The following is a 72,089-nucleotide window of genomic DNA, read 5'->3' on the forward strand; positions in this document are numbered from 1 at the left end:
ATTCTTATGCATTGGCAACATAGTCGTTCATGCCAGGGAGCTGATTGAATTAAATTGAATTAAAATGAATTGAAAAATTGAGAGAGAGAGAGAGAGAGAGAGAGAGAGAGAGAGAGAGAGAGAGAGAGAGAGAGAGAGAGAGAGAGAGAGAGAGAGAGAGAGGTTTTGTCAGTGGAAAAAATGGCAGGTCAGGCTCAATAGTGTCCCACTCCAGAACAGTAGGTGGAGATGCTTCTCTTCTGAACAGCTGTTTGTGTTTTGATCCGCCACAGTAAAACAGGAAGCGTCAGTAGTTGAATCGACGATATGTACGTTATGTCATGGATTTTGTTTTTCAGAAGAAACATTACATTATTTTTTTGAAATAACTAGCTTTCATTAAATTGTGGAATCCCAATAATCATGAAGATTCGGCCTGAAAACTGAAAGCCAACATATCACTCAGCATTAGGAGGAGAAATGGATGATGTGATCACCCTCAGCTCCGGCAGCGATGTTGACTCTGATGTGGAGATCATCGGCTCCTTCAGGGGCGTTATTGACGACGTTGACACGCTGCCCCTCACGGAGCTGCGAGTGGACGTCGATGCCGTCAAAGTCCCAGCGGTAAGTGAACAAACTGAGCTTTGACCCGGCTGTTACTCACGTTACCTCACCGTCAATGTCCTCCAGACATTGACGGTGAGGTAACGTGTGTGTGCATACACATTCCAAAACGGTCCTAGTTTATTTCCTGTTGCAGTGAATGTGATTACATCAACTGGGACCAACGCTGTTGCCTAGCAATGGAATTCCGTTGAAAAGGTCTTCAGTTAATTCACGAATAAAAACGAGCATAACTCAGTGTGCTCACGAGCGCTGCCCTCGGTCAAGTAAGTGACTTAAACTCCAATTATAGCGGCTTAAACTTCAAATGTTGTAACTGCAACTTGAAATATATGGACTTAAACTAAAATATTGTGACTTAAACTTCCAATATTGTGACTTAAATTTCAAATTTTGTAACTTAGGCTAACCTTCAAATGTTGTAACTTAAACTTCAAATATATGGATTTAAACTAAAATATTGTGACGTAAATTTTAAATAAATGGACTTAAACTTCAGATATTTTGACCTAAACTTCAAATGTTGTGACTTAAACTCCCAAAATAGTGACATAAACTTCAAAATATAGTGATTTAAACTTCAAATATAGTGACTCACACTCAGGGCCGGAGTGGTACTCATTTTCAGCCCTGGAGTTTCATACCTCAGACCGGCCCACTTTAGATCACGACCTATTATATTAAAATAATGTAATTATAACTTTACATGTTAAGCAAACAATAGCGCACTGTTCTCTAAAGCCTTGTAATTCCTACTGTAATTCTTACTATTACTAATGATCAAAAGTATAACGGGCCACTACTATCAGTGGGGCAAAGAAAGTGGTTTTATTGGAACTGATGCTTGCTTGTTCACACACTAGCTCACCTGTTTCTTCCTCACCACTGGCTCCTGGCTCTGCCTCTGACTCTAAATCATAAAAATGTTCATAAATCTCGTCACAAATCTCCCCTTTTTCAAGTCAAAAATTCAAGTCAGTTTCATTATTGTAGTGCTGAATCCTCTATCATCATCAATTGCAATCTGGGTCCAATCAGCTCTCGTTTACATCTTCATGCAGTGTTTGTTTACAGCCTGCGCGCAACGTGATTCCCGGCCAAACGTTAGCGATTGGTTATGGCAGATCCAGAGTGGCACTGGGCAGATCCAATAGTTTTAAATTTCAACAGACACCTGCCTGCCAAGTTAGTTAAAGTCTATCAATTGAGTAGGTCCAGACTCTCTGTGCAAATGAAATGAAGTACGAGTCTGGTAGGACCAGGCTAGGTCTACACCATGCTCTTCATTATCTCATCTCACCTCATCTCATCTTCATCCGCTTATCCTGGATCAGGTCTCAGGGGCAGCAGCTTTAGCAGGGGACCCCAAACTTCCCTTTCCCGGGCCACATAAACCAGCTCTAACTGGGGGATCCTGAGGTGTTCCCAGGCCAGTGTGGAGATCTAATCTCTCCACCTGGTCCTGGGTCTTCCCAGAGGCCTCCTCCCAGCTGGACGTGCCTGGAACACCTCCCTAGGGAGGCGCCCAGGGTTCATCCTTACCAGATGATCCTGAACCACCTCAATATTCACTTAATGAGCAATCCTACCTGCACACTCTGGACCTGTGGGCTGATGGCTGGTGCTTGGTGATGCATCTTGTATCTGAAGGGCTACAAATCCCCTAAAGTTTGTGGCCAGTTATGTGGCGTTGCATCATAATATTATTTAAATTATGTAACGTTAGGTTAGACAGGCTATAAGAAATTATTATGCCAATTATTAGTAACATTCAGGGTTGCCGCGGTATGCGGTATTACCAGTGGTTGAGGCCAACACCGAGTTATTTTGTATTATTTTTTTCCAGTAATAAAGAAAAATCCGGTCTTGTGTGGAACGCGGAAGACCGGTTCCACACAGCAACGCCGGTAAACAAACCCCGGGAAGCCCAATCCCTACGAGAGCTCCTCGTGCTACGGCCATCCGGAGGCGCACAGAGCTTTTGGCCGTGATATTATATATAAAATTATATTATACTATTATATGATCGTTATAAGACGCTGTCACCGAGTGTGAGAGGAGAGTTGGCTGCGTCTGTCTCCAGAGCTTTTCTCTTTTTAATCCTCGCTTTTTCTGCGCCACCCTTGCTCTTTTTATTTTCCATTTTGGTTTATTATTTTCCTTGTACATCTGTGGTTGGAGCTAGGCAAACACCACTGAAGTGTGCGGACTAGTGCACGACACGTACGTTACATCAGGCTGCGTCTGTGTCTTGTTGGTGGCCGTGCCCTTAACGTGCGTCCGCGTCCCAGTTTCATTGGCATGATCTAACAGACCGCCAGCTCCCTGATATGACCAGCGACAGCGGTAACAGCATACACGTGATCCCCACTCCACTCAGTGCCATGACTGAACACCGGCACAAAATAAATAAAAATAATAATTGAACACCGGCCCTCGCGGCCCAAAAGTCAGACCGGCCCACCGGGAATTGTCCCGGTCCTCCCGATTAGCCACTCCGGGCCTGCTCACACTTCAAATATAGTCACTTAAACTTTAAATATCGCCTTAATTTCTCCTGGCTTTTGGGCTAAAAGGTGAGCATATGATATCAGATTAAAGCTAACATTAATTGGAAACATCAGAATTTAGCAAAGCCCAAGATGTTAGTGGGCTGTTCATGTTATTTTAATTAAGTTACACAAACAAAACTTAAATTGAACACAATTAAACTTTGTATTTTTACTGCATTTGTTCTCGCAAGCATGTGGTGAAATTACAGTTACTATGGCCTACTTTCAAACCATGATCTAATTGCTAGCTAACACAATAACATTAACTATTAACATGAGTTTAGCATTAACCATAAAGCCGTCCTGCTTAATGATAGCAAAATCTGAGTTAACAAATCTATAGTCATTGTCATATACTTCTACTTTATTGACCAAGACAAAAAAAGTAAATAGGGTTTCAGCTCTTTTATATTAGCTACCAGCTCCCATATGGGATTTTTGAAACCACATCGATATTGATTACAGAGGGTACAAATTCACAGATTAGTGATATGAGACAGCCGATACCGTGATTTTTGAGCTGGAATGAAAATACCCTTTACTGTGTGGATTGTGCACCATTTTCTGCAAAGGTACTCAGAGGGCTGATTTCCTAAACAAAAAAACTAAAGAATATTAAACATTATTATACATTATACTTAAACCATGTATTACATTTAGGGGTTAAAGCAAGAACGAATTTGTGAGCCTGAAAAGATGTCCAGGTGCAAATGTGTACAATGTATTGAATTAAGCTTTATATTCAATTTAAATTCATTTTTGACAATTTTTTTCCTGAAATAAGGCATGATGCCTTTATTCCTCTCTGACTTTAAGCCCTGTATATTTAACCAATTCTAGACATTTACACTGAGAAAAGAAAGAATGAATAAAAGTCAAATAAATAACTATATGACACCATTTCTAAATCACCCCAGGCATCTTTTCAGGCATTATATGTTCTGTAAAAACCGAAGCGTAAGTGCAGATACCGACAGATACTTGATAGGCCAATATCGGCCAATAATATTGGCTGACTGATATACCAGACTGGCTCGAGTAGCCGCCTATAAAAGTATCATCAGGGACTTATGAAAGTCACTCAGTTAAGTTACATGGGCCATTTAAATACAGTACAGTGCTGAAACTTATGGAGAGAGTGCAATTAGATCTTATACCTGTATCATAATTTCACATACCATGTTTACTGTGTCAAAGCAATGCTACAGTAGCATTTGTACTTATGTTGACTGATGGTCAAACGAATTAGTGATAACCCTTTTGTATAGGTGAGGAGAAATGTCTTTATGCTAAATGATAAAATCGCAAGCCATACTATTCTTCACTGTAATTATGTAAGCAACCACTTAAATGTTTGCATTTTCTGTGTATTTTTCTCTTTTCTAGCTTTATATTGACCTCACAAATCCTAAATGGAATCTTCCAGACCTGAAGAAGCGCCAAAGACAAAATTCAACGGCGTTGACATTGGTAGACTTGACTGAGACCAACATAGTAAATGAGACAAAACAGGACGCAGAGAATTTGCCATCGGAGCATCGGAAAAGCTCTCCAAAAGACCCCACTGTTTGTGCACTACAGCAGGACTGTGGTAACTTACAGCCAAAGCAGAGACGTGTCGATTCTCAAACACAAGACCAAAATCATACAGATAAAGCACAGCATCGCAAAGCAATTGTAAAATTAAGACGGTTGCCTTTTCTTGACACTCACGTTGCAGAACTGAAAACATCAAGGTGTTGTGTCTATTTAAACAAAGATTGTACACAAATGTCACTGCACTTCAGTCAAGAAGACAACAAGAGTGAAGCACTAGAATGCATTAGGAATTTAAGGACAACTACCAGTAATGAATTTACAAGCACACAGTTAAATGCTAGAGTATCTCAGGATGTACGCAGCCCTGCAGCAGACTCCCCCCGCTCAGTTATAGGGGGCTCTGTTGCCACCATAAAGGATCACAGCACTCATGAAGACGACAGGGATGGCTTCAACTTATCCTTGCTCATCCCCTCTCAAACATCCCCTTCATCATTTCAACATAAAGCACAGGGTTCCCTTAAAGCAGAAGTCCCCTGCTCCAAAGTGGAACAACTGGAATTGGAAAAAGCCGAATTTAGACAAAGCTATTTTAACTACCATAACCCTCTGTCCCACAGAAGTCCCATATCCCATAACCTTGTGAGCCAAGTGGAGCCAACACCTTCCTCTGGGCATTCTCTAGGGGAGAATACATTGGTTAAGGCTGATGTGGCCTCAAACGGCTCTGACTTGTTGCACTGGAACGTCCCTATTGAACGTCCTTTGTCTACTGACGACATGGACGACGAATCTAGGGCCGGGACAGACAGGGTGGATCTTGGCATTAACAGTCCAGTTTCTTTTCTTTGGCAAGAGGGGAGTGATGGAGATGAAGTAACTAAAGAAAGCAGATTTGATATGGACTTCAGGGAAGCCAGTGAAGAGGACAGGCAATTTGTGTGCCCAGTTACGCTCAGGAAAATGTGTGAACCAGCTCAAGCCATGGTAAGAGACATTAATCCAGATCTCAATCTTTCTATTTTTCTGTTGGTCTCTTTACACATGATTGTATGGCAGGCTGAATGACCAACATAACTTTTTCATGTTCATGTTTTTTTTTTTTTTTAAGCTTGATGAGGAGGATGAAGGTTTTGGAGCTCCAGAGGTGCTATGCCGTCAGAGCCTGAGCCTGGTGTACAGTACCATTGATGAGAACTACCCAGAGGGCACACTGGAGCTCTTGTCTGACCTGCTACAGCCTGGTTACTATCCCCCCAGTGATATCACCTCCCACCTGCTGCGTGGCATTCTGCTCAACCCACAGTGTTCTTATCACCTGTGCGTGCAGGCCTTTAATCTGCTGATGAGAGCACAGAGGTGAGGGAACCATAGGAATAAGAGTTAGTTGAATATGTAGCTTTCCCCATATCAATTCTTGATCTGCCCTTTAAGTCCTCTCTTCCATCTTATCCCTCCCCTTTCCCTCCTTGAATTTAGAGATTTAAGCTCTTTTCTGATTGCAGACACCACATGGCTGATAAAACCACAGTTCCTTGGGACTGGGAGTTGCTGACATCCGTCACGGCCAATCAGGTACAGTGATGTTTATTTATAAACAATACCAAGTAGAGATGTTGATAGTTAACCGTCAGTTAATACGTTGAGAAATCTATTTTTTAAAATAATTAAAAAAATAAATACTACTCATGGGGGCGGCAGCCTTTGATTGGAGTAGCAGCATACAATGTAAAGATATAGTGGAGTAATGATGACATGAGCCGAAAATGAAGTCAATCTCCTTGTGTGCGTGTGTTCTAATCTCACTTTCTCTGTTTATTTTGATAGCTGCTTGTTAGTACATGTGAGTTCAATTCAATTTAAGTAAACTGACATGTCCCTCTGGCTTCCTTAGGCCCATAGAGAGGGGAATCAATGTGAGGTTAAGCGTATGCTCCTGGACTATGTTGTGCAGACATTGGAAGATGACATCAAGGCCAAAAGCTCTGCCCCCCACCACTCCATCGCCAAGGCAACATTGTCATGTGATCAACAGTTCCCTCAAGTTAGGTACATACAGTTTCAGTTGAAAGTGTTTGGAAGCTGTAGTTTTGCTATGCTCTTGAATTGTATTATATTGAAAGGCATTTCTAATTAGTCTACTTTTAGTTTTATGTGAACAAAATTTACAAATGAGAATCAACTCTCACAAATGCTGTATTCTGCACAGCTAACCGACTTCAGAGCATGTTTATTTCAGGCAATCAAAACATGTCCATGGTCAAACATGTTACACTGTTTTTTAAGCCTCCGTTCTGGCAACAGGAACAATTTGAAAGAATTTTGGCTCAAAACAAATCCACTTGGATTCAAGGATGAACTGATTAGATATTGGTGGCCGAAGGTCAATGTCACGGTGGCCTTGTGACTCCAGAATTCACATGCTAATCTTGACAAAATTTAACACAAAGGTCTAAGGGGATAAAATGATTAAGCGACAACTTTTTATATCCAAAAGGTCAACTTAATTGTGACACATAATGTTTACTCTTATGTGTCACTCTCATAAGAGTAAACAGAAACACTGGCAATTATTCAACGCCATAAAGAAATGATTCACTGTAATCGTGCATGTCAATATAGGGAACTAGTGAACTTCCATTTTGCAAAAAAAAAGAACATATTACCTTTTACTTAATAATTCCATTGAAGTTTTTACTTCATATACGATGTATCTGGACAGACACAGATGTAAACAGCAACTTGACTGGTTGACCGAGACATATAACCACAAGACGGTTGTTCTAGTTATACAGTAATCTGCTTTCTTTTGGCTTTTAATCACTGCAATTACATAATTTCCCCATGTGTATTGGTATTAAATACACTGCTCTTCTCTGTTGAAGTTACATGTTATTGGATGTTTGCCAAAAACACTGCCTCTTCATGTAAAGGAAACTCATAGCTGCCTAAAGAAATAAAAAGTTAACACGGTTGGTCGATGCTCACATTTGTGAGACCAGTTTTTTGAGATTACCACCATCAGAAATCCTGAAACAAGACATTCTAAACTGAATTTGACATACAGGCCACATTATGACATATGCAATAAAATATTGCAAATCATTAACCAATGGATAAAAAAGGATACACATTATGAATTAACATTTTTCATTTGTTGTAGTAATACTGTTGTTTTTTTTTTTTTCCAGGGATGTTATCAAGTGGCTCTTTACTGCTATTATGAAAGCAACAGAGCATGGAGAGAGTAGAGAAACAGCCAGAGAGAGAGATGAACAAATCAGGTGAGTAACACATATAAACGAGTCCATCTTGCGATGGGATCACACCAGCTATGATGCCAGTTCAGGCCAGGGTTGTAAAGAAATGCCCCCTTCCCTACTTTCTACCCTCTTATTTCTGGCACCCCTGCTCAGACCCTACCCATCTTTGAACTCACCCTTCATTTTGATCTAAACTACACAGCTGTATTAGCCATGAAACCAGACGAATCTGCCAAACTTCATTTGCTTTGGCAGATAGGTCTGGCCCCTCTCCCATACAGACTGATTTTCAGTCTACCTGGCCTTCTGCGGACCAATCATAAAAGTTTATCTCATGTGAGGCAGGTTTAAGACGATGCCTGACACCATCACCATCCATTCAGTGCAGTTTTTCAGGCTCACAAAACTCAGATTAAACTAACAAACTAGGCAGCGCTGATCAAATATGAATCAAGAGTCTGTCACTGTATTGCCTATTTTTTACATTTGAAAATGGGCAGGTGGTTCATCTTCCAGCATGACAATGACCCAAAACACACCACCAAAAAAACAACACAGTGGCTAAAGAACAGGAAGGTGAATGTCCTAGAGTGGCCTGTTCAGAGCCCTGACCTAAATCCTACAGAACATCTGTGGATGGACTTGAAGAGTACAATCCATTGCCGCTCATCACAGAATTTAACTGAACTCGAACAGTGGGGAATGGGGAAATATTTCCCAATCTAGGTGCACAATGCTGGTAGAGACTTATCCCAACAGACTAATGGCTGTAATTAAAGCAAAAAGGTGTCTGTATTACATTTGGGGACTCATCACTTTTCGAACCCTGCTATTCTATTAATTTTCAGAAATAAAAAACAACAACTATTTCACTTGAATGTTGTAAGACAAAATGTGTAAATTACGCTAGAAAAATATCTTTTTTTTATGTATTATCATTTCAGGCTGTAAAAAAAACAAGTGACTATTCAATATTCTACTTTTTTAGATGCACCTGTAAATGCACATTTAATGTGTTAAATGCATGGATTTATCATTATGGCTGCTTCTATTCTTGTTCCGTTTTCCCATGCAGAATGGTATCCATCTTCCAGAGGATGCTGTCCTTAGCTCTGGAGGTGGACCGTTCTCCGGCTATAAACTCTGCCAAGCTGTCCCAGGAGCTGTTCCATATGCTCATCAGCAATAATCGTCTACGAGCACACAGGTGAGTAGGAGAGAAGAGATGAGGGAGGAAGGCAAGATGAACAGGTTTTTCCCATTTTTTACTGTCTTATCTGTTTCTGTCACCTAGGATGTTATTGCTTGAGAGCCTACAGAGCAAGCTGCTGAGATGTAAGCTGTTGGAACATCTGTTGGACTATGCATGCCCACATAAAATCTCTCTGCCCATGTCACTCAGTCTTCTGCTTCACTTTCTGAAGCACTGCAGTCTGCCACCAGACCCTTCGGTGAATATCACTCATACATCTAGTTTTCCTCTTTACCTTTTTTGCATACATGTAGTGGTGTTAACATTATCTGGTGTACACTGCAATGGTTCATTTATCAGGAAGAGATTGAAGAATTAAAGTTTCAGACAGTGACAACCTCTATTTTTGTTTCCTTACAATTCAGGGATCTTTGATTTGTTTTTGGCGAATCTAACACTTAAAAATTCCCACAAGAAAGGTCCATTCAATGCAACTGATCCATGAATGTATTCTCCAGGATGGTACTGAAAGGTGGCAGAGGTGGGGAGAGTTGGTCCATCTTCTCTGGATGTTTCTGCTCAGCTACAAAAGAGCAAAGGAAGGTGAGATGTTTGCTTTCTTCTTATTCAGTAAATAAAATAAAAAATAAGGTGAGTCAGGGGATCTTATCAGAATCTGACTAGGCCAGATTCCCAGTGACCTGCTGCCAGGAAGCAGACAGTGCTTGGAGCACGTGTGAAACCTCAGACTCCAATATTTAGTGCGATACCATATGGGGTTGTACTGAGCTGTTTAATTGGATTTTTTTTTTGTACAGCAGAAAAGGAAAAGGGGAAGCTGAAATTCATACTTGAGGTTAAAAAGATCAAACAAGCGCTGGACTATCCTGATCACATAGTCAAATGTCTTTCTCTTTATTCTCTGCTTACCAGTATTTCCCAAGCGTGTGTTTCTGTCTTTGGTTAACATCTGGTAATACATGCCAAATTTAAGTTGATGTGAACTTTATAACTTTCCTGTGCTCTGCCCTTTTGTTTTCATGTGTGGATTTTTTGACTCAGTCATCTGTTTTAAGATGTTTGTATTGCCGTTTAATTGAAAGTATATTTGTGGTAGTCTTTTAACCACTGATTTCAACACATATTGAAATTGCCTCTCTCAGAGAATGCCTCTAAGACAGGAGTTATATTCACAGTTGGATACCCAATGTACCATATCCCTAAATATTAAACTTCTACAACAATGACTAAAATTACTTGACTCTTCAAAGCCCACTTTGGTTTACTCCTAACTTCTTTCATCTGTCCTCCAGGCTATCTGTGCAACTCAGTCTCTGAACATAGAGGCAGAGTTGGCAACTTGATCTACAAGCCGGATGATATGGTATCCAAGTCTGCCATTTGTGAAGCAGTGGAGGCCTTCCTGTCCAGATCCCAGGCTGACCTTGGCCAAGCGTTACCTCTCCATGTGGAAGAGTCCCTCTCGTATCTACAGGATCACCTGCTAGATGTCTGCCAGTGTTGAATTAAACCAACATGTTTTCTTTTTCATGGATGAAAAGGACATTAACTCTAATGCATTGAACTCATTGTATATATCATTTTGTATGATAATTGACTTGTTCAGTTTGTATGTTGAAAAACAAAGGCCATTGTTGGGTCTAATGAAATTAAAATATGTTGACATCTGGTTTGTCTTAACTAATGACTATATATGATCTCTTTTTGTCAGCAAATATCTTTATCAGTTCCTCATTAAGAAACGATCTTTGTTGTCATGCAAATATAATAAGATAAATTAAGATCATCTTTTAGCAGTCCCAGAGTGGTGAAATGTACAGTGATAGAGCAGCAAAAGAGGACAGTGCAAATAAATGCATCATTAACATGCAAAAAATATAATAAAAGCCTATGTACACATTAAAAAAACTGTTAAACATAGCTAGAAACTAAAAAGAATAAATATATGCTGTTAATAATTACTTCGACTACATTCACATTTCTTCTGCGTCTAACTATGCATACTATATAATTAAGTCACAATAATCAATTGAGCTGCGGTATCCTCTCCATCCACCTCCTCGTCCCATAACTCATCATTTAAGGCTTTTATTGACTCGGGTTCAACAGCTGGTTGGACCGTCTCCCTCGCTGACCAATAGGATCGAGCGCTGTTATCGGCAGAGAAAAAAAAAACCTCACAGTCGCCATGATACAGCAGCGGAAACGGGTGCGAAGTAGCTAGAAAACAAAAGAGAACACGCAGTCGTCCTCGCGATTTGGTATGCTCTTGCAGGTACAATTGGACCTTTAGTATCAGACCTGAACCCCGTTCACTCATTTCATGCCACTGTGAATGTGAAAAGCGCTGTGCTCGTTTATCAAAGTAGGCCTTATTTGAATAGGAAGTCGGTCAGCTTCGAATAATTGGGATGTTAGCTTTTTAGCTTTTAGCACGCTAACTGTAGCTAAGCTAAATAGCTCGCAGTTGCTTGTAAACCAAAGCGGTGTGTCGCGCTGTGAGCTCGTTTAGCTCTCAGTTTATCTCCATGGTAGTAATGTTTGCTGCTGGAGGCTAACGTTAGCTGAAGGCAGCTAACTAATGCGCTGTGTCGTGGCCTAGTGTTAATGCGCAAGTCAATGCTTTGCTATTATGTAAACAACTAATGTGCACACTCTTTAAGTGTCATTTCTGCTTCTTTTTAACCAACTCAGACAGGTCTTTAAAGTCAACCAACTCACGTTAAATTTCTTTATTTTCCTTACTTTGCCTGTCCGTTTTCATCTCGCTATTTCGCAAACGAGCTAGCTGTAGCTGTGTAGCGTTTGTTATGTGTACTTTGATGGCTAACATTGCCTATTTAGGTTAAGCTAGGCTAATCAGTTAGCGACAACGAGAGGAAGAAATGGCTAATCTTAGTTAGCGGTGGCTGTTTTTACTCATTTTAAACATGCTGTTTTATTCTCACCTCTTTGACTAATTAATGCTTCAGAGTTATCAGTTTGGTTTGCCAAGTTTAGCGTCACGTTGTTGACTTTACTGTTGATTACGTAAGTTGACTCCAATTAAATCTCAGCCTTCATAGGAAGCAGTTTATTTAATATTGTATATGATCGATGGCAATTCACAACGTTAATATCTTGTTCCAGACCTGTTTGTGACTGGTAAAGTTTCCATTTAATATCTCGTATGTACATGTGCTGGCGTTAGCTTGTTGAAATGATCAATACAAATAAGGTTGAAGAGCTAATACATATGGTTGGAAACGGACTTTTTGTGGCTGGTGGATCCAACATCTCCCAGCCACATTACTGTTGTTTTTGCCTGGTGAGTGAAGCACATCTAGCAGCCACATGCATATTTCACTGGTATTTGGCTGCTAGCTGGTGCTCATTTCCAACCTCACCATGCCTAAACTATTTCAGATTATTCCATGGACACATTTACTTGATTGATTTCAAATTAATGGCATAATAGGATATAGTATACTGTCTATGAATGGTATGTAAAATGTAATGAAAAATACCTCTGCAGTGTTATAGGAATGCCCAAGGAAAAATATGACCCGCCGGATCCAAGGCGGATGTATACAATAATGTCTAGCGAGGAAGCAGCCAACGGGAAAAAGTCATACTGGGCTGAGCTGGAAATCAGCGGTGAGTGTTATCTTCTGAGTTAGTTCAAGTTTTTTGGGTAAAGTAGTTGCATTGTATCCATACTTGGGTATTATTATATTACACGTATATATACACAGATATACCACAGTAGTGCAGGTTTTGCCTTTTTTTTTAAAAAAAGGTCTCACATTTAATCAAAGAAGCTGGCATGATGCTGCCCTAGTGTGTGATATATATATTTTTAGATGGCATAATAGGAGTAATAGTTGGATACTGAGATTTAATTCTCCTTTATCTCCTTTTCCCACTGTCACTTCAGGCCGAGTAAGGAGTCTCAGCACAGCCCTGTGGTCTCTCACCCACCTCACTGCCCTGCACATCAGTGACAACTCATTGTCACGCATTCCGCCAGACATTGCCAAACTACACAACCTGGTGTACCTGGATCTGTCATCCAATAAGATCAGGACCCTGCCGGCAGAGCTCGGCAACATGGTATCTCTCAGGTTAGTGATTTCAGGCTATACATTTGCAGATTTACCCCTTAGATTGGACACAATGGAAAGGACTAGCTGTCACAAGGTTGATCTTGAATCTGGATTTGATATTTAAAAAGTCTACAATCTGGTTCTACCCATTATGGCAACATGATATTTTTTTTTCCAATTAATTCTAGATCGATTAGATATCTGCCAATTTTGTTCCACAATAGTTCACATCAACAATCAATCTGAAGTTGGACTGTATGACATAGAAAATCACGTTTTGAAAAGAAATGATTGTCTCTCAGGAGGGCTGTTTTTTAATAATCAAATACCCCTATGTCCTCCTCAGGGAACTGCTTTTAAATAACAACCAGTTGCGGGTTCTGCCATTTGAATTGGGGAAACTGTTTCAGTTACAAACACTGGGATTGAAAGGTGAGTGGCTTATCAATGCATTTTGTAACCATTCTAGCCTTCAAATCCCATTGTTCTCATAGCGACGATTCAACGAGCTTTGCTTTTCCTTCACCAGGAAACCCACTTGCACAAGAAATTATGAGCCTCTACCAGGAACCTGATGGCACGCGGAGACTGCTCAACTACTTGTTAGACAATCTGGCAGGGGCTATCAAGCGCAGTGAGTCCCACCTCTTTTTGGCAGTTTTTTAGACCAAAACAGGAATTGCATGTTGCCAGTTGCTTTTTTCATCCAAAAAATGGATTCATCATTAGATATAAATGGGGATGTTGTGAACAGCTTATGTGCTCTTAACTTTGTTGAAGTCATTGTTTGACACTCTGTGTGCAAGTTGTCACCCGTATAAACCTTTTTTCTTTTTCTATTTTACCTGTCCTCAGTACCAACGGAGCAGCCCCCAGCCCGGTCATGGATCTCACTCCAGGAACCAGACCGAACACGGGCCTCAGGTAAGGACAACATATATGAAGGGTCACTTTGAACAGACACACATACTCTTTGCAATCTTGTTTGGAATAAGCAATGTTCATAAATATGGATCCAGCTCGGTCCCCAACTGTCAACCTCTTTTATTTGCTACTTGCCATGTTAAATTCAAGAGTTGTAAGGATCCAAATGCAGGTTAAAGTACTGCTGGCATTAACCCAAAACGAATAATTCTGACTCTTGCGCAATGTAGTATGTGCTTACTTTATGTGGTTGGACTTGAGCAAAACTAATTTATCAAACATTTTTGCCAAAAGAGCAATATATCTCAAATATAACATCTATATAGCTGCAAATATATACCATGGGTTGAGTATTTACTTTTGCTGGTTCACCCTCTTGGGCTGGCTATAACTGTGTTTTTTGACAGAATCAAGGCTCATTGCTGTTTAGAAGTTGACTGCACTGTTGTGTAATTTTCACCCAATTAGTATGGCAAGTGTACTTCTATACAGTAGAAATGGTAAAAATAATAGGATGTGTTGCCTTAATTTTGGTTAAGTTTTGGTTACCAAAATAAGCTAGTAGTAAAACAATTTGGAAATGTCGATGCCTACGCATACGCAATGTCTGATGCAACCAAAAATCATCAGCTTCTTAAGCATTTCTGAGCTATCACATTTTGTCTGTTTCTGCCTCAGCATTGTTCTCTGTGATGTGCTACAACGTGCTGTGTGATAAGTACGCCACGCGACAGCTATATGGCTACTGCCCGTCTTGGGCTCTAAACTGGGAGTACAGGAAGAAATCCATCATGCAGGAGATAATGGGCTGTAATGCAGACATCATCAGTTTGCAGGTGAGAGAATGGCGTCAAGAAGTGTGTTTAGGTTTTCAAAGAAATTCACGTAATGTTTATTTTGTTTAATTAGTAATTGTATTATTATTTGATAGCGATAGAACACGGAAGTTAACATCAGTATAAAAATACAAGATTTAAAGACGCCAGAATTGGCATCTTCCTCCGTAGTCCCTAGGCAGATTACACAATATACATGACGTCCCAAAAAATGTATTCACACTTTAAATAATTGTTAAGTAGGTGTTTATTAAAATTCATTTAATTTTCAAAATGTAATAGAATTCACAAACATCATTTTATTGTTTTGTCACTGCCTGTTCTATATATCCGCTGCTAAAGTGTGTACATTTCCTTGGGTCACCCTGTATATGTGTATATATCATAATATATAATGTGTCTATATCCTAATATATAAAAATATGCAATATATAGATACAAATATACAATACACAAGTAGAAAAGGACAAAGTACTTTATGCAACGTGTCGGGTTAAAAGTCAAAGGATTGCTATATGCCATTGTTTTTATGATTTTCAAAAGTAGAATATGAAGGACACTCCCTTACTGCACATTCGGCTGTTCCAATATTTACTTTCCCTCACTGACAGCACAGTTTCTCCAAATGTAGCACACCAACAAGATCTTGCACCTCACACTCCCATCTAGTGGTGGCCCTGGTGCCAATGCCACTGTCGGCCCTCTTTTTAAATTAATTAATTAACAGGAGGTGGGACAAGCCTTTGCAAAACCTAGTGCATGAAACAAGCATATGCTGCATCAATGCATGCAAATTTGTATATCAATGAAGAATTAACAATGTAAAAATATTTGTTTTAGGTGGTGGTAGTGGGGTGTTTATGGCCCCACATTAAGTCGACACAATAAAAGCAACTCCTGTAGAATGTTCTGCAATCCAATAAATGCTCCCATAGTCCGACACTGTTAACACTGACTCCTGTCGCCATTTTCTCATTGACCTGGAATTGTTCAATATGTGCTGCAACTTATTTTGCGGTAACATTTGATTTGTTTTGATGTGTAAACATGTTGGGTGAAAGGGTGTTATCATCTAGGTCATCCTGTTTTATTATGTTCTTTTTTGAAAGTCTGTTTAATGTGTTTTCATATTTGGAGAGTTGACTTTGTGTCATTACAAGAACTTTCATAAAACATTGAATTAATAATTTGAATTATATTAAAATATATTTTACCTGTTTCTCTTACAAGGAGTAGGGTTATTATCTAGTACACAGCTTGTTCTTTGCATTCATTAATGCAGAAGTATTCCCAAATGTTTCCTGTATTATAGCTACTCCTCCTTCCTGTACTTTTTTCCAGCTGTTAAGTTTTTTTTGCTTCAACCTGTGCTAATAGTGTGTTATTTCAATGAAAAGGTATCTTACACCATCTTACTTTTCCCAGTCTTGTATTAAAATGTTTAGAATGACAGCTTTCCTTCTTTTTTGAAAGAGGTGTTTGTTAAACTTGGCGTAACTGCCAGTCTCTCCTGTTGTCCGTCCTGACACCTGTTTCTTGTTGACTGCAGGAAGTTGAAACAGAGCAGTACTACAATTTCTTCTTGCCAGAGCTGAAGGAGCAGGGATACGACGGGTTCTTCAGTCCAAAGTCACGAGCCAGGACTATGTCAGAGTCGGACCGTAAACATGTAGACGGTTGTGCAGTTTTCTACAAGACGGAAAAGTATGTACCTAAAGTTTTATTAGTTATTGTTCTATGGCCTGTATCTCTTGCTGATAGCTTCAATAGGACACAATTATTTGTTAAATCTGAAAAGCTAAACATGTTTTAGATTTTTGCTAGAATCACTGGCTTGCATCTCTGAAATAGTCCAAATCTTCTTAATGACTTTGTCTAATATTATTATTGTATGAGGATAGGATTAGGATGGTTCCTAATATTGTTACCCGAGTGATTAATACGTTATTGTGGTTCAATCATAGTTGATCACGAATCACAAAGCTTGTCAGATTTCCCCTTCATTTAATAGATGTAATAATTCTGACAAAGAAATTGGGTATTCCATTGTAAGCCTGTCACTTAAGGTTCAAGTTGAAGGAAAGTGAAACCTTTGCTGCTTTTTATTGCTGTGTGTTGATGGTGTCTTGTTTTTGTGGACTGGTGTATCAGCTGGGTATAGCTCCCATAGATGACCTACCGAACCGGTTTGAGTATTATGCAAATGAGAGGGTCTTTGTATTGTAACCATCAGTTGCAGTGTTGGTCTGTCTACAGTGTTAGGGCGCACTTACAATGTCCATCCGTACCGTGCCCCGTGCTTTAGGGTACTTTTCCCCCCACGGCCCAGGCCCGTTTTTATTCGCACTACCTGGGCCTCAGAGCGAATGCTTCTTGCCTGCCTATACGTCATCACGCCGTCACACGCATTAATTGACGTTGCGTTGCGTCACTTTGTTTACAAAAGCGCGCGGTCTTTTGGCCACATAATGGAAAGCTGCGCAGAAAATATGGTAACATTTTTGGCTTTGTGTTTTTTTTGGACTCATTGTGATGCGGCACGACCCTGTTTAGTCTTCGTTGCAAGGTCCGTCCTTCTTTTTTCTATGTCTGAACAGGCGCACATAAAATGCCGTCAGAACCGCTGTAGGCCTCGTGCTCGTACATGTGCGCACGCTCGTGCTCGTACATGTGCAAACGTACTTTACAAAAGCCCACCTCTCCCAAACGGGCTGTGACTGGCAAGCGTTGCCACTCACACTGGTTAAATGAACTAGACTTTAGCCGTGAAACGTTCTTTGGCATGGTACGGATGCAAAGTTTGAGTGCGCCCCTTACACTGTGAGTGAATGCATCTAGGGCTACATGCACCCCAATATTCCACTATTATGCCAATAATCCAAATTTGATGCAGGTAATGTAAGGGCATATTTTGTTTGGATATTCGGTATAAGGCATTTATTCGAATGTCGCATCTTCTGATTAAGACACATGGGATATGCCGGTATTATTCAGGTTTTAGAAGCATTCTTTGGACATGTATACAGCGCATTCTGAATATGCTTCTCATTTGTTTGCCTCTTGCCCGTTTATAGCTCTGCTCTTGTTGTACACAATCCAATTTTTTTGCAAGGCTGGGTTAGAGATGCTTGCCCGAAAGAAAAGCCCATCTTTCTGGTGGAACGGAAAAACACCTATGTTGAAACATTATGAGAGACTTGGACACTGATCCAGTAAAGGGCCGTGTGGCTGCAGGTTTTCATTCCAACCAATCAAAAACACACCTGGTCCAACAAATCAACTGTGTGAAGACAGTTCAGGTGATTTAAGTCGAGTTAGGTGTGTTCTTGCTTGGTTGGAATGAAAACCTGCAGCCACACGGCCCTTTACTGGATCAGTTTGACACCCATGGTGTATGGCAATTGAAGGGATAAAAGAGGCAGGCTGTGTGCCTGTAGTCTGCCATCCATTGGTGGAAAACTTTAAAAAAATCCTATTTGCGCAGCTGTATGAAAATGGTACTATTAGTGGATTATATATATTCATTAGACATGTAAACAGCTTAGTAGGACTATTCAGAATCTTTGCGCATGTTAGAGTAGCCAGTGATAACATTGATTAAATTCATCATGGTAGAAATTTGTGTCAATTTATCCATTTACCATGCTTTCGCACTTTTTTCAGAGAAACCTAAGGTCGTCTGCATTCATATCTGAATACAAAAGCTAGACCAATAGTATGTTTTTAGACATGATACTAAGTGTTGACATTTATAGCAATCTTCAAGTTTGGGCTCTGTTTATAACATAGATTTGAATGATAACTCAATCTTTTATCCAAATTTGGAGAAACATGTTCTAAAAACCGTGGTCATGTTTATGGTACAGTATGAAAATGGTCCCATGCTTTTCAGTCTGCCATAGCTGCTTGCAAAACCCTGCACATATAACCACTACATTGGTAGGGCAGTTTGCATGAAAGCACTTTTTCGATTTGCAAGTCCATTGTGGTCAATAAATCCTGAGCTGTTCGATTTTGGTTTATTCTAAAGGCTATTGAATCCAAACGTTAAAAGTCTGTTTACAAATCACAGGGACAGGGCTGGCCAATAAACTGAATAACAATCACAATTTGGGCTTTCCACAAAGAATATGATCTACTGTGATATTGACATTTAACATTTGTGCTTTGCTCATGTAAAACTCTGTTGCATGTGTGTGTTTACCTCTATCATATCACGTGAAAATAATGCCAGGCTCTTATAGTATGATACAGACCTCTACTCACACCAGACTGCTCGGTTATAATTCCACTCATGCATTAATTTGTAAGGATTTTGTGAAAAAAATGTGATCAATATCTGAATCCCAAAAATGGAAAGTGAATACCTACCCAATGAACGAAAAGTCCAATATTCGGTAACAGCCCTAGTTATTTTGATGCAAAGATGTTTACATTAATTTGATAAACTTAAGCATCAGGATTTGTGTTTTTAGTGTCACACTCTTGCCAACAGTGTCTACACTTACCAGCCACTCTATTGGGTACACCTTGCTATTACCGGTTTGGACCCCTTTTGCCTTCAGAACTGCTTTAATCCTTTGTGGCATAGATTCAACAAGGTACTGGAAACATTCCTTAGAGAGTTTGGTCCATATTGACATGATAGCATCACGCAGTTGCTGCATATTTGTCGGCTGCACATCCATGATGCGAATCTCCCGTTCCACCACATCCCAAAGGTGCTCTATTAGATTGAGATCTGGTGACTGTGGAAGCAATTTGAGTACAGTAACTCATTGTCATGTTCAAGAAATCGGTCTGAGATGATTCGCGCTTTGACATGGCGCGTTATCCTGCTGGAAGTAGCCATCAGAAGATAGGTACACTGTGGTCATAAGGGGATGGACATGGTCAGTAACAGTACTCAGGTAGGCTGTGGCGTTGACAGGATGCTCAATTGGTACTGATGGGTCAAAAGTGTGCCAAGAAAATCCAATATTGGTGAGCCTGCAAATTGTAACTTCAGTTTCCTGTTCTTAGCTGACAGGAGTGGCACCCGGTGTGGTCTTCTGCTGCTGTAGCCCATCCGCCTCAAGGTTCGACGTGTTGTGCGTTCAGAGATGCTCTTCTGCATACCTCTGTTGTAACGAGTGGTTATTTGAGTTATTGTTGCCTTTCTATCAGCTCGAACCAGTCTGGCCATTCTCCTCTGGCCTCTGGCATCAACAAGGCATTTGCGCCCACAGAACTGCCACTCACTGGATATTTTCTCTTTTTCGGACCATTCCCTGAAAAACCTAGAGATGGTTGTGCGTGAAAATTCCAGTAGATCAGCAGTTTCTGAAATGCCAACAACCATGCCACATTCAAAGTCACTTAAATCACCTTTCTTCCCCATTCTGATGCCTGTTTGAACTGCAGCAGATCGTCTTGACCATGTCTACATGTCTAAATGCATTGAGTTGCTGCCATGTAATTGGCTGAGCAGAAATTTGCGTTAACGAGCAGTTGGACAGGTGCACCTCATAAAGTGGCCAGTGAGGGTATATCAGGAAATGTATCAATATTCTATCACTATTGTGATATGGGTCTAGATATTGTGTTTTGAATAACCCAATATAACATTCCCCGTTTTAAAGGCTGCACTACAGCAATCAGATTTCTATTTTGTAACTTGCACAACTGTTCTATTATTTGCATCCTACGACATTGTAGCACATCGTATTTGGTCAAAACTCTTATATCATACTCTGATACTCCAAATCTCCCACCCCCATTATATTCTAAGATATTGATAGATGGTGTCTTTATATAACAAACTTTAATTCTGATATTAAATAAACATCTTATTCAGGATTCTTGAATAAAGCAAGTTGCATGGTTAGCGGCCTTTTTAGATTTACAGTTTAATGTTAATGTAATTGTGTTACCATTTTAAATATATTTTTACTTACCCTGAGCGGTTTCTGATCTGGACTGCCGTTTTTAGAATCTAATTGCAACAGATCATTAATTATCTGCTTGTTTTCATCCATTTATTTTCAACCCTTCTTTAAAAATATGTTAAATTCTCTCTTCTCTTGTCTCCTTCTGTTTATCTCCAGGTTCAGTGCAGTGCAGAAGCACACAGTGGAGTTCAACCAGCTGGCCATGGCTAACTCCGAGGGCTCAGAGGCTATGCTGAACAGGGTGATGACCAAGGACAACATCGGGGTAGCTGTACTGCTTGAGGTCCGCAAAGAGATGATGGAGGCCTCCTGTGAGTAGACACTCTATTCTGATCTTTGGGACTCCTTATTTTATATTTATTAGATAAATAATATTTCTTAATCCTGAATTAACTCTGTGCTGTAACTGTATCTTCTCAGTGAGTTTCAAAGTATTGCAGGTGCTTTTACAGATGTTCATGGTGCATAAATAACTGTTTTTATGATATTGTTTTTTTATTAGTCCTAATTCCTCTTTCTGTTCTCCCTGATAACCTTTTCCCCCCCTTTCAGCTGGAAAGTCACTTCATGGTATGGAGAAGCAGCTGCTCCTGATAGCCAATGCCCACATGCACTGGGACCCAGAGTACTCTGACGTCAAGCTGGTCCAAACAATGATGTTCCTGTCAGAGGTGAAGAACATAGTAGACAAGGCCACACGCAGCCTCAAGTTGTCCTCTGTCTCTGGTGAGACCAATGCCATTCCACTGGTGCTGTGCGCTGACCTCAACTCCTTGCCTGACTCTGGTAAGTAAGCAGGGCTAATAGGGCTGTTTTTTTTTTTTTTGTTTTTACCACAGAGCGTTTGTATATATCAATTTTACCTGCAGACTGAGCAATGGTGATTACATTGTCTTAATTGATATATAACAAGCACATTTCTCAGAAATGATGTCACAATCACAATTTGTGTGCATGTGAGTGGAGTGCTAGTAGAAGGTAGACTTTCTGTTGAGCAAACATGGAGGTATTGAGCAGAGCAGCTTTGAGCTGGAGTTGGGAACTTGCTGGTTTGTTTTGTTTCTTCAGGAGAGTTATGCCACACTCACCTGAAGAGTTAGTTGAAGTGCCAGTTAGTGTTTTTGATCCAGAAAAAAAAAACGGCTATGTTGTCTATACGTTGGCATATCACAGCAACGATCTAAAGCAGTCAATGTGTGGGGTTTAACTTGAATACTGAAAGGGGTGTAACTTGGAGTGTCTTGCAGGCCACAAATGGACTCACTTGAAAAAGTCAGTTCATTCATCATTCATTCATCATCTAATACTCCTGGAAATGCCATTTGGTGACAATAGAAACTGATTTGACCATAAACTTCCACATTACTGGACACTCTCATGAAGACTACCTCTTATCTCTCCCCTCTATTCAGGCGTAGTGGAGTACCTGAGTACTGGTGGGGTGGACTGCACCCACAAGGACTTCAAGGAGCTTCGTTATAGCGATAGCCTGACCAAATTTAACTGCAACGGCAAGAACAGCACGTCCAACGGCAGGATCACCCACGGCTTCAAGCTGAAGACCGCTTACGAGAACGGCCTGATGCCTTACACCAACTACACCTTCGACTTCAAGGTGATTGTACTGACAGCAAAGATATTTGAATTGTTTTGTATTTGTAGTTGATAATAATCCTTGTTCATAAACGCCACATAAAGGAAGTATGAATCTGAGGTGACTTCCGTCTTCCTCTCTCCTCAGGGTGTCATCGACTATATTTTCTACTCCAAGCCTCACCTGAACGTGCTGGGTATCTTGGGCCCCCTGGACCCTCACTGGCTCGTAGAGAACAATGTCAGCGGCTGCCCGCATCCCCACATCCCCTCAGATCACTTCTCCCTCTTCGGCCAGCTGGAGCTGCTCCTGCCCAACATACCCCCCCAGGTTAATGGGCTCCATCTGCCTACACGCAGGTAGTGAGTCCCTGCCACACCACCAGGGGGAGGTTCAACCACAGCCTCTCCCTTTTCAAACCCTCCTCCCTCCCACTACCAGCTCTTCCCTCCACCATACTGGAGGAGGAAGACAAATACACAACCTGTAAAATATTCGTACAGTGAGGTCTGGCCGACAGGGATTTCGTATAATGTTATAGATATTCTATATTTTTCTTTTTTCTTTCTCTGTTTTTCTTTTTTGTTCTTTTTTTAACTGCTCGATTCAGTCCTGTTTGTGTATCATAATTTGTGTTTTGGACTCCCTTTCCTCCTCAAATCCACCCACCCACCCACTTTGCTTCTGTCAATTCAAACTAGAGGGGATGGTAGCCTGTTCAGATTTGTCACATGAGGCACTGTCTGGTTTTAGAGCAACTTGAAACTGAGAAGTGGCTGAGGGGTCTACACTCACCTGAAAAGCTAGCTGATGGTCTGCCTGTCTGTCTGTCCTGTATAAACCTGAAACCAGCAAAGACAGCAGACTCGTCAATCTCAGACCTCCATCTTTGGCTTGTGCTTGTTTTCCCGCTTGTACTCTGGGCACTCAGCATATTTTCTCAGTCGTTCTAGGGTGTACCCATTTGTTGAGTCAGATGTTGTCGAGTGAGGGCAGCTTTTAGCTGGGAGTTAAGCATCCCTGGTGGTGGATGTAGCGCAGCTCGTACGAGGTGAGATTTCCTGCTGTCATTCCGTGGTGCTGAGGCCTTTTGTGTGGTCACTGCCTCCCGTGGTGCTACAAGAGAGTCTACACCTCTGACTCCGGCCCTGGTGCATTCACTACCAAACCCACAGATGCCTCAAGAACCAGACATCCAAGAACTACATTTGCTCAATGTCACATGGGCTGTATATAGTGTGAAATTGTGAAGGAAGGATATGGTGAGAAACTGAGAGCAGCTACCATCCTGTTTGCAGACTGTTTCACCCCAGCTTGTATAGTTGTTAGGCTTGTCTTGTGCTTAGGAGCTCATATGGCCCACATGTACCCCCATTTTCTTTTGGGCAAGGGATTTAGGCTGATGGGTAAAGCGATGAGGGGCTTTCAAAAATATTCTCTTTGTCTCGATTTGCTTGTAGGCATAGTGAGTGAGTAATGGCTGATACACAGGAGTAAAACCAGCATTCCTCTCACTGTCTGGAGTTGCCATCCAACTCACACAGACGCACACACACACACACACACACACACACACACACACACACACACACACACACACACACACACACACACACACACACACACACACACACACACACACACACACACACACACGGATGGACACACACACACACACATGGACGGACACACACACACACACGCACGTTATTTGCAGGCAGATCTGTAGCACTGTCTCCGAGGCCAGTAGTGACTTTCCCCAGCCATAAATTCCATACACGAAAGCAGTGGGTTTTTTCACAAGTGTTTGTACAGAATAGAAATCTAGACTGTCTTTACATGATTGTATATGAACCACAAAAGACCTGTTTTCTGGCGTTTTTTGTACTAAGAGTAAATTATGATCAGATTTGAAAAAAAAGATTGTATTGTAAACTATGGCTAAATTTTTATCCAGTTAATGTTAAGATGAATTGATATTACCAGCTTGTACAAAAGACGTAAGAAGAGGTTGTTCAAGGCGTTCACTGTCACTACCTTGCACTCCCTAGAGATAGACTGTAATTAATGTATCAGTATTGTTATATTTTTTTCTCGCTCCTTCTCTCTGCTGTTGATTTGATTTGCCGGCATATTGCTGCGATTGTAAATAGACACTGAGTTAACTCTGCCTGTTGCTTCTTGCCCATTAACAAAGCCATTGATCCTCATCCACCGCTGCCATCAGTTCAGACAAAAAGGACATGCAAGGATGAGTCGCAGCCCACCTGTGACTCCAAATCTATTCATCTCTATAGCTCACACGCACTCCCACTAGTGACGTGTGACTGATACAACCTGTATTAATCCCACATGTACAAGAAAACATCGTGCCTCACTGTAGCAGTTGTCGTTGTCTTGCACTATTTACATTTGACGAACGCCTGAACAACCTTTTCTGCTTTTATTTTTAAATACTGTTGAGACATTGGTGAAGATTTTATGTCCTTTTAATGGTTTGTGTTAATTTTGATTTCCTTCTTTATGAGCTGTGACAATGTTGTGTGTATCCTTCCTATTCATTGAGCTCTCTAGTAATAAGGTATACTTTTTCCACCAACCTGTATCCCCCTCCTTGAGGAACATGAGTAGGATGTCCAAACTTTAAATCCACTCTCTGATAGATTTGCTCCCCGTTTATACCTTAGCACAGCTCTATGCCCAGACTCCCAAAAATATCTTAGCTCCTTCCCTGGCCATGAATTTAAAATCTCCTTAAGCGTGTCCATCCCCTCTGTTCCCCCGACCTCACACTTTTCCTACCCACTATATTACTCAAGCTGTGTCTTTTTAAACCCCTTTACTCAACCACTCTGTATAGTTCTCTTCCCCTCGTCACTGCAGCTATAGTGCCATCTGTGGACCCCCTACTTCTGTATTTGAAAAATGTGGTAGGCCCACTTTGCTCTGCTTTTGGATGAACAAGGGATGAGGGGCAGTGAGCGCAGCCATTTCTCTCTGAAAGCCAGGCAAACACGTTGCTATAAATCAAATTTGTTACACCTCAAACAAAACAGAAAACAGGCATGCTTTTACAGTTACACCTGATGACGAGCACTTAGTAGATTCAAATGCAGCTCCTCTCACTCCCTTGCCCATCATATTAGCAAATAAAAATAATTTACTTTAATGTATATGTTAAAATGACATTTTTAAACCAAGAGGGAAGCAAGTAAATAGGAAGTTTAGTCATCAGATCAAGGTATCTTGTCCCAGTTGTTTCCCCCTACACGTTTGTCTTTTAACTCTTTGTTTTGTTTTCCAATGGAAACCAATGTGTCCAGTTTGATTTTTTTTTCCTGAATGGCATTAGTATTGTAGTAGATTTAAAGGCTAGCTTTTTTGTAAAGTGTGAATAAAAGATGTATCTCATGTTTCCTTTCTAAAAAGATATTGAATTGTGTTGTTGATGTGTAAATCATGGATTATATGATGGTGTTATGTTTGCTACATTGGTTTTACTCAATATATATCCCCCCCATGTACTCTTATTCCCATCACAAACCAAATCCTCTGTAGAAATCATGAGACGTTCTGATGGGTTGATTAGAGGAGTTGAATGTTCCTGATGCCTCGTAGAATGAAGGATTGAGAGCTTATTGGAGGAAAAGTACCTGCATCATTAGTATTCGTGAAAACTTTCAGCACAGGGATATTCAATCTGTTTTCTTTTGTTACTTTTCAGCTTTATTTTGGATGTTGCATGGCACTAGCTGGAGAGTGCTAGTGCCTGTAGATTAGGGCAGCAGAGCTGCCTGACTAGTGGCTGCAGTTCAGTACTAGAGAACATTGTTCTGACTGGTGTAAAACTTGTTTGTAAGACTAAGCTAACGGGGCGCCGCTGGTCGCTAGATTGGACCTGTGATTATTTTGAGTACTACTAGTCCGTTTCACTCTGTTCTTGTGCTTCACAGTGGTTAAACCTGTTACATTCTAGCTACTATTGATAATCACGGATTTGACTTTAAAGTCTTTTTGGTTGTTGACTCCCCTCTCCTCATCACCCTCTTATTAAACCACAGACTGGCTTCTGACTGAAAATGTGGCATAACACAGAGCAAGTAATATCACCCTGTAAGCTTTGGCGAGTGATCGCATTGTTAGCTTTGTACTTTTCACTGTTGCATTGTGTTTCATGGTTGGCTTGTTTAGGCGTAGAGTTGTTTTTCCCAGGCTGCATCTCCTTGTAATGGTGCACACCAAAGCTGCTTGTAGTCCAGATCTCTGTTGTAGAGCAAGTTATTTCACTAACAAGTCACATTCAAACAAACTTTTTAAATCTGCATCATAGTCTTCATGAAATGTAGGGCTGTAAGGAAAGAAAGGTACTTTTGTCCCTTTTCCTTGAATCACATCAACGCGTTGCATTCCTATTCATACTCTTGTTGAGGTTTGGGTTCTCAATCGACACATTTTAAATGCATCCTTTTCAAAAAAAAAAAAAAAACGTGGCAATAATACACAGAAAACATTCAGAATGTTTTTTTTTAATATTCTATCTGGAAAATGTAGCTATTTTAGTTTCCAACTGGTCGTTTTTCTTTTTGCTTTCGAACTCTCCATCTTCAACCTTCTAGACAGTTTTGTTACCTGAACACTTTACTTTTCCCTTCTATCATCCATCTTGTATATTAGCTCATCTCCTTCTCCCTGCCGATTTAGTCGTAGTTGTTCAATGATCAGGATTGTCTATCTGTAGTCAGCTGAGTACATATATTGATCTGTGTCACTGTGTTAATGCACTGGACCAACTATTGTTTACCATTCATGAAATACCAGCAAAAAAAAAAAATAACGACAAAACACTTGCACAATGTTGTAGAATGTCCATTAATCCAGATGAGAAATCAAGGCAGCTGTTTTCAAATCAACACATACTGTTTTAAAAAGAAACTGAATGGTAAACAATGCTTTCTGTTGTACCCCTTAGCCGTCCTCTCGATTCTCTTTGGACTAGTTTTGTTCTTTTATTTTTTTCTGTTTGACTACAGGTTCTGCTTGTTTCCTTTACACCTACCTATGTATTTTCCTACTTCTGGTTGAAAATAAATTCTATATCTGTTCTCCTTGTATTGCCTCCTTTTGCTTCCTTGTTTTTTCCCCCCAATTTTTTTAAAGCTAATTTCCAGTGTTTTTTAGACTTTCTCTCAGCACAAAGTGACTGATGGTTGTATTTTTAGTGTTTATTTTCTCCTCTTCCTCAGTCCAGTGACCTTACCAGCCATTTCGAATGTAGAAGACATGCTGTGAATCAGACTGTACTACCTCACAGCGCTCACTGACCCCTGTCTCACATTTCACACAATCAACATTATAATTCTGAACATTGTTTGTTGGGGCGGCACGGTCGACACGACTGTCTGATTAAACCTGTATTCAATCTGTCTGAAACACTCCTTTTTAGTGCCCGTCTCTTTAAGCCGGGGGTGCCCAGTTCTGGTCCTGGGGGGCCACTGTCCTGCATGTTTTATGTTTCTCCCTGCTGTAACACACCTAATTCAAATGAAGTGCTTGTTATCAAGCAGCTGAAGTTTGTCACAGGTTTGAAAATTGTTAGAATCAGGTGTGTTTACGCATGGAGAAACCTAAAAACATGCAGGACAGTGGCCCTCCAGGACCGCAATAAAGCACCCCAGCTTTAAGCAGCCCTTGCGAAAACGCCCAGTCTGCTCTGATTGGTCCGTGTGTCTGTCTCTCTCTCTCTGTCTCACCGTCATTGCAGCTTGGGAATGACTGTCATGGCACTTTTTATAGTATAGTTGTGACATCACAACCATACAGAAGCACTGATGGCCTGTATAAAGACACAGTTTCTGAAAACAGGCTGCGTGTATTCCTCTGTGCATTGAACATTTTGATGCTTTATCGTATTTATATAGCACATACAGTATAATAACGCATAATCAAAAATGACATGGAATCTCACTTTTTTTTTTTTTTTACAATATGGGACCTTTAATTAAATGATGTTTGGTCAAAATTAAAACCTACACATTCACAACTTCTCTGTGACACATTTGTCCGGACTTATGGGTCAGAGAAGCCACCTTGGTCGAAGCCTGTTTAAGCAAGTACGCTCACACTCTGAAGTGTCCTCTCGTAAGACGCTGAACCGTTACCAGTACCACAGGTGCCACTTTTTAGCAAGCTTGACATTTCTATTTTCCTCCAGGATGACAATTGAAAAGGGAATTACCCATCAGGGATCTATAAAGTTTAACATTTAGTTCCTAGAATAGCCTGAGGATGACAGTTTGTGTATTATCATTAGTTGACACACGATGGAGCCAAAGGATCAGCTCCAAACAGGCGCTGTAAAGTGTTTTGCCCATGTGTTATCTACTGAAGGAGTTAGGATGTTAGGTCTGAAGTAGTCACTGGTGACTCGTAGCATCAGCTGGGGTGAATTTAGGGAGAGCACAAACAGTGTGAGACAGGAAGTTTAGCTGGAAAGTTGGGTTTGAGCACAGCGGGGGCGCAATAATTATACTCAGAGGGTTTTATCAAACGCCAACAGAGTTCATATGACATAACATTGTGTTAAATTTGCTCTGAGTGGTGGAAATGTAGTTTTTTTATTGATATACCAATTGGAGATGCCAATTATTGCATGCAAGTGTGTATACACTGTAGTTTATATGCAGTATGATGTTGACAACCTGTTGAAACTTTTCTAGGGCTTCATCAGACTTGTGCTTGTCACATGATTAGTCCATTAAAGGGATAGTTTGGGATAGCGTTTTTTGTGGTGGCTGTGTGTAGATGTATGAAGTACTTATCCATAGTCCGTAGTGTATTACCTACAGTACAGCAGGTAACGGTTGGCAAGCCCCCAGTTTGGCAAAGCAGACAAGAGGACCAGCACAGAAGCTAAGCAATGCACTGCTGTGGATGGGGCAGCAGCTAAATGTATTAAGTGTACGCTATATTTAAGTACATTAGCACCTCATAACCTTGCAGTCAGACAACGCTTTTCTCCAGTTTCCACAGAAGAAGAACTTTTGCAAAGAGCAATTCAACATCCCTCTGCAAAAGATCTTCGTCGGTAAACTCCAGCTCATAAAGGGATCCTCTTGTCTCCACAATGAACGGCATTTTGTCGTTGCTTTCGTAATTTTGTTGTGCTTTTCCATGGTTGTGCTTCTCCACAGAGCTGGGTCTGTCTGACGTTCCTGCCTGTAATAGGGAAGGTTTTCGTTGCCACCGTACTCAAGGGGGGAAATGTCGGGTCTATGTTTATCATAAATAAGTCATAGAGTGTGGTCTTTGCCTAGTCTGTAAAGTGTCCTGAGATAACTTTTGTTATGATTTGGCAATATAAATAAAATTGAATTGAATTGAATTGAAAAAAAACTGTCTAGATGGCTAATTTGATGTAAGTGCTGAAAAAGACCATCGGATGATTTTGCGGTGGAATTACACTTTAAGGACACTCTTGATATCCTGCTGCGGATCACTTTACCTACATTTTTGCTGAAAAACAAAATGTTAAATGGAGGATCTTCTATCATTATTTCTGAATGGGTCAGTTTTGACCTGTTAGATAACACAATGGTTAATCAGTAATGAAAATGATCATTACTTGCAGCACTACCTGAGTAGAAAGTTTGCCTTAACTGACAGATCAACAGTGTTACTGTGTCTCTCTTCATCATGCTCGGCCTGTCATGAAATATCACTGGGAAACATCATTAATGCTGCACATACTCAGTGAGGCATTCACTGAAGTCTATTGGTTGTGTTTTTGTTTGTTTTCTTCAAACTATTGGGCTGGTACAAATTGAAGAACATAGTGTATGTCCACAATAAGGCGCTGCAGCTGTGTCTGTGAAATTATTACCAGTCAACAGACCTGCAGGGTTGTGAGCCACCATCTCTCCTTCGTAAAGGAGTGGGACATGATGAAGTGGTTCCTGAAGAAATCCAAGACTCACACACAAGTGGAAATGAACCTTTAACAGATGCCCACAGGAAAAATAGCAACAAATAATGATAAAATTACGTGAAGTTGTTCTGCAGAACAAAATAACTATCAATAGATTCACAATTACTTTGCAGCACACACACAAACACACACACACACTCTCACACACACACACACACACACACACACACACACACACACACACACACACAAACACACACACGCACACAGATACACATCTATACATAGAGTCAAGGCTATAACACAGCAGAAGTTGTGTGCAAAGAGCCACAAAGCTTCCTGTTATTACTCTGAAATGGACTGTGACAGTGAATTTAATTCACAGCTGATTGGGCTCTTAAGGAAACCAGAGCGTTTTTTAAACATGCCGAGTTAATCTGTCTAAAATGAGGGTTGGAAGAAAATATCAAAGACTGTCCAAGAGGCAAATTTTCCCTCTTAGGGTCGTAAACTATTTTTTGTTTCGAATGGAATTTTCTTGCAGGAAGATGTGTGTTTGTGTGACATCAGAGAGAACGAGGGAGTTTTTGTTGTTCGCAAGGAGAGGGGAGGTGGAGGGGTTAGAACAGAGAGATTCCTCTTTACTTCACCCCAATGTTTGCAGACTATCCGTCTTGTGTTGACGTGGCAGCATGATTGCAAAGCCTGTAAAGTCCTTTGCAGATGTAGACTCCCTCTATCTCTCCTCTCTCGTTCCTGCTTGTTTTCTTCCTCCTCTATATCCTCCTTTATTCCTCCTCCCCCACTCAACTATCCTTTTTTGTTTTTTTACCCTTTTCTTCTAAAATTCCCACTAGTGTGTCTAAGTATGTGTATTACTGCGTGACTACTAGGCCAGCTGCCTGTGTGATGTTCAGCCAACTTCTCCTAACATGCTCTCTGAGCACTTCTCAGGGTTCCATGGTTTTGTTTTCAAATTGTTAAGCTCCAGAAATGAGCACATAAAATGTAGCCGTGTGTGTCCTGCTGACACTGGACCTGCCAGACCAAACACAGCCAACACAGCAGGCCGGGCCTACGCTCCAACCTGAAAAATCCTGAGAATTTTCTATGGAAATCATCTGAGAACAGTGAACCTGAACAGTGAAACTATTTGAAGCACATTTGAACAAACTGATGATTGCTTGGCAACCGCTTTTACTGAGGAGGGAATGACACCTGGGCATTTGTTGGTCTGTATAACAGCTTATGTCAGTGCATCTGTGTGTGTGTGTGTGTGTGTGTGTGTGTGTGTGTGTGTGTGTGTGTGTGTGTGTGTGTGTTTGTTTTATTGCTCTTGTTAAACCAAGGGGTGTGGTTTTGTCCTATTACTAGAGAGGAAGGTGCAGACCTGAGAGTTATGTGTATTGGCCAGCAGCAGCTTTGAATAGAGGATGTGCACTGTAAAACATTGAACCTTAGTTTAACGTAAGTACACATGCACTGCGATCACAAAATTATGTAGAGATTACCTGGCGGAGCTGTATGTGAAAACGCAAGTGTCTTAATCAGTTGGATCAAACATTAAACTGTATTTTTCCTGCCAGCTTCCTAGTACAAAGTCCATGTCATGTCTGAGTGAGCACACGTGTCACTAGAGCCGCTCATTGTGCTAATTGAGAATTCACAGAGAGTGAGTGGGCGTGTACGCTTATCAACAAAACCAGAAGAAAACAAACATCCACGGGTGAAAGAGCAACGAAAAATGTCCAACTGGATGGACGACAAGTATTGGGAACTTCTGTTGCGCCAAAATCTCCAGTGGTGGGGAGTGAGGTGGAGGGACTGCTAGCAGCAGCAGACAGTTAGACCCAGTGACAGAGGGTCGGCGGACCATTTGTCCCAGCAAGAATGTGTGGATGTAGCATACGTTGTTAAATGTGACTCATTTAGCAGCTGCTCTCCTAACGTAACTTATCCACCTCTTGTTTGGCAGTTCCTGCAAAACTTCCCCTCCATGATTTTCTGTCGGTTTATATGGAAGATTATACAGAAGTTTGTCTATTGCTTGGCAATGATATACATAGAAATGGCCACTGCTGTGACATTTCTGCCACACTGATTCTTTCTATCCTATTTAATTCCTGTGAAAACAACTGAAACCAGAGCAAGTTGATTTAACTTAAAAATAATAAAACATATAAATAAAGTTAATGATAGAAGATTAGTTAATTCCACTAAAATTTTCACTATATTTCTGTACAATATTTTACAGTGTTTGTGTGTGCGTGCGTGTCTCTGTGTGCGTTTTAGGGCTTTTTCCTATAAGAGCAGGGTGGCCAGATGTGATGCATTAACTGAAGTCACCTGTTGTCAGGGTGCAGTAAGGTTAACTCATCAGACAAGAGAACTGAGCTACATTATCTACCTACCGCCTTTTTTCCATTGCAGAGTTTAATTGTTATAATTTAGCATGAGCCTCCTTTAACACATTTTAAAATGTTGTGTGCTGTTTATGTTATAGGTCATTAGGAAACATTATAAAATATCTGCACAAGGCAGACAAACTCTAAACCTAAGTATGTTTCCTGCAGACTTGCTTCGGTGTGCAGTATTTCTGAAATTAATGTTTTCAGCAGTCGACTCCAACATAAATAATACTGTTCTGCTGTGAATTCATTAATTTAAGTGCTACTGTTGCACCCTCTGATTGAAATTATTATCTGAAACAAGGAGGGGAGCTCCTTTGTGCTAAAACCAATGCGATCACAGCAATCAATTAAAAGATGCAAAAATGAAATGGTTATGCAATGGTGGAAGCTCCCTGCTGACGTTAGGACAGCAGAAACCCTACTCATCTTTTTTCTCTCTTCATGTTAGACATATATCAGAAGGAGGTACAACAGACACACAGACCTAATCAAGATGGAGGATGCGCCAGCCAACAAGCACACCTGCTTGCAAATGCACACATGAACAATTCCTTCACCAGCAGCACCCCTGCCACCGCTAACATATATTATCCACAAAGAGCAGAGGAAAAACAAGGCTGTGTGCCTGTGAAGTCATGCCAGGAATTCACAGCACGTATTTTGTGAAAAAAAAGAAAAAATACACGCCCTGATTTTTCTCAAAACAATGCAATGTGCCGTGTCTCCTGAGTTTATTTGTAGTCTAAGAGTGAGAGGTCAAACATGCAAGGATCTGCTTGATTGTCTGAATTATGTTTTGATGATTGCGTGTTGTGCTTAAACTGAAATTATTCATGGAAAATGATTTTACTGCTTTTTTAATAAGTGCTAAAAGCGGTAGGCTAATGACTTTGCACTACTTTAATAGTGTTTTGGCAAAAAAAGAAAATATACAATATGTGTCTAATGATCCACAGTTTTCAGACACTGTGGTGCAGAGAGAGGATGGTTCTGCTGAGAGTGCCGTGGCATCTTCGGGATTAGACGACCTGTTGTCGAGGCCCAAATCTTCTCCATGGATACCCTGAAATTAGAGGTGAGAATTGGACTCAACTCAGTTCTTGTCACCATGCTCTGCCTCTCTCTCTGTCTCTCTCTTTGTCAATAAGTCTTGTAGTGTGGAGCATCTGGCGAGTGAACACGGTGCGTTGGTGCAGGGTCGCAACCCCTCGTCTCTCTCCAGTGAGCTGCCTCCATATGACAATATTTCTCTCTCTCTCTCTCTCTCTCACTCTCTTTCTCTCTCTCTCTCTCTCTCTCTCTCTCTCTCTCTCTCTCTCTCTCTCTCTCTCTCTCTCTCTCTCTGTGCTAATTGTTCTTAGGGCTGTGGAGCATCCGTCTGTCACTCAAGGCCTTTACACTGGCATCTTTGGGTCACTGGCTCTAGCAAAGACTAGAGTAGATGTGAAAGCTCCTGTTAGTGTGTGTGTGTTTGTGTGTGTGTGCGTGTGTGTGTGTGTGTACGTGTGTATGTGTGTGTATCCAAAGCCTAATGAGTGTGTGAGAAGACAGCAATGGCTTGAGCCTCAGTTCAGGCAAAGCATGGTGTGCTGCGAGAAAACAAATAAAATAAAATGCACATCAGTTAAGAATATAAGCAATGGGTAGTTGTCAGAAGTGGCATCATTATGTCTGTGATGGTTCTCTCACCTGAATGGCAGAACAAAGACCTCTGCCAACCACTGACACATTGCGTTGTAGTTCAGTAAAGGAAGGATTTGACGGTTTGTAAAATGTGATTTTTTTGCTGTCATGTTCACATGAGTTACATAAGAAGAATGACACCACTGTCATATAAATAGTAAGTAAATATGTAAATAATAATAATACAGTAAATATGATCCTGGAGCCAGTAGCCATGTTAAATTATACAAGGTAATGTGCCTACAATGTCTACAACCTATTAGTTTAGCTGGAGCAGAGGAGAAGCTGCAGAGGTATGGTTAGCACTTTTGTACCTCAGAATAGTAAACAAGGTTGCATCTACCATCGATTTTTTGCACCACCTAAAAAAAGTGAGGAAAATCAAACACACCCAGAGGTGCATTCTGGGTCTTGCTAAAATGCTAATGCTAAAAGGCTCATAGTGGATCCTGCAAAGTGCCATCTGTAGAAATGAATTAATTGTTTGTATGCACTTTATTTTGTAGCAAAAATGTGTTCTTTAAGTTAATATTTCTAATCGTATAGCCTACATTTTTTATTTACCCTCCCCCCACCCCCTTTCCCTTTTAAAAAAGTAACACAGTAATGTCTAATACACTTTAACAATCTACTTAACTTAACTAAATTTAATTGAACTTGTAGTAAAATTAATTTGAAGTAACAGTACTTTTACTTGAGTTAAATATTCTAGTCCTCTCTCTATGCAGACAACAGTCCCTTGCTTATGTCTTGCTACACCAACAGTTTTGTTTGTTTTTTAAGGTGCTTAACCCTGGCCTTACCTGTGCTGACCTTTGTACACACAGCCAATAGCTGAAGGCTACTGCTTGTGCTGCAGTTAAAGTTGCTGTCATTTCACAGGGTAATTAGAACAGAACATAAGGTGTAACACTTTGTTTGGTATTTGGTATATATTTGGTATTTGTAAATTGCTGTTTGCCAATAGCCTTAATCACTGGTAGGCTTATTAGTACGCTTGATAAACATGTTTATTTCACAGCTCTGGTAGGTCTCATTTATTTCATGACGGGATGCTTCTGCTTCCTCTGACCCCGTTTGCCCTCTGTGGGCCTGCTTCGCAGTGGTCACATCAGGAAGATCCATCCATCATCTTCAACCGATTGTCCCTAACGGGGTCACGGGGGGCTGGAGCCGAGCTGACATCGGGCGTGAGGCGGGGTGCACACTGGACAGGACGCCAGTCTATCGCAGGGCACAGACAGACAATCATTCACACTCACATTCACACTTACTGGCAATTTAGAGTCATCAATTACCAGAGAACCCGGAGAGAAGGGAGAACATGCAAACTCCACACAGAAAGGGCCCAGGCCTGAAACCTTTTTGCTGTGAGGCGACAGTGCTAACCACCACACCACTTTGCCACTTCATCAGGAAGGTCTCAAACGTAAAAGGATCGTCTTGTTTAAATACTCTGGCCAAACCAAACTTAATTGAGATGGATAAGAGGATATTTCTTCTAGTCAGACAAATTAGTTATATGGTAAGGATGTCCTCTTACCTTTTCATAAAACACGTCATACCCAGAAGAAAACAGCAGCTCTGAGGAAGGCCGGAGTACAGCCGAAACTGTCAGCTAAGAAAAGGTAAGAGGACATCCTTACCATATAACTAATTTGTCTGACTAGAAGAAAATCTAAATTTCAAAATGGATAAAGAAGACATTAGGAATACAATCGATCGGATAAGAGGATAGCACGGACAGGAAAAGGAGGCGGGGGGAACGAGGAGAAGCATATGGTGGTTATGCAGTTAAAAAACGATGACCTTAAAAACTAATAACTGTTGCTGCTTCTGTAATAACTATGAATTCATTTTTACCCTCTGGTCGCTGTTGTAACAGTTATTGTTGATGCTGCTGTTGTCAGAGCTTGTGGGAAAGAACTGAAGTCTGATGTGAGAGGTTGCTGGCTGTGGCTGTCCCTTTGTTTACTGTTGTTTGTCTCTGGTATTTATAGGTACAGTGCTGACTGTTTCAGCTAATTATACTGTGGAAGCCATAGGCATGGTTGCAGTAATGACTGGTTGGCCTTCCACGGCATTCAGAGCTGATTTCCCCTCATTCTGCCATTGGACACAATTCAGGAATTTTCATTTTGGTATGTAAGTTTTCGTGCATAAGTTTGCCTTCGTGCCTGCACATGTATTTGTCTGTTTGCAATCTCTTTGGTGTGGCTTCTGGTGACATTTCCCACAATGAAGGAATATATTTAATTCTGAGTTATGAAATTGCCCATTTGATGGGGGATGGGGGGAGTTTGGGTGCATGTCTCCTGCAACCTCTGCAGCTCACTTAGCATGCAGACACAGACCCCAGGAATGTTCTTTAATCAGCCGTAATTATAGTTTCCCAGATTCTGCTGCACCCAGGTCAGTTGTTAATCCAGACTGCTGGTTCAAAAGTTCAGAGTGACGTTAGTTCAGACAACAAGGGCCTCTGAACACCTCTTGCTTAATACTAACCACCTTAAACACCACTGCAACTTACATTCATCACAAGGTCCTCGTCCGTGGCGCAGCCACATATCAATGCCTCGCTGACAGGCTGATGTTAACCATGAAAAATGTTTATGGTTAACATCTGAAATGCCCTCTCTCTGTGTTTTTGCGTCTGAGTCTCTCAATTCAACCGATAAATGTCTGAGGATTCTCTGCATTTATTTTTTTTTACGTTTTTGTTGTAGATACTGACAGGTAAGTCTGCTGAATTTAAAAATCTCTGACAGCAACTGGTGTCTGTGCTGTGCGACAGGCTGTCTCAAACTTGCATGTAAACAACAAAGCTTTTCTGATCCAGCCCCACAAAGAGGAATATGGAGAGCTCATTGAGTAAAGTCTGTGAGATAATTCAGCCCAGATCCAGTCAAACACACACACACACACAAACACACAGAAACTCACACACACACACACACACACACACACACACTCACACACACACACACACACACACACACACACACACACACACACACACACACACACACACACACACACACACACACACACACACACACACACACACACACGTGGACTGCGGATGTTAAGCATAGTTTGGAAGTACAGCTGACACGTTTTCAAAACACTGCGTGCAGGGTTTGAGAGTGTGCTGGATGGGTCAGTGAGGTTTGACAGGAGAATAACAGTCTGGTGTGAGCTAAAGATACACATCTCATCTTGTTTCAGGTTACATGTTTATACATGAACACTTCGAGCCTGAAACAATTTAGCAAAGGGAAGCTAAGTACTGCAGAATGTGTAGAAAAATAGACATAAGCCGCCACTGATGATAAGAATTGTTTCCATTCTAGCTTTAAAAGGTTTTAAAGTTTCCTCATTTGCAGTTGATAACATCATTTGACAGAACACTAACAGCAAATATAACAGTAAAGTTTTGACACTGCAGTGCAGAAACTTAGCTTTCAAATGCCTACCTACAAGAGCATTTACCGCTTGAAGTTCAGCACAGTGAACTCTAGGCAGCAGAGCAAAGTCTGTGCCTGTTTATGTTTGCCATAATTTCATACCCCTGCTGCCGTGGTCAAGACTGCTTTCTCTCTGCCCCTGCCCTCATTGAAAATGACTTGAGGCAGACAGTTACTGCACGGTGTAGTGAAAACAGCTTTTAAACAGCAAACATCACTGGAAATAGCATTTCAATCAGGAGAGACTTATTTAGAGTGAAGAATAAAGTAAATACATGTTGTTCAATAAGTGAAATGAGTCTTTGGCGATGAGACTACATTGTGACATCGTATATTAGGGTGGTAGTGATGATATTATTAGTTTAAGAATATTCCCCTCAAAAGAAAATTGTGAATACATATAAATGCATAAGCCTTACCTTAGTTGGCTGCAGTGTATTTCATTAAAAAAAAACACAATTAGTTGTGGAGAAATGCACCACGAATACTTTATATTATGAGATAGATCATTGAATCAACATTGATCCAGATAGATGATAGCACCTCTACTTGACACTTGTGTTGATACCTTTAATGCTCTGCATACTTAACTTGCTGTTGATACCAATGCAGGAAACGTGATCCCTGCACAGGACAGCTTTGTGCATGATGAAATAAAACACTTGAGATGGAATATCTCCCTGAAAGCTTTTGATAAAAGGAATCTCTGTGGCTTTTAATTTGAAATGATACAGGAAGTGTAATATATACAGCATGATGCACAAGTCAATTCATCCAATTCAATCCAACTGTATTTGTTCAGCACTTTAAAACAACCAATGTTGACCAAATTGCTGTACAGAAGAATAAATAAGACATCATACACTGCACAGCTTTATAGGATATTCTGCAAAAATGAAATGCATTTTATAGTGCTGAGTCAAAGACCATCTACAGACAGTCTGTCTTCCTATGTATGAACACGTGTTATCTACTGTAGTGTAAACATAGTTCACGTGAACACCTGAGCAAATTCCACAATGTAAAGAAGGGTGTGGGATATGATTGAAAGCTTTTTTTTCTTTAAAAATCTAGTAAGATTTCCATCTATTTATATTATTTAAATAATACTTTGAAGTCGATATGGACAAAAAAATGAGTTAATATATAAAATACAGCCTATAGCTGTTGACCAACAACTAAGTGGTGTAGTGGTTAGCACTATCGCCTCACAGCAAGAAGGTCATAGGTTCGCATCCCGACCTCTGCCTTTCTGTGCGGAGTTTGCATGTTCTCCCCGTGTCTGCGTGGGTTTTCTCCGGGTACTCCGGTTTCCTCACACAGTCCAAAGACATGCATGTGTTAGGTTAATTGATGAATCTAAAATTGCCTGTAGGTGTCTGTCTCTGTACGTCTCTATGTGCCCTGTGATAGACTGGCGTCCTGTCCAGGGTGTACCCCGCCTCACGCCCAATGTCAGCTGGGATCGACTCCAGCACCCCCGCGACCCCGGGATAAGCGGTTGAAGATGAATGAATGAATTATGAAGTGTTGGGCACATTACTTTAAAAAAGTAATTAGTTATAGTTATTAGTTACCCCTCCCAGAAAGTAACTAAATAGGTTACTGAATTACAAATAATAAAAGTAAGTAGTTACTATTGAAAGTAACTATTGTGTTACTTTCAAGTACATTTTTAAATGCTCAAAATGTGTCAAATACTTTGGACCCCACCTCCACCCTTCTTTAATGGAAACAGAATGGAACAGAAACAGTGTACACAAATACAAACTATTTTAATGTTGATGTGGAATAAAGTGAGACTAGTCTCCAATCAAATACATACATAATTACTGTGTTTATGTAGGGCATCATTAAAATTAACACAATAGATGTTTCTGAACTTTTGACATTTATTATATTATATATTTATATTATATTATATTGAGCGAAGTCACACTTGAATTGCATTAAAAACCGACGTGGAGAAGCACAAGCATTACAGGGCAGGATGTACATTTCACGTATTCATTCGTTCCTTTAATTTCATGTGAGGAAAAATAACGGCTTTTTTTCTAGTTCAAGAAGGCTACTCTGGGATATCCTGGGCGCGTTATTCCTGTTGTTGCTCATTAACTCACTTTTGAGTAGTAACGGTCGTTATAATAATGGAAAGTGTCATCAGTTAGATTACTTGTTAAGTATTTACTTGTAAAGTAACGCCTTTATCTTTCAATGTCGTTATTCCCATCACTGATCAAGAATAATTTATCCATTCATTCACCAATGTATATGTTGTGATGAATTGGCCAATTATATCGGCCTGGCTAATGTATCAGTTGACTCTAGTGAGCAACTCGATGTGCATTTGAAACTAAGAAAGGCAACTTAGAGGCTGTGATTTGATGACAGCTTTAACAAGGAATTAGGAGAAGAGAGACAAATAAGTTGAGTGGGTTTCATAGAGACTTCTACCAGTGTGTGTGTGTGTGTGTGTGTGTGTGTGTGTGTGTGTGTGTGTGTGTGTGTAAGGCGTTTGCCTCTGAATATCGATCACTATTGACCAAAGCAACATCTGAGAGCCGAGGTACTGACAGCTGCCTCTGAGGCCCGTTGCTGCTTTCATTTCTTCATTCCATTATGCAGCCTTTGTTGTTTTATTATGTACTACTTCTTATCTTGCTTGGTTCATTGTGTCCCGCAGCAATCCTTGAGGCAAGAGCCTGTATGTGTACTAGAGCGCTTGTTCTACTTATTGAATTCACCATGCTAACACACAGTCACACAGCCTGCAACAAGTAGTTTAAACCTGATATAATATTACCTCCCACCTTTTGCACAAAAACAGGACCAGATCATCAACAAATTAGATCACTGCTTGACTTGTTAATCTGTCCATCACGCAGGTTCAAATAACACAACATTAAGTATTTGCCAAGGCATCAGCTTCTGCTTCAGTGCTAGTTGACAAGCTCTGAGCATCGAACCTGGGCGTGTCACTGATGAGACATGTATGGTATGCTAACAAAAGATGCTGCCAAGTGAGGTCCCCACATCGCCTCTGGGCGCTGCCAATCACTCTGATGCTGTGTGTTGGTGAATTTAAGTAAAATCGAGCCAGACTTTGGAGAGCAAGAATTAAGAGAGGAGTACACGAGTACACGTGGCTTCATCTCCGCAGTCAGACCAGATGTCAGTCAGGCTATGTTTGGCCTCCCTCCTATTAGGGTTGGGCATCGAGAACCGGTTCCAAATTACAGCCAGCTGCAAAATTCTGATTCCAATCATTGAGAAATGAAAATGTCGGTTCTGCTTATTGTTTTCTAAAGAGCTACAAATTGTATTTCTTTCTGGGATGACCGGTGAAGCACAAAATGATACACTTGGTTTGTGTTTTGTTGCGAACGCAGGAGTGTCCCAACACCTGTTTGCACTCTCTCTCTCTCTCTCACACACACACACACACACACACACACACACACACACACACACACACTTGCAAACAAGTCATCTTGCTCAAATCAGTCATATGTTTTGCTCCAAGATGCAATGAATGTGCTTTTTCGTTTCAACTCATGTTGTTTGTGTTACGTTGTTTAAATTGACTGCTATTTCATCTATGAAGTGAACAAGCCTGCCTGTGTCTGTCTCCATGCGGTGATGATTTGAATTAAATTTGTTTGTGTTTTGTAACATGACCTGATTGTATTTGCTGTCCCGACGTATGTTGGACCCTGTGTCATTTCGACAGGTTTCAGTGTTAAAGTACAATTAATGATTGTTATTGAATCATATTAGTCAAAACAGCGACCAAATTGAACTGTATGAATTTAATTTTAATATGAATATGCAGGATGTTATCCATTTTTCCTACATACAACAACGGAAAGTAATGCGCAGATATTCGTGTGTAGTCCATGTATTTATTGTGTGTATTCCCCACAGGGAAAGCATGTGACCTAGTATAAGACGGCGAGGCGCCCCGTAGGGTCGGTCGGAAGGGATGGCTGGCACGTAAAACCAAATAACCTAACCATAACGGTCACCTTTTGTTGGCAAAAATCTTTGTTTTTTTGTGCATTGTTGCAATTCCAGGTTGATGATATTCCGTGGTGGACTATCAGTCAGTTACAGCTTTTTATCTAATCCTAACCAAGTGTTTTTCATGCCTAACCCTAACGTCACCTTTCTTTGGCTAAAATCAGTCACGTAACATTATTTTTGTTTTTGTGTTGTTGGACTTTGGGTTTAGCGTATCCTGCGTTCCGTCAGTGTGTTTTTTTTTGTAGGAATTTCTACGAATATCTGTGCATAACTTGCGTATGATGCTACGTGTTCATGAGAACATGTTGGAATATGATGTGTAAAATATATATATATAAATGTTTTGTTGCACTGTATTTCTCATCACCCAGAGTGAAGGGAAGGGCATTATCAATGAGTCTTTGTCAAGAAGGGATTGACTAATAATTTGCTGAGAGACAGAATGAGGGGAAGAGCTGAGGTGAGAAGAGAAAATGAAAAGCCCCTAAGAATTATGGGAAAAATGCCTTTGGGTCTTGTGGCAGAGATCACATGATGGCTCTGTTGTCATGAGAGCAGGTAAGAGGGCTTTGACTGCAGAAACGTGCCTTTGTTTGCCTTTCATGTGTCCGTTGCATTCATGGCATGTAACACAGCTGTTCGTGTCAGCGTCTGTGTGTGAGCGTGCACATGTTAACTTCCTTAGAAACTGAGGCCAACCCTTTTTTGATTTCCCACTCCAGTCCCTTGTGTAAGATGTTGCTTCAGCTGGTAATAAGCAGGTTGAAATGTTAGTGTTTTGCTCGCTCATGAATACAGTTTAAGCTAAGACATACTTTACAAGTGAACGTTTCATCGTTGCAGATGGTAAAGAGAATAGCACACCTGCAATTTAGCTAGCAGAGGCTGGTGGAAAGCAACAGAATATCGACATTTCATCATAGTGCTGCACAGAAGCCTGTGTAATGCAGAGGCAGACAGCAGAGAGGTGGTAAATGTCTGTTGTGTAAGCAGCGGGAGCCTTTGAACTACCTCCTCCTGTTACAAAACCAGTGGGGGCACCTGTACTCACTGCCCCGCCATCTCTTTAACCCGCGCCTGGTGACACCTGAGTGTTTGTTGTCAGGAACCAGTCTATTAGTTTGACCCTGCGCCTGTTCTTGCAGAAATGGCAGCCTTTCCCTTCCTGTCGTTGATCAGCCCCGCGGCTCCCCCGCCGCAAGCAGAAATGAACACTGAGATGGCTCGCTCTGTTCATCTGACCTCCAAAAAGTTGAAAGAGATGCCACCGAGCACATAGTCAGAACGGAGGATGATGGATGGCTCTAAGCAGTCTAATAGTGTTGCCCTCCTCTACGGAAAGAGAACAAATATCTGCCAGGGCTGAATGATGTACGTGGCCTCTGCTCCCATCATACAGTGTGCTAGGTTCTCTCATGTGGCTTTCCTTAGACGCACAGAAAAAGAGAGTCTTGTGGACATAATGGCACGACTAAGAGAGATGGGGAGATTTAGAGGGAGAATGAGATGACACAAAAAGCAAAAGAAAAGGCACCAGGGACAGAGGAGGGTTTGTGTGACATTGAGAGGCAGAGAAGAGAGATCTCTGCTCTGTCAGGCTGCTTGTCTTCACACGGTGCAGAAAGATAGTCCATGGCTCTTCCCTGGTCTAATGATCAGCCTGCAGGCTTGACATCTTCTTTACCCTGACATGTGAAAGCAGGTAGCGTCTCCTAAATGTCAAATTATCATGACACCACTCTTCAGTCACCGTTCAGGTATATTTTAGCACAAAAACATTCCTGCAAATATTTGGTTTGCACTATCTCTCAACTGAACTACAGTTATATTATTATCTTTTCTACGCTACATTCCCTAAATCTATACCCAGGCCACTATCTTTGATCTATATTTTAGATAGTCAGAGTATGTGCCCAGAATAGATTAAGGTATTACAAACTTGGCACTCCTGTCTCGTAAAGCCTGGCAACTTTTTTCATAAATTATTGCACGCCGGGGTGAGCCGTGGCCCTGAAGGTTTTGGAGGAGACCTTTAGCTGAGCTGAGGCTGCTTTACACCTGTAATATAAATTAAGTGCAGGAGAGGGGAATGGATGGAGACCTGAACCTCTTCCATGAAGCAGAAGCTGCAGCTTGATTTATTACCTCTGAATGGAGACAGCTAAGTTTTGAATTCTTAAGCCCTACTCCAGTGACCTGTGGAGAATTTCTAAATGTCCCATATTATGCTCATTTGCAGGTTCATACCTGCATTTTGGCTTTCTGCTTTATTTTTCCAAAACTGTCCATCTGAATATACCTGTATTCACCCTCTGTCTGAAAAAGAGGTTACGATATTGTAACCCTAGTTCTATTAGCACAGGCGGAGCCCTCTAGTGGACTCTATGGTTAATACTTCGAACTCCTAACCTAAGCTGCAACAGCGGAGAAGTACTATGGCCAACCCAGGTAGTATGCAGCTAAACTGGGTAGAGCCACCGTCCAACCTTGCCGGTGTCAAAAGACAAGCAAAAGACACCCCACAAACCGCATTCCCAGAGTCATCAAAGAGACTGGGAACATGTGTCACATGCCGAGAGAGGAGCCAGGTGCAACACAACTGACATACACCACTCCCTTTGCACCAGTCCTGTGGTGTTCCAGCGAGCACAGACCCCGAAAAGAAGCCTGACATGTACAAGAGATAAAACCATTATGAACGGATAGAACATAGACCAGGATGCTGCCTGTCCTCAACACTCACTCTGTCAAATAAGGCCGCCGACACTGCCACACTGCCACACTGCTACACTCCATGTAGAGTGTACGCAGACCACAGTGTGACGGTCTCTTCCTGCCTGCCTATATGCTTGGGAGAGATATTCATAAAGCCAGCCTGGAAAACGTTTCTTGAAAAGGGGCTTTGCCAGCCACACATCCACGAAACCTACAAACAACTCTTCAGTGCATCTGATGGGGGCTGTGTTTAACATAACATGCCAACTCCGTAAGTTCTTGGGACAGCAAAGCAGTCTTAAATGGCGACGCCTCCACACCATACGGAAGTCCTGATGGTTCGTTTAAAGGCAAGGTTTCTGAATATGGGCTGTCTGGATTTAACATTTTGACTCTTTGGTAGTATTTATACAACGCTTTTCCTGCTTTATAAAACAAAAAAAGATATGGGTATCTTACTTTTTAAAATATGGGACCTTTAAACAAGCCAATTGTCAGTTAAGTAGAACCATGAAATCCTACAAGACTACTCCTGCTGGGAATCTGAACTTCATTCTGCTTGGAGTTTTGACTGCTGGAGATTATCTTACATCTCTGTTTGAGATGGACTATTTAAAGAGAAGCTCAAATATTTAAATAAGATGATGAGATCACCGGAGGAGGATCTTTATGGATTATATTTAAATTTTCATTTTTATTGGATGTGTCTCTATCATCCTGTGTTGACAAAAACTGAGAGCAGTCTTAAAGTTATGCTGGTAATCATAATTTGATGCATAGTTGTTTTTGATTTTCCTTCCAGGACGATTGAATGCAAATCTTTCAACAACATAAGCAGAACACTTGGAGAACAGCAGGAATGCTCTATTATGGGACACAAACCAGAAGGGCTTGTTGTGAAAGTTACCTTCTGCTCACATGCATGCTCGTCCTGGCCCCACAGACTGGCTTACTGGCAAGAAGTTTATCCTTCCTGCTTCAAAACAAGCACATAAAGAATGAATAGCATCTGTCACAGTAACATGTTTTATGTAGATTTTTACACTGTTAATAATCTTTATAATATACATCTGATTGTTTAAGAAATAGAGTGACGTTGATGCCAGTCTTTAAATTAACTCAAGCTCAATGCATGTAGCCTTTCCTATTCACATTCAGTAGTTCATGGAGCGCAAGAATTTCTGCAGAAGGCTACTAGATTCCATGGCAAAAATAACCCACAATACAGACGGTATGTGCTACTGTCCTTACTCGGCATTGTTTGGTGGCATTGACATTATGGCTTAACAAGTTTGCATACATAATGTATTTCTTTAGCTGTATCGTGGATTCACTGTCGACTAGAGTGGTGCCCTTTCCAAAGGAGTTGATTACTGAAAGGCACTTTTTAGCTGATTTCAAGCCAAAACTCTGATATACATAAAATGGTCCGGACCAGATTAGGTCTGCAGCATAAATTACCAAGGTGGTCTAGCCAGGTTAAAAGAGAGCCGCTTCTTTAACATAGAAAACTTTGGCTCTAGGCTGAACATCCCTCGCCAACAGGCTAACCACGCTTTGTAGTACACCCCTCTGGAAAGTAATTAGCTCAGCTATGTGTAAAAATTAAGGAGAGAAAATGGCTAGCCTAGCTTTCGCCAAAGTTAAATCTCACCAGCTAGCATTTTGTATCTTGTTTCTTTAAACCCAACACAAACAGAAATGTACAAATGCAATGACAATGACAGTGTCTCTAACTATAGCAGGGGTAGATACAGTAAGTAAGCACAGGTTTATAGAGGTCTATGTACAGGCATGGTGGTACCAAACCTGGCAAATTTCTGTGCCAACAGGACTTGAAATTGCTGTGTGTGGCTGTTGTCTCACTAAGACATTGTAACAGCACAGTAGGGCTGACTCCAAATAGTCGACAAAGCACTGGTCGACCAAAAAATCATTAGCAGACCAAAATTTCATTGGTCGATTGGTCGCAGGAAAAAAACAAAAACATTTGGAGCTGTGTCTTGTCAAAATTAAGTGAACATCTAATTTGAAGGGCCAGATACAGGAAGTTGTGACACTCCTTCACTGTCAGTGTTTTTAACATGGCAGGTCCCTTGGCTGTACATCGTGGTTAGACAGTTAATAATTAATAGTGTCGTAAAATATGGGATCACTTTGAAAAAACAAGGATGACCCCCAAGAAGGTCACATGCAAACTTTGCAAGAAAAACTTTGAATATCACTCATCCACGATCTAACGCCTAAACATGTAAGTAACGTTAGCCTAGCTACGTGTTCCGACGGTCTCCTTGCTGATTTTACTTAGAATCTGAAAGAACATTTTGAAGCGGGAACTTTCTCAATTTACAGTTCAACAGAACACTATGAAACCATTTTAAGTGAGAAATACAGTAGCATGATCTTGACTCATATTTGATCACCACTGCCTTGTTTGACTGTTTGATCTGATTTCCGCGAACTTGGTAAGTTGCACTGACGGATAACGCTGGTTACGTTAGCAACTATTATGCTCTGTCTTAGACCCGCTCCACATGAGATAAACGGCTGTGATTGGCTTTCCCCAGCATCTGGCTGCCTGGAAATCTGTCTGAACTGGAGAGGGTTCCAGAAGTAACTGCCACAGCAAATGAAACATGAGCTTGGCAGATTTGTCTGGTTTCCAGGCTAGGTGTATTTTGAACTTTGGAGAGAGCTAGTCATTTCCCCCGTTTCAAGTTTTAATGTTAATCCAGGCAAATTGCTTCATGGTCGGTTTCAAAGCAAATACTTGTATTTCTCAAAATGAACTGTTCCTCTTGATTTGAGATCATTGTGACTGGAGCCAAGGGATCAGCAGCAGCAGTGTTAGGACCTTAAAGTCTGTTTTTTATTATTTTTCAGTTTGACCTCATGTGGATGTTATTACTCTTGGGAGTTTTCTTTCTGGGCCTAAGTCCAAAGACAAGCTTAGGCATGTTGAAGCTGGCGAAACAGTTTTAATTGAGCTTGGGAAGCTCTCCAGAATGACATGTCCACAAAGCGTTTGACCGTTACTGTCATCAAGTCACATACTGTACATCAGGACAGACTGGACAGGATATTGGGTTCTTAAAATGTATGTAAGGAGTGTGTGGGGGAGAAAAGGGAAGACATTTTGTTTGAGCTATGGCCCCCGTTCTGTACCCCCCCGGCTGTGGATGTTTGCTTATTGTGGAGGAAACAATCAGCAATTCTGGGAGCTTCCACAGGCCCCATTAAATAATCATGAATCAATTTGAGCTTGTTGAAAATTTCCAACAGAGCTTTCATTAAAAATTCACTGGGACCTCTCTGTCTGTCACTTGTAAATACATCATTGCTATTGCTGTGGCTGATGAGGGCTGCCTTCATGAGCCCAGTGCTTATGTGCTTGATCTTTGACTTTGGTGCCAAGGGCAAAGTCGTAAACTCGGTTCACATAAGGTCTTCCCCAGCGGTGTTCGCAAAACGGCGACTTTTCAAAACCCATTCAACCATTCGAGCATCCTTGTATCATTGAAAATCACTCTTTGCTCACATTTCTCATGAGAAACAACCAGGTGTTAAAGTGAAGTGAGCTCTGTAAGATGTAAACACTTTCTTACCTGCAAACTCTCATCCTTTCTCTCTTGTGCGCACACACACACACACACACACACACACACACACAACCTCCCTGCTTTCCCCGGTTTCCATGGAAACCTGTGGTGAAGGAACAGAGAATTCAAGGACAGGTATGTTTGCAAATGAGAGTTCCTCGGATCATATGTCCACTGAGCCTCTATCGCCTCACCCTCCAACACATACTTTTGCTCTCTGACGCTGACAGGGTGAATTTTATTATGGAAAAATGCAAAGTATTGAGACTCAACAAGACATGTGACACTATTTGCCTGTTTGCCAGCTGTGAATTTGGTACATCTGCAGACCATGCTGTGTTTTTATGTTTGCTCTTGTGTGTGAGTGTGTGTGTTTGGCTGCCTCATGTACAAGAACAGATACAAACACAGAGATACTCCAATATGGTACGATTAAGAGAGCAGACTGTCCTGACTTGACTCTCACCACAAAGAATGAACAACTGTCTATAAATAAACAAGGGTTACATTAACAATATTTTCAACACTTGAAGTTTTGGAGGAAAGTCGCACATCAAAATCGAATTAATTGAAAAGGGCATTATATGTGTTCAAGGTCTTCAATGCATTATATATGTTCATGTTTCTTTAAAGCTGCATAAATTGTTTTATGATTAAAATGACTTTGATTTTAGCTTCCAACGATGCTATGAAAACAAGATAATCGAGATAAACCGATTATAGTGCCGCAACTCATTAATGATGCTGTCCTTTTGTCTTGTGTTTCCCAAAATGTTGAATATATAGTTTTAGGAGTTTTTAGTAGCAAGATCATTATTTTGATCCAATTTACATTTATTTATTCATTCATTCATCTTCAACCGCTTGTCCCTGTTGGGGTCGCGGGGGGCTGGAGCCGATCCCAGCAGACTAGGGGCGTGAGGCGGGGTACACCCTGGACACGACGCCCGTCTATCGCAGGGCACATAGAGATGCACACAGACAGACAACCATTCACACCTACGGGCAATTTTAGAGTCTTCAATGAACCTAACACGTGCATGTCTTTTGGATTGTGGGAGGAAACCGGAAAACCCGGAGAAATCACACACATACACGGAGAGAGAACATGCAAACTCCACACAGAAAGGCCACAGCCGGGATGCAAACCTGGTACATTCTCGCTGTGAGGCAACAGTGCTAACCACTACACCACCGTTATTATTTTATATCATTTATTTGAATTTAAATATATGTTATACTATTTATTGTATTTAGGCAACACAAGTTTGTTTATACAGCACAATTCAACAGCAAGGAAATTCCAAGTGCTTTATTAAAAAAATTTCAGTTGTCAATAAGAGGTAATAGCAGTTACAGTGCAGTGCATTATTTTATTTACTGGAAGGCAGCGTCAAACAGAAAAGTCTTCAGTCTTGGTTCAAAAAGAACTAAAACTTGCAGAATACCTGCAGTTTTCTTGAAGTTTGTTTCAGATGCAGTGTCTATAGAAAGTTATGATACCCTTTTGAAATATTTTTTGTTTGGTTTTGCAGCCTAAAATGATAATACATGAAAATATATTTTTCCAGTTTGATTTACACATTTTGCCTTACAACGTTCAAGTGAAATAGTTTCTTCCCAAATTTCTGAAAATTAATAAAAAATTATAAGCAAGAAGAGCAGTGTTGGAAAAGTGATCATAACTTTCTATAGGCACTGTATATGGAGCATAAAAACTAAACACTGCCTCTCCATGTTTAGTTTTGACTCTGAGGACACAAAGCAGACCTGTCTAAGAGGATCTGAGAGGCCCGGATGGTTCGTATCTGACCTCTAAGAAATGTAATCTGGTCCTAAACCATTCAGTGCTTTGTAAACCAACAGAAGTATTTTGAAATCAATTATTTGACAAACAGGAAGCCAGTGTAGAGATCTGAGGGCTGGAGTGATATGATCTACTTTTTTGGTCTTATAAGGACACTATTTTAATGTATTTACATAATGTATTGTAATTTACTTCTATTTTTAACATTTTTCAGTTGAATTATATTTTTAGTTAAAGACGGTTTTCCCTGTTTTGGTTTAACCGCCCTCAACTTTACTGTTTTGGTTCATTCTCTCAGGCCTTTACAACTCTCATCAACCCAACTGTATTTCCAACAGGCAGCGTATTTTTTTCACTTTTTAGGTAAAAAGCTCTGATAAAGCCTTTGTAGCACCACTAATCGCCAAAGTTAATGCCTGGCTGGGTAACATAATAGAGCATTTATCATCTGGAGAGACATATTTTTTTTCTTAAGGGGTTGATAGGAAGCTCAAACCTGAGCTAACAATATTGGACTTTTGAATTTATAAGGTGGCTAGAAACACTGAATGCTAATGGATGCTAATTTTGCTCATTGCCTGCCGGGTTTATGAATGACCATTTGTTTGCTAATGTTCTCCATAACATATTAACATAGTAAATACATATATGTCATATCTTGTGTTTTTACCTTGTTCCACTGCCTCCCAGTGAACGTTTTAGTGTTTGTGTCTGGATATGTTCGAGAAACATCACTTCTATTTTTATCTTGTACTTTATGTTTTTATCATCCAGAAAACTAACTAACCATGATTAGTGTATTATTTTTTTATTTTTGCAAATATGTACTTTGTCAATGTGCCATCACGTACAACCAGCCTGCCTTGTTTCTTTTAACATGATTCTATATTTTGCATGTGTGTGTCTTTTCTGTATGCACTGAAGGACATGACTCCAGGAACACACGTGTACGCACAGGCTGTTCTGCCCCCTATAGTACTCCATACCATATGTCACCCCTGGAGTGAAAGCTAGCTCACACTGTTGCCACATAAAGTGGATATGCCCTGATTAATGCTTGAAACATCACATTTACCCATAGAAACACCCTCGCACCTTTAATGAACCTGTCACTATGTGCGTGCACATGCTCATGTGTAGTCTTCACACGTGGATCTGTATTAGTAATTCTGTCGTTGCTTAAAACTTGTGAAACTTGTTAATTTTTTTTGTGTTTATTGGTGCCAGTATATAGTTTGTTTTCTTGATTGCCTTTCACCACGAGGTCTCATTGTCCCTCCATTGGCGGTGTACGTTGTAATGTAAACAGGCTTGATGTAATGTGGCTGATGGGCTGATTAGTGGCAGAGTGATGTTCTCACAACCTCCACACACATCTGCATGGCAACCAACTTGTTTGTCTCCTTCCGTCCTTCCTTCATTTGTCTTACTAACTCAGGGTCATAGCAAGCGATTAAGCTCTGTTAGATGGAGACCGTGTACGGGTGTGTATTTTATATAATGGTGCTGTATATAACAAAGGAGCATTTACTGGGTTGATTGAAATCCACATTATCACCAGGTATTTGAAGATATAATGCATATTGGTATTCACTTAAATTACAGGCTCACATGTTTTCAACCCAGAACAAAAAATGTTCTTTAACATAATTTATGATTTTTATAAATAAAGAAAACTCTGATAACCCGGTTGTACACAAAGCACCAAAACGGCACAAAGTAAAAATATATGAACTATCTGAAGAACATAGCTGAGAATTCAGCAGCTAAAGAGCCAGACATTTTGCTCAGGAGTTGGTGGAGACCAAAAAAAAGCGAAAAGAGTGGATATTGGACTTGTATTTATCAGATTACCAGAGACATGTCACCAAATTAATGCTAATGTTGCCTCGTGTCTGCTGGATGTGTAAATGAGCAACTGTTTAACATCCACCTTTTACTATGTGATATAATGTCAGTGTTGAGTTTTCAGATTGTTCCACTGCCCCCAAGTGGTAAAAATATTAACGAAGGGTACAGTATTAGTATTAGTAAAGTATCGATTCATGAAGTGCAAATGTTCTTAATACTTAATGTACAGGGGCCTGTTTTCGAACATGTTTGCCTTTTACAAGGTGATAGTAACCTATGTTAATCAAGGCTGGGTATTGTTTTAAAAAATAACGATACCAGTGCCCTAAAGTGATACAGATAGAGTACTCTATGCTTTGGTTGCATTTTGGCACGCTGAACTACCAACTCCATTAACCGTGCTTGACTACACTGCACCACAGACTGTATGGGCCGTAGCAGCCGTGGTAGCGGGCCAATAACCTGTCACATTAAATCGAAGAACACTTGCAGTTATTGGCTGTTAGCAAAACCATTCAAATATACTGTGCTGCCCTTAAGTGGCAAAAAACACCAAAACAAATGATAATGCAGCTTTAAACAGAATCCAATTGGCCAAAGATTTCAGTGGGAAAGTGGAAAATATACTTTTTTTTTTTTTAAAGTAGTGGAACGCAAACATTATGTTCAAGAAGGCTGATCTGTTGTACTCATTTATAAAAGCAGTTCAGACAGTAATTTTTTGGTTTGACTGATTTTATTTATTAGCGCTAGTTTTTACTTTTAGCAGCGATGTAGAAGAGATGGATACAATCAGGGGTCATGTTAACCAAATATTTTTTTTAACAATGATGGAAAAGACTGAAGGCCGTTTGTCATTTTGACCGGATAGAAAACTGAGGACAATCTACCATATCTTTACTTCACATCCTGTCCAGTTAAAAAACAGTGTCTGTTCCATACAGCAGCAGCAGAGTCACGAGCAGCAGGAGTCAGGAGTTTACTGCCACGATGATAACAGAGGATTTACCATCAAAGTGAAATAATCATCTTTTTGGTCCATGACCTTATGAAGGCATAATCTATAGGCGCATTCAATTCTATTAAATATATGTTAAATTTAAATGATGGGTAATAATAGATTACGAAGTGATTTTTACAACTATTTTACACTGAGAAGGTCCAACACAAACTCAAGTTTATGGACCCCTTTTTAATCTGTAGAACATGTTGAACATGACTATGCTATGTGCTGTCCATCTATTCATCACCAAGCTGGTGATTTCTATTCATAAGTCTCCCATTATGCTGCATTTAAGCCCAATGGGAAGCTGCAACAGTGATGGGTTGGTGAGGGTTGAACTAATTATTTGAGCTGTATTTTAATAAGGCTGACTTATTGGGGGATGGGGGCAGAGACGTGCAGTAGCAGCGTGGTGCTTCATCACTTTGTGCTTTCCTGTTTATGACTGCTTCTGTCTAAGTTAATAGCCACACAGGCAAAAAGTAGACCTGGTATGTGTTATTTTTCCATCATGCTCACACTCTCCAAGTTTTGGCTTTAATTGGCCGTTCCTCTCTCTTCACTCACTCTCTCTTTCTCTCTCTCTCTCTCTCTCTCTCTCTCTCTCTCTCTCACTCTCTCTCTCTTTCTCTCTCTCTCTCTGCAATCCTCTGTTTATGTCTTTGTCCTCTCTCTTTTCCTTATTGTTTACTCTCTTGTCTTTCACCCAACTATTTCTGTCAGTCTGTCCGTCTTCTCTCGCCATCTTCCTGCAGACTGCACTGTGTATGTGTCAGGTCTTGGCATGGGTGGCATGCTTCCATATGGAAGTGTTCAGGAGATGATATAGAACATATGTGACCCCAGCTCTCTGGCTGGGGACTCTGTGGATATCACACCGTGTCATTAGTGGCAGTGAAAACGCCAGCACTGCAGTGCAAGGGAGGAGAAAGAAGGATAAGGACAGATATAATTAGGTTAAGGAAGGGAAAAAGGGTGACAAAGAAAGAAAAGAACAAGAGATAGTGCTGAGTACATTGTGTCCTTTATGCTCAGTGCGTGTGAGTGTTCTCGCCCCTGGTTAGGTCTCGGCGCTGGTGTAAGCTGAACTTGGCAGAAAGGCCAGGTACAATCTCACGCTTCAATATAGATTCAATGTTTGCTTTGAACCTAACTCTAGTGGGACCAACTTTAAAAAAACGATTTTGTCTGTACCTTTTGTGTAGCATGAGCTATCCGGGTCCATTGACTTGCTATTCTAAAGAAAGCAAGTGCTTAGTTTAGTATGATACTTTCATAACAATATCTGAAACGATAGTGTGTGAAACAGCAAATCTAGCGTTTCACAAAGTCCTGAGGACGTACGCTGATGTCATGCAGCTCCCACAAACCGCAAAATGAAAACCAAGACACATTTTCCACATACAGTGATGCTTCACAGTGTAAGAATCTGTTTTGATTGTTGCTGTCAGAGCCTGGTCTGTGGAACAATTTGGTCAAGCCACAGTTATTTTGGTCTTGCTTGTGAAAGTGAGCAGAACCTAATTTTATTTCTCACATTGCACATTGTGTGAAAAATATTGCTCATATATAGCAATTTTATTGCATTTTCTGTGCTTTGGTGTGGACTGAGAGCCGTACAGGGAGGTCTTACGGGGAAATATGTCAGCTGTCTTTCACATAACAGAGGCTAAACATCCTTTATGCAGCCTTGAGGTAGATGTGACCAAGGCCATATAACTTAAAACTGTTCTATGGACCTTTACAGGACCATCATATTCACCTTCTATGTGTGGTAGCCTACGTTTGGCTGCTGTTGGCTTGATGCCTTCTCATCTATTACCAAACCTGATTCAAAATCTGGATTTGATTTACAGAATGAAAAGTGCTGAAATGATAATGAACATGTATTTCTTTACAGTTACTAATTTACATCCTAATTCATTTTCTACTTTATACTGGTAGCTTCGACTTACTGTGCCTGCCACCATAAGGTTACTTCCTTGCCCCTGGTGGGTAAGTCTTACATAACTTATCTACTTTAGTCACTTGGATACAGGATATACCACTTTAAGGTCCCTTTCTGCTATCTGAGTGAATCAATCAGTTTCAGGCATTCAGTGCTCATACATTTCCTTAACAGAAGACTGTCATAAATATTAACCCCCCTGGAGGCAAGGCATGTGACCTGTCAGGTGGAAAAAAAATGTCAGATGCGTGTGAAGTAACAAAAATGAACCATGAACCATGCAATAAACATTTGAGCAGCTTTAGCAGCATTTGTGAACACAACAAATTAAATTTTGTGATCAGCGTGCTGCTGGCCCAACACACCTGCGCTGTCTGACATCAAGAGGTAGGTTATCTAAAACTTCCTCACTAATAAACGTTTGTAAAACATAAAATCTCAACATTTTTTCCTTTTAAATTTCCCATCCTACACTGTCTCTACTCAAGTTTAAGTCCTTTGTGACATCCTTTCCATAAACAACTGGCCTACAAATACAAATTCTTGCAACCTCCTGAATGGACAACTGCAGGTATGTTTGTATTTCTCTTTCTAACAAACTATTAAATAACCATGTAACCCTTTAAAAGTGGCCTTCTGAAGTAAACCTTCAGGATCCCTCTACACGTGTTCAAAGCCCTCAGGGAACTTGAACAGTTTTTCACAACTTTATGTACCACCCAGATGCATCCACTTCTCCTCTGCAGGCCACGTCAATGGTTACAATTACATGTAGACTTTAACGGCACTTAACATTGATTTGTTATTAGAATGAGAACACCTTCAATATTCTGTCACTTCTGTTAATGTAAAACTCATGATAACACTGCTGCTAAAGAGTAATGCTATTGGGTGACTCAGTGACTCATTGAGCATTTCTATGAGACATACGGCTGATTGGCAGTTCTCTCCTTCACTCAGACATAAACATGCCTTCGGTTTTAGCATTTAAACTAACATAACCATCTAAACTGAGCCATCTTATAATATACTAGATGTTTACGTGCTTGCTCAGGAGGGACACTTTTAGTATTGCCATACACAAAGAGATGTGAGACAACCTTTTTATATTTATATTTTTCAATATTAAAAATCAAATGGTAATATGAAATAGCAGAAGTAGTTATTGTCATTAATCACATTGAAGGACCAAATTACACAGCTTGTATGAGCGTATCATATCCTAACAGTATCTTATGGCAGTAGATTTCCTTTAGGAGCATGGAGTCCCTGAACTCTGATCATTAGGCACCAGGTACTGAAGCATAGCCTGTTTTCATCAGTCAGTTGCCACAGAGAGATGCAGAAGAGAAATGAGAAGGGACACAATCTTTATTAATTGTAAGGAACAGAAAAATGTGAATAGAAGTGGGGAAAGAGAGAGAAAATGAGTTGGGTAGACAATAGCCTGTGGGGTGAGACTGAAAGCTGAATAATTTAAAAGGAATTAAGAACATTTTAAAGAAAAAAATGAGTTAATTAGTTGACAGAGTGCATGTAAAATAGTACAAATTGGGCTACTGAGTATATGAAAGAAAGAGGGTCAGAGAGAGCGAGACAGAACAGCAGCAGAAGTAGTATCCGACACAGAGAAAGATGGCGGCTGAGAGAGACAGACAGAGCTTGTTTGCTCAGGCATTGATTCAGGGCCCCTTGAGGCTGCGTCTTCCATTTACCAATTTGTGTCTTTCCTTCTCTCATCCTTACCTCCGCTCGTCTTTCCTCTCTCTGGCGGATCATTCGTAAGGAACAAACAGCGCCGCTCGGGAACACCGGACCCTGGGTTGCTGGGCAACCACACACTGACTTGATGGAGTGGAGGCAACTTCAGAGGCCTCTGTGAGAACAGCATCAAGGTTGTTATTAGAGCCCGATAACCTCCACAACACACACGTACACACAAAGTGAAGCACAAGTGTACACACATGTAGATAAACACAACACATGTGGAAACATGCCAGAAAAATGCAACTATACTTTAAAATATGTATAATCTGTGCTACTGTTACTATAAAGCAAGTGCAAACAGATGCATGTACCCCCTCATCATATGTATTGGCGGCAGAAAAAGCTTAACTTAATGGCTGACATCTATTACAGTTCATATGTCCTGTATTTTACTCTTCTGTTGTGGACGTCAAACTCCTCTTTCGCCACCCTCTCTGTTTTTTTATGAGGTATAGAGGGAGGACTTCCTCTCTCCTCCCTGCTAAAGATGAGTGTGGCTTTGATAATAACAGAGACAGTTATTAATTAAAGGGGAAATGGCCTCACTGCTCCCCTCTTTAATTTACCACCATGCCACATGAGGTTGAGACGTGGAGGGGAAAAATGTAGGCGCATATGTGTATGTTTGTGGCAGGCAGTGACCAAAAGGTTTTGCATTAAGCATGGGCGTGTACCTTTTGTCCATATGTGTGTGTGTTGCTGGTTGCAGTAGCTATTCCAGCTTTGTGCCTCAAGTCCTTTGTAAGTTTTAAACTAGTGATTTATAAAATTGGGTTGCACCTTTAAAACTTCATAAATTTCAAAGCTCCTCAATGTGTAAATCAGTTGCTATATAGTCAAAAAAACAGTCAGCCAAGCATCATGAGCTGTAGTATAACAATATATTAATCATACTGTATATGAAGGGTTTCCAACTGTCCCTTGAAAAACGGAATCGTCCTGTATTCAGAAACAAAAGTACGCGTCCCATATTGAGCTAAAAAAGGGACACACTTTGTTCCTTATTACCGTGAGAATCAAAAATAGTATGTCAAATGTCAATAGAATGAATGAATAAATGGCCTTATAAATTTTTTTTACGGTAAACTTATTCTCAGCATCTCCTGCTCTGTGACCAGTGAGCTGACAGCACACAAAATGTATTTTATTCTGTTAATTTTGTTATTTTGTATAAAAAAAATGCTGATAATTATTTATTTTCAATGTGTTTATATCACTCAGATATTCATCTAATTCAATTCAGGTTTGAGTCAAATTGTGAAAAAAATTGCTAGGGCTAAAAAAAATTCTCTACGCCAGGAAAGAATTTGGGGCAGCTGGGCCAGCCGGCCCTGCCAATAAGGTGTCCCTTATTTATTTTTTTCAGGGAGTTGGCAACCCTATGTATATGCCAGAGCTTTTTTAAGTGTAGGTATGTGAATTATCTACATCTGTGTACTAGAGAAGTTTGTATGTCTCAGAGCTAGTACAGTTTAGGATGTGTGGGAGATGTCGTAGCTAGCTGACAATTTTTATGTTATGTAGTTTGAGGTGTATTGCGTAACTTTTGTAATATATGGTTTGAAATCTTCCCAGTTAACATCATTTAATAAACAGCATGTCATCAGGTGTGATGTGATATTTGTCAAACATAATCCATATTTATTCTACTGTTTGCTCTAAACGGGTCAGATGTTAGCAAGCTAATGTTAGCTTTGTCAGTGAGTTACAGTTACACGCACCTGGCAGTTACTGGATGTAAAAAATTAAATCTTTTAATGTGATCTTTTGGGAAAGCATATAAATGGAATGCCACTTTAGCCCAGTTCAGACCAAAGATTTGCAAGGAGTTGAAACTTGCAACTACTTGCAACGTGAAGGTCTGCAAAATTCTGAAACCTGCCCGTTCAGACCAAGGAGACGAGGCTAGATGGTGTAGCATCTCCATAGAAACGCCTCTCTCTGACTTTTCAGGTTTATTTTGGGAGCTTGATATAATTTGTAGCATTAAAAAATATAAATGAGGACAGAGACAGTGAGATACTTACTACAGCTGCATTTCTAGTCATAATGAAATGGTGAAAACAGCATTTTATTTCCCTGATTCACTGCTTTGCTCTGGATTACGGCGCTCACTCTCCTTATTCATTGTATTGCTCGCTGGACCCTCTCTCTCTCTCTCTCTCTTTTTCCTCTCTCTCTCACACACTTTTTGAGCCTCCGGTTTATTAATTGGCTTTTGAAACAGGTGACGTGTGTTGCATTCTAAAACCAGCTGCCTGCGATTTGATAAGCTGAATCGCTGGCGAAAACATCAGCCGGCTAGACTCGCAACAAGACAGGTCAGTTCACACCACTGCAACTTTCACCTGCGACGTTCTAAAACATTGCAAATCTTTGGTCTGAACTGGGCTTTTTTGTTTCATGTCTAAGCTTTTTGTGTATCATTTTACACACTGTTCTCATTCACAGCCCGTTACATACAGACATTCTCAGGATCCCCTGGCATCACTGTTACGCACCAAACACTTCACCAAAGTTGCAGTTTTATGAATTCAAACAAAACTCAAGTATAGGTAATAAAACTAGTTGGTTAAGTTTAAGAAAACACATTGTGGTTCGGTTTAAAATATTCCGTAAATTATTAAAGCAACATAATATCAGTAACCGAAATAAAACGGTAAGTTAACATAACTTGTTACACGTGGGGCATTACACTGGTATCCTGGGTCAAAGTCCTCTGGCCTCATTTCTGGAAAAGTTGCTCTGAGCATGCAATATTGAGGTAGATGGTTTACAGCTGAAAGCCCGGTAGAACTACATGGCCTAAAATAACACGAAAAGCATTGTTATACCAGGCTGTATCACAATGCTTTTCATGTTATTTTATGCCAATTGCTGTATTATTCATACGCCATTTCTTGAGACCAGGCTGAATCTCTACTATGACACGGCCAACACAACCCCGGGTATATTCATTTTTTCAAATAGGCATACACTCGTGTCCGTTCATACGTTTCAGAGGGGAACGATTCGGCTGCCAGGCTAGGGGGTGAGTTGTGTGGCTCACCCGCTTCTTTGTCGGCCTCCTTCGACGCCCGTCACTTGGTAAGCTAATCATAAGGTTTGTGTGTGCCTTGACACTAAGTAACTTTTTAAAATTGAAGGAAGAGCTGAGTGGCTATATCTTTCCCAAACCCTGATTCCAACACACACACACACACGCACGCACACGCACACGCGCACGCGCACGCACACACACACACACACACACACACACACACACACACACACACACACACACACACACACACACACACACACACACACACACACACACACACACACACACACACACACACACACACACACACACACAGTCACCACTGTGTCCCTCTGTGTCACTGAGAATCACCTTCATGCTCCCCCCTTTTTTGTTCTTGGTTCACAGAATAATACTTTGACTTTTATTGCAGTTTCTAAATACTCATGCTGGAAAACAAAGTAGATAAGTAGATACAGTAGGCCTTTATAGGCAAGCTAATGCATTAGTTACTAGCCAAAGGACATGCTCCAGGTCTAGGGAGCAGTATGGGGAATCTCATAGCAATAAAATGCATGTCTGGGATCTTTTCAAGTTTGGGAATAGTGATAAAAGGACTATTGCTCACTCATGTGTAAGACAAAAGGTGTGGTGAGATGTGATGTCTCCTATGGAAGCTCTTATTTCAGTACAAGACAAAAACAAATGCTGCAGGGATTTGCTCACATTCTTTAGCACATATCCATATACAAATAGCATATCTTTTTATGCATGTTGGTAACATGTTTTTTTAATCAAAATGTCATGCCAATAAATATTCATTGAATTGAACTGAGTTCAAATAAAAGAGAGAGAGACATAATAGATGTCACACACACCTGCGGTCCAGCTGCCATGTTCAGCACACGTATAGTGAAAGTGGAAAGACATGATGGTACGCAGAATGGTTTGCTCTCACTGTAATGCTTGGAGGCTGCTCTCATTATAAACACATAAAAGCGTGCAAAGTTGTGTTGCTTGTGGCTCTGTGTCTTTGCACGCATGGGTCTGTGTGTGACACCACCTCACTCAGAGGCAGCTTGGCTTATACAAGTCCATCCTAATTCATGTGGATGATTACCTTTTCCAATATAAATGGTGTTGTTCCAGTGACCAGGTCCACCCAGGTATTTCTCCACTCTCCTCTAATACCTTTCATCATCCTCTTACTGGGCCATAGGTCAATTTACCACAATGAAATGTTCCCAAACAGGTGTGTATGTGTGTGTGTGTGTGTGTCTGTGTGTGTGTGTTGGGGGTGGGGTGGGGGGGTGTTGTGATCCCATTGCACGATGGTCTCTAGTTAAAAAGTGCTTTCAGTCATATAACGATAAACTGATGCAAACATTTAGTAGGAATCGACATACAGTTTTATAAATGAGGCCCCAGGTGCTGCTTTTGGGCCATGGAGTAGGAGTAGGTTGGAGTACAGGGACTTTTTGCCAAATCCAAGATCCAGAGCATCAAAAGTAGATATGTAATAAATGCATAAATGGCACGTTATTGACACGTTATTAACACAGGGAGTATATGATTTACGATACTTACACAATATTTTCTGTAGTACTTGACAACATGATGATCAAGTTAGCTTTAACACTTTTAAAACAACTGCATTTACTTGAATAGAATTTTGGGTTTAGTTTGCATCAGGTTGTTCTGTACAATTTTGAACATGCAAGAGGTGTCCTGGGTATCTTCAGCATAACAAAACAGTAAAAAAATGTGTGGATGATCTGCTCTTGGAGATAGCTAGACACAAATAAGCTTAACCAGTGCTCATGAGGGGTCAAGAAGGATAGAGTTATCAATCGTATAAAATGCAGCACAGAGATCAAGGTGAACTACAACTGATAAATGACCAACACCAGCTGCTAAAAGCAAGCCATTCATCACGCTAAGGACCAAGGCGCTGTGATGAGCCTTAAGACCCAAATTAAACTGACGAGACCATTCTTGTTTTTAAATCAACCCTCTCTTTTCCATTTGCTTAATAAGAAGATTAAATGTGTGCTTAATATCAGTCGCAAAAGACTGTAGCAAAAGGTACACATATTTCGAAATTAAATATAGATGACAGCATACACACCTCAGGATTTGTCCAGGGTCATCGTGGGGCTTTGAACCTGCTGACCCAGAATTATCTGTTTTCTGTCATCCACTTCCTTTGTGTGTGCATCACTCAGGGACATTTACTGAAACCTACTGACTAAACCAAGGTTCAGGTAGAGAGAAAAAAATATTGTTGGAACAAGAGCAGAGATAGAGATCGTACTTCCTGAGTGGGACTCATCAGATTTGTATCGGAGGGAGGCCTCCCAGAGAGTGTCTCCAGATTGCTCCTGCACCCTCTATTACAGGGTTATGTGGTTGTCAACAGTGGTTTGAAAAAGGGTTCAATGTGGTAAAGGAGGTGCTATGAGAGGGTGTTAAAAAACGGAGACTATTTCACGCAAAACATGAAGGTGAGAAACTCTCCATTTACGACAAACTCATCCCTCACTCTCTCTCACCCAAACCTGATATGAAGCAACCCAGCTCTCCTGTTGTAGGCAAATTGTTCTAATGCATCACTGTTATTTTGTGGTGACAGACATAAATCTAATCACAGTATGATGTACTGCTCTGCAAAGATCGGATCGACTGCCGCTAGGATGCCTGCGGCAGATCAACCATTTGGCGGGGCCTGTTTTACCATGGCGACCCTGTTCATTTGCTGTGGAGACCTGCGGGAGGCAGAGAGAGGGGTGAGGTCAAGAGGAATTGGAAATCTGATCCCCCTCCAAAAACAGTGAAGTGACATTCCAATAACCCTGAGATCCTCGCTTAGACCTGCCTCAGATAAGGGCCTGGGGCCTGTGTGTGTTATGTGTTATTTAGTTTATGTCTTGTGAATATTAAGCAAGTACAGGCCACTTAAGTTAGTTAATATAGTTAAGGTATCAAAAAGTAGGCTACTCTTTATACAGAATGTCCCATTTAGAATCATATATACTGACTCTGTCTGTACCTTTATTATTATAATTAGTGAAGCATGACGTTATTAATAATACGTTACCGGCAGAGACCCTCCCCCCGGCCTATGTCTTCTGTGTTCTTGTTATTTTGAGCTGGCCAGCCAATAACAGTACGCAGGGTGAGCAGCTTTTTTATTCCCAACCACCACTTTCTCACGCCCCTCCCTGTCAGTGTCATATACTCTCTAACAGAGACACACACACAGAGACACACACATACACACACACCCACACACACACACACACACACACACACACACACACACACACACACACTGGCGCTCCCTCTATTCATTCACTCTCTAGCTCGCCCTACCGTCGCTGTGCTCTCTCTCTCTGGCAGTTGAGCAGGAGAGGAGGGGCCGACTCTGTATGCTTTTTGTTTACCGACAGGAAGCGATACTTTCTACATATTATACCTTCTTAAATGATGCCGCTGTTTAACATGGGGCTATTTTAATTCCTTTATACACTCTTGGGTAACTTAACCTAAAACAATATTTTATCATTCAGTAGCTGATTTATAGTGGAGTAAAGAGTAAAATATCTGTCTCCACAATCTTGTGAAGTAGAAGTATAAATTAGCATGAAATAGAAATAAAGTAAAGTACAAGTAGCTAAAAATTGTACTTAAAGGGGACATATGCTCATTTAATTTCAAGTTCATATTTATATGTTGTGTTTCTATTAGAACATGTCTCCACACCTTCATGTTCAACACATTATTTTTCTCATACTACCTGTATTCACCCTGGTCTTAACGCATGTCTCTTCAAGCCTACCTTCATTTCCTCCGCATCTTCCTCATCGGTGTCTCTCTGTAGTGACACGTTCTACCTATATATATTATATACACACACACACACACACACACACACACACACACACACACACATATACACACACATATATATAGGTATATATATATATATATATATATATATATATATATATATATATATATATATATATATATATGTGTGTGTTTAACATAATTTAACATCATTTAACATAGAGCTATCACTAAAGATGATCGAATAAAGGTTCTGTGTGTAATGTTGTACATATAGAACTTGACTTTATTTGGACAGCAAGCTATTGTTATTCTAAATATGATTGTAATTCATTTTACAGCATTCTTTCAACATGATGCCTGTCAATCATGTTCAGTCTCACTGTTTTGGTTATACAGGAAACCTTTAAGCCCATAACCCAAAGGGATTCAGTTTGTCAGAGAGGAGTAAAGAAACCAGAAAATGTTTACATTTCAGAAGCTGGAATCAGAGTTTTTAGACATTTTGTCTTAAATATGACTTTCACAGTATTTCTACATCACCTCAATCTGCTTTATTATTTAAAACACTTGATAATATGGGATCTTGAGTAAATGTACTTGGTTACATTCAACCACTGAGAATAAAACCTTAAACCTGACCAACAAATGTTGACCTTTTTCTTAAAAAAAACCCCAAAAAATTCAAATGAACAGATTTGGAATACTTCATGGGTTTCACTTGTAAAACCACAGAAAGACCAGCAAGACAAAGTTGTGGTTATGGCTTCAGCATAAAAGACACAATTATACGATGGATAAAGTAAGAAGAGCAAGTTGTTAAACAGCTAAAAGATCAAGAGCCAGACAGCGTTTTGTGGACAAAGACAATAATGAGCAGTTCAGCGTATTATTTCTGTACCACTGTTATACTGAGAACTCATAATACATAATACAGCTGCTGGAGATGTTTGACATCACCAGGACATGGGGTATGTAGTGTTTATGCTGTGCTGGCTGAACATGTTTAGGAATGTATTTTGCCTCAAAAGCTTGCAAAAACTATGTCATTTTTGTCATTACATCATTAGTCAGTGTGTGTGTGTCTGAGAAAGAGAAAAAGAGAGTTTTTTAGTGCATGATCGAGTACACTCTCTTTTTTTCCATCTTACTTGTATATGTGTATGTATGTGTAAGTGTGTGTGTGCGTGTGTGTGTGTGTGTACTTCGGCATGTCCAGCTGGCGGAGGACTTTAGAGATTCCGGGAAGTTATATTTTGAGTAGGTGGCCATTTTAAGCTTGAAGGTGGATTTGATTAATGTGTGTGTGTTTCGGGAGTGGACCCCCCATCATCTCAGAGGCTGCATCTGAGTTAAAGAAGGAAAATAAAAAGCTGTTGTGTGTTTACTACAAACAACTGGGGAACAAAAAACAAAAAAAAGACAAGAAACAGCTCTCACAATTAGACAGAATAAGCACAATACATGTAACATCTTAATTCTCATAATTTCCTCGGCGCTGACCTAAAATTGCGTAATCATGGCATTGCTCTGTAAGGATGTAAGCGTCATTTTTCCCACACTAGGTCAGCTTTCTGGTTGTCAACTTCGCCTGTGGATCCTTCCAATTTTCCAGTGTGGTAAAGCCAGCAACACTTTCCCCCTAATGTTTTGTCAGCTTCTTGGATGAAACACATTTAATGGCTCCTTTAAGTGTTAGCTCGATGTTTCTAAATGCCTTTCAGATCTGTTATAAATAATTAGTAACATCTCAAAGTAAATTACCTCACAATATTGGCTGAAGTGAAGACAATGCTCATCCGAAGTGGATGACCCACAACGTTTGGCTGACAGCAGACTTAATGCTCTCTGGAGTGTCTCACCCCATCTGAAAGCGGTCCTTTCAAGTTGAGTTAGTGCGGAAAGTCCAAGTTATTTAGTGAGACCTCCTGGAACACATGCTAGATGAGGTTTTACCATTTGAAGTGAATTCTGTGAGGTCGCTGATGAAAGTTATGGTAGCTTTCCTATAGCCATTGTGCTGCCCCATCTGTGTAAATCCACTCCATCGCGGATCATTTACTTTCTAAATCATTAGGGGTGTCTGAAGAGGAGACAGGGTTCCCCAGACAGGTCAGCAAGCCGACAGAACACAAACTTCAGGCAGGGTAAGTGGCTTCTGCTGTATGTTTACACCCCTCAATCGATGAGTGTTGCATAACTTTGGGGTCGAGCACTTACCTAACTGCTTGTCCCTTTTTTTCCCTTTCTCCTCTGAGGCGCTGCTTCTTCATCTGCGAGGAAAGTCGACCAAACACGCAGCCCAGAGAGCTATGACCACGCAACACTGTTCCCGCATTCATGCATGAGCTCCTCTCTAATTGGCAGCAGAGACAACATGTGGGTCAAACTGGTGTCTAATTAACAGCCTCAATTGGTCCTGCACAGTAAAGTTTAAATGTGTAGGTCCTGGGATACTCATTTACTGTATTTTAAATACATATTTTCTTTCATTAATGTAAACCTTTGCTATGCATTACTTTATCCAGTGTGTGGAAAATAAAGTAATGCATATCCTAGGGTGGTAGAACTATACATGTAAGCAGGGCTGTAAACTAGCGACTGGCTACTTTTTGAAGGCTCCACGCCACGGGGCGGGTAAATATTTGTCCCGATGGTCGTGATCATGCAATAAATTATGCATGATATAGCAAAACATTGTAGTAGCTATGAAATCAGGGTGTCTGCTGAAGACAGTAATGAGGTGCTTTGATTAGAGATGCAGACTGGATCAGATCGGTCCCATCTGTAGTTCTGATGAGTGTTTCCTTTGTCAAAGTTTGGCACTGTTAGAGTTTGCAATTTGCAATGTTTTGAAATTCAATTAATAATATCAAAATGTATTTCTAAATAATACTTTGGCCTTTTTTTCTTAGCACGCATTGCTATACAACACTGTTATCTCAGTGAAAAGGACTGAAACAGCATATGCAACAATAAGAGGCACTTTATTATTTGGCTGGTAAAAAATTGACTTGGCCTGTAGATTCTTTCCATTGGCAGCTGAGCCAAAAGGTTGAGAATTATAACATTTCACAAATAAAATATGGCAATAACTGTCAGATAAATAAATACAAAAACTCACAGTACAGTTCTCACAGTGGCTGCAGATACCATAGTTACTGACCAGTTTTTACAGCAGGGTTTATACCAGCTTCTGAAGAGCCGGGAGTTACCAGGCAGTGCTGCCTGCTTCCTTTCAGCATCCATGTTAGTCAGCAGTGCTGTTCACATAGGACCATGCAGTGGCATGCAGCAGAGCTCTGTGATTGGCTCACAGTCTGGAGTTATTGTTTAGGTGTCTCTATTTTTTTTCTGTAAGCCGCAAGCGGATATTGCAAGAAAACGCACAAATAACCTATTATAAACATATAAAATACATATTATATGTGATATAAATGATCTGATTCTGATAAAGGATAAAAGCTTTCAAATTCCTTGCCCTTATTCCTGCTGTTCTCTGGAGTTTTTACATGAGGAAATAGCCAAACTTGCCCATCCGCTATATTTATTTCAAATAGAGTAGTGTCACTACTGTCTGGGATTGTTTTTCTTTTTTATTATGTAGCTTACTTGTTCCACATTTGTCAGTTGTACAGACTGACACGCCCACACACACAAACAGACAGACAGATTTGAAAACAGCAGAGGAGCAAAATTGCATGTTGACCAGCGTGGAGAAATGCGGTCCTGATGGAAACAGCTGCTCGCCTCTCTCTGGACCCATCATGGCACACCATGGCATTTTGCAGTTCTTCAGCACCAAATAAATTTCAGACTGCATAAGCATAATGTTAGTAATTGAAATCAAAAGAAAAACAAATTATACACATTATAATGGGGTACTATATTTTACAGTACTGTAAAGACTGTATACAGTTGTTCTTTTCCAACAGTGCGATATGTGTTGGTTCACAGTACTGCAACATTGACTTACGTACCTGTTCTCTCTCTGAAACGTTGTGATGAAGGCGGCAACAGTGCTCCTATTCAAAACATTCTCAACTGTAGTTGCCTCATACTCTGTACTCAAGGCAAAGATGGCACTTTTATGGTTGGATACAGACTGATTGCAGATTGAATGATAGTGGCTAGGAGTGTCATGTATGTGCACTAGCGATTTCACACTAACACAGGTAATTTCCAACAGCTGAGAGCAGATTGCTTGCTAATGTTTGCCATAGTGAAACCAATGGATTCTGGGCTGCTTGAATGACATCTGCGTGAAATGTTTTGCAAAAGAGGTGAGATGATGAGAAAAATGAGTGAACCCGATGAGAAAGTCTGTGTATGCATTTGCAAGGGTTCACTTCAGTCGTGCTTTGGAGGGAATGATGAGGACAACGTGCATCCCAGTTTCATTAAGCTTGAAAAAGCAATCGAGAAAAACTGTATTAGGTGCCAGTGCCACAGTGTTTTACCAGAAATAATTACCCGACTGCTGTTTCACATCTCCTGTCATTTAAAGGGGCATATTGGTATCTTTAAACCTCCACCCTAGTTACCTATATACAGCATTTCTGTGCAAGTAACTCATGGCAACAACTTTGTTTAAAAATTGGTCCAGTCACCTGGCTCTCCCATCCAGCCACGGGGTTCACACCATCTTTTTTTCTCTGTGGCATCTTTATCTTGTCTATAATTAATAACATACACACAAAAAACACTGACCACTCTGACAGATCCATGCTTTGTTAAAGCCCCTAAACAGCCACACAGGTGTTTTCAGTCACTCTGGCTGATTAGACCTCTGCTTGGGTTGAAGGTGGGCAGGGCCATGATGAGAATTGGATGGGAATTTATGAGGTCATAAGTGTCCGTCTACCACTAAGAATGATAAAGGTGTACTGGGTCCCCCCTTAACAGGTGAAACAAAGCTAACAGGAGACTCTGGAAGATGTCACTCAATCACAGTCTACCCACCCACACAGTCCTGAGAAAAGGTCTAATCAACCAGGTTAACTGAAAACACTTGTATTGGTGGTCATGGGCTTTAAAGTTAGCAAATGTTTCCCCCTCCAAGGAGGAGCAATGCTCCGCCCTCAACACTTGCCATTGCTTCTGGCTGGATTGTGTGCCCAGCTGTAGGAAAAAGGAGTTCACTCACTCTTTCCTGCCCTTCAGTAACCTCTTCAGCCATTCCCAACACCTGACCTTCCCGGTCCACCTGCTCACCTGTTTCCACTTTCTCCTCACTAGCGCTGCATAACATATATCAGCCCCCTTTGCCTGTCATTTGCCAGTTTGTAACTGCCTGTTGTCTGGACCTGAACCATATCTGTACCTGCCTGCCTGTTTCCTGCTGTCATGTGGACATCTACTAAGCATTAAGAAAACTGCCAGTATATGTATGTTTATCTTTGCAATAAACCCCTGATGTTGTTTATGGCCTGCATTGTCTGCAGTTTGATCATTCCCCTGTTGCCTCACACTCACTAAGGTGACAATTATAATAAATTGTAAGCACATTGCGGTATCTTTAGTGTACCAAAAAACTCCCCATCAATGGTTTTATACATTATTTGTCCACTGCAAGAGCTTCAGCAATCACCTTTGCATTATTGTTGTTCTTTAGTTGTTGTTTTATTTTTGTGAGTTTCTTTGTGTGTGACTGTGGTCTATACATTGATATTCTAATTGAAGATTGTTGCACTCCATTTTGCATTTGGAGTCTGCAGTCTAGCCATAATGGTGAGCTTTTCACTAAGTCCAGCTGGTCATCTCCAGGGACATTTTGAAGGCGTTTTCACCTTTTAAGAAGATGCCAGACACAGTGAGCTTGGTAAATACAGGAGGTGTGCAGCCGAATACATTACTGGACAGGTGTGTGTGTGTTTGTGTGTGTTTGTGTGTGTGTGTGTGTGTGTGTGTGTGTGTGTGTGTGTGTGTGTGTGTGTGTGTGTGTGTGTGTGTGTGTGTGTGTGTGTGTGTGTGTGTGTGTGTGTGTGTGTGTGTATGTAGGTGTATGTGTATGTGTATGTGTATGTGTATGTCTATGTCTATGTGTATGTGTGTGTGTGTGTGTGTGTGTGTGTGTGTGTGTGTCTGCGTGTGTATGTGTGTGTGTGTGTTTGTGTGTGTGTGTCTCAAGAGTCTACAGACACAGAGGAAGACTGTATGCACACAACATGTACTGTATGTTTGTGTACACTGTGCATTTGTGTGGATAACTTAACATTGGTGTGTGTACACACATTTGTATAATGATCAATACAGAACATGTTCTTTGTGTAGCACTGAGTGTTAGTGGAAATCAGCTCTGTGGCAGAATGTAAGCTGCAGGTTTGAATTGGGTTTATGGATGTCAGACTCTAGAGCTGTCTCTCTAAATCCCATCCCAATATACAGTATGTGTGTGTGGGTGTGTGCGTGAGCGTTTGTGTAATTGTCACCTATCCCCTGCCTGCAGAACAGGCTTTAAGGATTTTAATTGAATGCCGCCTGTAGATGCAAAGTGTATTTCTCCAGAGAGAGTCACAACCCCTTTAATGTTTCCTGTATTCTATTTAAAGGTACTGGATCTCAAAACAGAAGAGTAGAAACCTCCACGACCCTCAGTTTGATGGTAGGTGTTGCAATACACAGACTTACACCAGAGAAATACTAAATCTATGTTATTAATGTTTTCTAAATCTAAAGGCTTGTTTACTTCAATAATGTTTGTAGATTTGGCGCTTAAACTCGGCTTTGTCGTTCAGATGTGCCTCTTTTGATTGTTAATTCGACAATTATCCAACGTAATGTAATCCCAGATTATCAAAGCAATGCTCTAGCTGTAAGAGATCATTTGCGCTGGCAGCTAACATCATATTAGTTTGGATTATTTTAGCCAAGCATGAACAATGAGGCACATATCTATAATTTTACATTAAGACATTAGACTCCCCAAACCAAAAAAAAAGGAACAGCCACTTTAGAAGCCAAGGTTTAACAATGAACAAATAAAAGGCAAAACCATGTGCTATTTTACTTTGTGTCAATCTTTGCCTTCCCGCGCAGCTCTCTTTTCGTCACAACGGTGCGGTAAAGTGACTTCAATACTGCCGCCGGCCAAACTCACGCCCAATTGTCCCCTCACTCGTGAACAAGATCCAGAGGTACTTGAACTCCTTCACTTGGGGTAAAGACTCATTCCCTACCCGGAGTAAACAATCCACCGGTTTCCTGCTGAGAGTCATAGGCTTGAGGCTACAACTCACCACTGCAGCTTCAGCAATGGAAGCTTTGAACAACATTCAATGCCACCAACCTCCGCAGGGGTGCCAGTAAAAATCCACTGGAGGTTTGAGTTGAAGGTCTCTCGGACAGGGGCCTCCTCCAGACGTTCCCAGTTTCCCTGCACTACCTGTTTGGGATTACCTGGTCTGTCCAGGATCTCCTCCCATCCTCTGACCCAACTCATCACCAGATGGTGAACAACACACCTGCCCGGCGCCTCACACCCTGGGCAACTCCAGAGAAGAATAGGGTCCAACCCCTATCCAGGAGTACGGTTCCAGAACCGAGACTGTACATGGCGGTAAGCCCCGTCTGAAATTCGTTATGTTTGATTTATTCCAAGACCATTTATTTTAAATGTTTATGTTAGACCACACCTGTATGTTCAACAGGTTTTGGAAATAAACAAACTCTCCTACAACAAGGAATTCTGTGACTGGAATAATTTTCATAGAGCATCATCCCATAACACTTTACTGAGGTTACACTCACTACAGGGGTCTCTCACCTTTATTTTTACTCTAAGAATTTGACCAAATGAAAGTTGCTGAGAGCTAGTCATGTTTTATATTATTAGTAACATTTAATCACATAGCTGATCTCCATTCAAACCAGCTGCATAAGCTTCTTTTGTGAGTAAATTGACTAAATGTTGATATCCAGATATCCAGATCGAACACACATTTAGTATCAAAATATCTTAAATTCAGTAGCATGAGCATGTTTTTCTGTAGGCTTTGCATTTGTTAACATTATCAATGTCAAGCTCACACAAAATTTGCATATTAATGTCTTAAAAAAAAACAGTGTTATTACTTATTGTCCGTCACTTCCTTTTATCATCTTTAGTTCACATGCATTCGGTCATTTATACAGTCAGTGAGATGACTGCGTGGAGTCGACAAGTGTGGCGTATCCACTTAAGTTCACCCTGTCCGTCTCCTTCTGAATTTAGATTTCATCACATTCATGTCAGAAAAGCAGACATTTTCAGTGCCGCAACAATCTAATTCTAAACATTTTTTATGGTCTAAAGTACATGCACCCATGTGAATGTTGCTGCCTATTGAACCTACTAGACGACTAGTGTTTGTGTAAAGCATGCGTCTTGGGCTCTATTCTGTGTATCCTGGCAGCAGTCGGATCATGATGAATGAGCAGCAGGATTGATCCAGTGTTTTTACAGCTGGAGAGTATTATATTTAGGAATGAGGAGTGTTT

General features: G+C 40.6%; 2 protein-coding genes across 2 annotated transcripts; both read left to right on the forward strand.

The window, feature by feature from the left end:
* The first annotated feature begins 323 nt into the window (after positions 1–323).
* simc1 (SUMO interacting motifs containing 1) lies at positions 324–10,894 on the forward strand. The gene is made up of 10 exons (XM_083915867.1): positions 324–606; positions 4,545–5,684; positions 5,809–6,056; positions 6,203–6,272; positions 6,592–6,746; positions 7,889–7,981; positions 9,036–9,167; positions 9,255–9,411; positions 9,671–9,755; positions 10,466–10,894. The coding sequence occupies exons 1-10, from the start codon at positions 460–462 to the stop codon at positions 10,675–10,677; spliced, it is 2,439 nt and encodes an 812-aa protein (XP_083771993.1). The 5' UTR covers positions 324–459; the 3' UTR covers positions 10,678–10,894.
* A 457-nt stretch (positions 10,895–11,351) lies between these two features.
* On the forward strand, positions 11,352–27,638 carry LOC310948127 (CCR4-NOT transcription complex subunit 6). The gene is made up of 12 exons (XM_083915147.1): positions 11,352–11,448; positions 12,688–12,809; positions 13,090–13,276; positions 13,605–13,690; positions 13,788–13,892; positions 14,114–14,182; positions 14,861–15,018; positions 16,568–16,722; positions 21,105–21,259; positions 21,501–21,734; positions 22,361–22,563; positions 22,690–27,638. The coding sequence occupies exons 2-12, from the start codon at positions 12,698–12,700 to the stop codon at positions 22,903–22,905; spliced, it is 1,680 nt and encodes a 559-aa protein (XP_083771273.1). The 5' UTR covers positions 11,352–11,448; positions 12,688–12,697; the 3' UTR covers positions 22,906–27,638.
* Positions 27,639–72,089: the final 44,451 nt, after the last annotated feature.

Source organism: Echiichthys vipera (genome assembly GCF_963691815.1).
Source record: "Echiichthys vipera genome assembly, chromosome: 6".
Classification (NCBI taxonomy): domain Eukaryota; kingdom Metazoa; phylum Chordata; class Actinopteri; order Perciformes; family Trachinidae; genus Echiichthys; species Echiichthys vipera.

Coding starts and splice junctions, on each gene's coding strand:
- simc1 (XM_083915867.1), top strand. CDS start 460: ATGGATGATGTGATCACCCTCAGCTCCGGCAGCGATGTTGACTCTGAT. Junction 6,273..6,591: donor CATCCGTCACGGCCAATCAG/GTACAGTGATGT, acceptor TGGCTTCCTTAG/GCCCATAGAGAGGGGAATCA. Junction 9,412..9,670: donor GTCTGCCACCAGACCCTTCG/GTGAATATCACT, acceptor TGTATTCTCCAG/GATGGTACTGAAAGGTGGCA.
- LOC310948127 (XM_083915147.1), top strand. CDS start 12,698: ATGCCCAAGGAAAAATATGACCCGCCGGATCCAAGGCGGATGTATACA. Junction 13,893..14,113: donor GGCAGGGGCTATCAAGCGCA/GTGAGTCCCACC, acceptor ACCTGTCCTCAG/TACCAACGGAGCAGCCCCCA. Junction 21,260..21,500: donor AGAGATGATGGAGGCCTCCT/GTGAGTAGACAC, acceptor CCCCCCTTTCAG/CTGGAAAGTCACTTCATGGT.